Source organism: Salvelinus namaycush, chromosome 12 (genome assembly GCF_016432855.1).
Source record: "Salvelinus namaycush isolate Seneca chromosome 12, SaNama_1.0, whole genome shotgun sequence".
Classification (NCBI taxonomy): Eukaryota; Metazoa; Chordata; class Actinopteri; order Salmoniformes; family Salmonidae; genus Salvelinus; species Salvelinus namaycush.
Window position 1 is genome coordinate 53,500,930 of NC_052318.1, and position 70,675 is coordinate 53,571,604.

Genomic DNA, 70,675 nt, shown 5'->3' on the forward strand with positions numbered 1-70,675 from the left:
TATGTTTAAGTAAATAAAACACTAAACAATACCAATACAGTAACTATTGGTCACTCTTATGTACAGTTGAAGTCGGAAATTTACATACACTTAGGTTGGAGTCAAACTATAGTTTTGGCAAGTCGGTTAGGACATTACTTTGTGACACAAGTCACAATCCAGAAAATTATGGCATGGCTTTAGAAGCTTCTGATAGGCTAATTGACATAATTTGAGTCAGTGTACCTGTGGATGTATGTCAAGACCTACCTTCAAACTCAGTACCTCTTTGCTTGACATTAGAAATTCAAACAAGACCTCAGAAAAAAATGTAGACCTCCACAAGCCTGGTTCAACCTTGGGAGCAATTTCCAAACGACAGAAAGTACCACGTTCATCTGTACAAACAATAGTCTGAGAGTATAAACACCATGGGACCACGCAGCCGTCATACTGCTCAGGAGATGAATGTACTTTGGTGCGAAAAGTGAAAATCAATCCCAGAACAACAGCAAAGGACCGTGTGGAGATGCTGGAGGAAACGGGTACAAAAGTATCTATATCCACAGTAAAACGAGTCCTATATCGACATAACCTTAAAGGCCGCTCAGCAAGGAAGAAACCACTGCTCCAAAACCGCCACAAAAAAAAGACAGACTACGGTTTGCAACTGCACATGGGGACAGAGATCGTACTTTTTGGTGAAATGTCCTCTGGTCTGATGAAACAAAAATAGAACTGTTTGGCCATAATGACCATCAATATGTTTGGAGGAAAAAGGGGGAAGCTTGCAAGCCGAAGAACACCATCCCATCCGTGAAGCACGGGGGTGGCAGCATCATGTTGTGGGGGTGCTTTGCTGCAGGAGGGACTGGTGCACTTCATGCATCATGAGGTAGCAAAATGATGTGGATAAATTTAAGCAACATCTCAAGACATCAGTCAGGAAGTTAAAGCTTGGTCGGAATTGGGTCTTCCAAAGACAATGACCCCAAGCATTCTTCCAAAGTTGGCTTAATGGCTTAAGGACAACAATGTCAAGGTATTGGAGTGGCCATCATGAATCCCTGACCTCAATCCTATAGAAAATGTGTGGGCAGAACTGAAAAAGCGTGTGTGAGCAAGGAGGCCTACAAAACTGACTGTTACTCCAGCTCTGTCAGGAGGAATGGGCCAAAATTCACCCAACTTATTGTGGGAAGCTTGTGGAAGGCTACCTGAAATGTTTGACCCAAGTTAAATAATTTAAAGGCAATGCTACCAAATTCTACTTGAGTGTCTGTAAACTTCTGACCCACTGGGATTGTGATGAAATAAATAAAAGCTGAAATAAATAATTCTCTACTATTATTCTGACGTTTCACATTCTTAAAATAAAGTGGTTATCCCTTGTGACCTAAGACAGGGAATTTGAACTGAGTTTAAATGTATTTGGCTAAGGTAAACTTCCGACTTCAACTGTAATTTAAAAAAATATGTATTCATTAAAGAATTGTCATTTATAAATGATAAACCTTTAAACTGCACTCTTCCACCCCTCCCTCCCTATCTCTCCCCATCTTTCTATTTTTCAGCTCCATATCACAAAACCTACACACAGTCCAAGGGTTGCAGTTCTGCCAACTTCCTTCTGGTCACAAATTGTATTCAGAGAAATATCCAATAAACCAAAGACTGCTTTAACTGTGAATATACTTTATTGTATATATTTACCTCAAATAAAATGGAGCATACATAAAATAAACAAGTTATTACAATTTATTTACATTGGGTCTAATGTGTGTGTGAGGGAGACATGTTTTTTCAACTCAGAATAAAGCACACAGAATTTCCTCAAACTGTACACAATAAGCCATAGTCTTTTAAAATATTATCAATCACGCTTTGATTTCATAGATATTTAGAATAATTATGTAGATATTGAGAATGGATATGAAGGAGTAGATATCTCCAATCCTAAAATAAAATGGTGCAATCATTAAACAAACAAGTCTTTACAACTTATTTACATTGTGGATGTGTGTGAGTGCATGTTTAATTTTTCCTTGTCAGCCACCCATCTCTGCTTTGTCAGTCTTGATAGGCCCAGTGTCTTCTGGTTAAGGCTGGAATGATTGGCAGATCTGAAAGATAGATGCACTAAGTAACAGTAAGTATACAGCTCAACATGTCTGTGTGTGCATCTTTTGGTGTGGTGAGCATATGCAATATAATTCTGAATTACCTGTATCCATCTGGGTATCCTCAAAAGTTTCTCCCTTCACGGCAAGTGTAGTAAGAACTGGTGCAGCCGGTAAATTAAATACCACAGCAGATGACTGCTGTGACTGCAGCTGAACTGCTGGGGGTGGCAGATCTAAGAGAGAGAGAGGCACAATTTTCTTAACTGACAATAATCATACAACTAAATAGACTGAATGAGTGTAATGCCTAATTTTAATCAGATCAAGCGTTAACCGGCGATAGCTGACACCCGCATAGCTGATGGTGTCAGGTGTAACATTGATCATTGTAACATTGATCATTGTCACAAGACTACACCCGTCCTACTCTCACTACAAGTTCAGAACAAGAAAGTGTAGGTTATATAGAAATACAGTTCCACCTAAGACACCTCCAAAACAACCGCTATGTGGATGTCGGCTAAAGCGGACGTGATTGAATAGAGCCCCAAGTGAGGGAGGGTGTGCATGTGTGTGTACATGCATGTGATAATTACATGTTGTGGCCGGTGTAGCAGATGCAGGGGCAGACGACTGCAGCTGTGAAGACTATGGTTGAGCTAATAGGGGTGTAAGATCTAAAAGACAAAGGAACAATTTTCTTAAGTTAAAATAATTATATAACAAAACAAAGTGAGTGATTGAGTGAGTGTGCATACGTGTGTTTGATAATTACCTGGACCACATCACACTGCTTCAGGTCTACAAGCCTCTGGAAGTTCCAACGTGCCACTCCAGGCCTAGAACAGCTTGGTGGAAAGACGGTTACCTGTCAACCATCAAGCAGGTTGACAGATCTGAAAAATGGGCACAATATAATTTAAATGACAAAGCCTTGACTACACACTACCTAAACAGAACAGACTATTGGAGGTGCACAGTAGTACATAGATCCATGACTATAAGGAACTCTATTCCACATCAAGTTACTCATGCAAGCAGTAAAATTAGATGTAAAAAAAAAACAGATAAAAATACACCTTATGGAACATAAGAGACACATGCATACAAATGATAACATGTGCACTGTACACATGGCTACACAAGGATTTTGTGTTGTAGATATGTGGTAGTAGAGAAGTGGCCTGAGGGCACACACTTAATGTGTTGTGATGTTTTAAAGTTGTATAACTGCCTTAATTTTGCTGGACCCGAAGAAGAGTAACTGCTGTCTTGGCAGCAGCTAATGGGGATCCATAATAAATACAATACAACAAATGAATTAAGTTTGTATCTGGCAACCCACGCAGCAGACTTCATTTTCTCAACTGCTCATTTTACTTGCCCTTGCAATCTGATGTGTGTGTGTTGTGTTATTATTACTTAGAAGTGTCAACCTGACCACATCCTTGTAGTAGACCATTCAGTGATTAGCTTGAGAAAAATTACTATCATTGTACAGTCAAAAAGGATATAAAATATTCAGATCTGAATTGACAAAATTAGACTAAATCGTCTAAATCATAATTTTCCTACCCACTGTCCTTCTACGTCTACAACCTCTTTGGGGTGTTAGGCTGGGTATCTGTATAAGCACTTTGTGACAACTGCTGATGAATAAGGGGCTTTATAAAATACATTTGCTTGTATATGCTTCTATTCATGTCAGTAACTCTAAATCTAAATATGACAGTGAGTTGTCTTACATTTCCTCAATAGGAAGTTGTACCTTAAGCAAACACCTTTTCCTGGTCTTTCCTGCTGGGGACAGGGGGCTTCAGGTTTGGGATTGGACGGCCTAGAGAATTGGAATATTACAATAATTAGTGTCCACATTTATGAATGAATGAAATTCAATATGGGTTAGCTGTGTATCTCATCTGATTGAGAATTGCTGATATGCCTGATATGCCTATTTGCTTTCGTCGTAAAGCCTTTTTGAAATCGGACACTGTGGCTGGATTTACAACAAGTGTATCTTTAAAATGGTGTGAAATACATGTATGTTTGAGGAATTTTAATTATGGGATTTCTGTTGTTTTGAATTTGGCGCCCTGCAGTTTCACTGGCTGTTGACGAGGTGGGATGCTACTGTCCCACGTACCCTAGAGAGGTCAATCCCACCACAGTGTCCGATTTCAAAAAAGCTTTACGACGAAAGCATACCATGCGATTATGTTAGGTCAGCACCTAGTCACAGAAAAACACAGCCATTTTTCCATCCAAGGAGAGGAGTCACGAAAAGCAGAAATAGAGATAAAATGAATCGCTAACCTTTGATGATCTTCATCAGATGACACTCATAGGACTTCATGTTACACAATACATGTATGTTTTGTTCGATAAAGTTCATATTTATATCCAAAAATCTCAGTTTACATTGGCGCGTTATGTACAGTAATGTTTTGCTTCCAAAACATCTGGTGATTTTGCAGAGGCACATCAATTTACAGAAATACTCATAATAAACATTGATAAAAGATACAAGTGTTATGCATGGATTTATAGATAAACTTCTCCTTAATGCAACCGCTGTGTCAGATTTCAAAAAAGCTTTACGGAAAAAGCACACCATGCAATAATCTGAGTACAGCACTCAGAGACCAAAACAAGCCATACAGATACCCACCATGTTGTGGAGTCAACAGAAGTCAGAAATAGCATTATAAATATTCACTTACCTTTGATGATCTTCATCAGAATGCACTCCCAGGAATCCCAGTTCCACAATAAATGTTTGTTTTGTTCGCTAAAGTCCATCATTTATGTCCAAATACCTACTTTTTGTTCACGCGTTTAGTTCACAAATCCAAATTCATGAGGTGCGATCACTAGGTGCAGACAAAAAGTCTAAAATGAACTGGGATCACGAGGAATTGGTATAGGGCTTACCAACCTAAAATGAACTTTACATTTTTTTATGTGGTGTGGTGGTTATGGAGAATCATGGGGAAAAGGAGACTCATTAGAATCATTAGACTTGGTGGAGAGACACTGTCGCCGTGTTGTGGGATGTATTGGATGGGGTCTTTTCAATTCAGTTAAATTGGATATGCAGGAGGATGGAAATGTTTTGAAGAGATATTTAAATGGTTTCTGAAGGACAGGGACAGAAAGGGAGAGGAAACATTTTAATGGCCCGGAAAGCCCTGTATACAAAAAATTCCTAATGAGAAATGATCATCCTCGTTAGAAATTGACGTAACGGGGGGATTTCATTATAAAATTAATGAGAAACACTATTCTCTATCCAAATTGTACCATTACTTTAGGAGATTATTATTATTTCCGTAGGGAGTTAAAAAAGAGTTGTAATTCTAAATTGATTAGTTTTTAGAATTTGTTTATTTTTGATTTAACATGTTTTTGTTTAATCACGTGTGTAAAAGGGGAAAATGACTGGTTCCCTGAAGTCATGGTTTTTTGGGTACTTATACAGTAGTACTGTGTTCAGGCTGCATATAGAACGGAAAATATATGTTATTAAGGGATGACTGTTACTTCAAATGGATTGTGATATATGTATTGCTGATTTCATGTTGTGTTTTTGTTTTGATAAAAATTTCACCTACATAATTGTCTGACGTTTCAATTTTGTTTGGAGTCCGTAACTTATCTCTACCACCTTTCTCTGGTGCCTTTCGGTTAGCGCATTAGGACTGTCAGCCAAAAGTTGGTGGTATGAGCACACCCAAGTCCAACCTTCTTTTTGTTCAGCTTTTCCCTCACCTGTCTGAACCGGGGGCCAAGTTTCTGAACTTGTCTTTGCATGTTGCCTGGCACCATGTCTTAGTTGGTTGAAGTACCTCTCTAGTAAAGTGGAGTTCCTGGTTTTGTATCCCACAGTGGTTATAAAATGGCAGCTTTGGTGTTTTCACTGATTTCCAGCCCGCCATCTAACTTTAGAAAGTTACTTTGACAGAGCCGGGCTATGTCCCGCACACGAAAAATGGTCAATTTGGTTTGATTGCAATATGTCTCTGTGGCGCAATGGATAGCACATTGGACTTCTAGGAGAGATTGTTGAAAAGATTCATAGGTTGTGGGTTCGAGTCCCACTAAAGTCAAACATAATTTTTTTGTCTCCTCCTTCCCTGAACAATGGAATGGAAAGAGTGATTTGATACAAAATAGCAAATGGTATAATCCTTGAGTTCCCAACCCTATTCACAAAGGGACCTATTTTCCACACCTACATAATTGTCTGACGTGTAAATTTTGTTTGGAGTCCGTAACTTATCTCTACCACCTTTCTCTGGTGCCTTTCGGTTAGCCCATTAGGCCAGTCAACCAAAAGTTGGTGATATGAGCACACCCAAGTCCAACCTTCTTTTTGTTCAGCTTTTCCCTCAGCTGTCTGAACCGGGGGCCAAGTTTCTGAACTTGTCTTTGCATGTTGCCTGGCACCATGTCTTAGTTGGTTGAAGTACCTCTCTAGTAAAGTGGAGTTCCTGGTTTTGTAACCCACAGTGGTTTTAAAATGGCAGCTTTGGTGTTTTCACTGATTTCCAGCCCGCCATCTAACTTTTGAAAGTTACTTTGACAGAGCCGGGCTATGTCCCGCAAACGAACATTTTTCAATTTGGTTTGTTTGCAAAATGGCTCTGTGGCGCAATGGATATTGGACAATTGGACTTCTAGGAGAGATTGTTGAAGAGATTCAAAGATTGAGGTTTTGAGTCCAACTAGGGTCAAACATAATTTCTTTGTCTCCTCCTTCCCTGAACAATGGAATGGAAAGAGTGATCTGATACAAAATAGCAAATGGTGTAATCCTTGAGTTCCCAACCCTATTCACCAAGGGACCTATTTTTCACACCTACATAATTGTCTGACGTGTAAATTTTGTTTGGAGTCCGTAACTTATCTCTACCACCTTTCTCTGGTGCCTTTCGGTTAGCCCATTAGGCCAGTCAACCAAAAGTTGGTGGTATGAGCACACCCAAGTCCAACCTTCTTTTTGTTCAGCTTTTCCCTCAGCTGTCTGAACCGGGGGCCAAGTTTCTGAACTTGTCTTTGCATGTTGCCTGGCACCATGTCTTAGTTGGTTGAAGTACCTCTCTAGTAAAATGGAGTTCCTGGTTTTGTAACCCACAGTGGTTTTAAAATGGCAGCTTTGGTGTTTTCACTGATTTCCAGCCCGCCATCTAACTTTAGAAAGTTACTTTGACAGAGCCGGGCTATGTCCCGCACACGAACATTTTTCAATTTGGTTTGTTTGCAAAATGGTTCTGTGGCGCAATGGATAGCGCATTAGACTTTTAGGAGAGATTGTTGAAGAGATTCAAAGGTTGTGGTTTCGAGTCCCACTAGATTCAAACATAATTTTTTTGTCTCCTCCTTCCCTGAACAATGGAATGGAAAGAGTGATCTGATACAAAATAGCAAATGGTGTAATCCTTGAGTTCCCAACCCTATTCACCAAGGGACCTATTTTTCACACCTACATAATTGTCTGACGTGTAAATTTTGTTTGGAGTCCGTAACTTATCTCTACCACCTTTCTCTGGTGCCTTTCGGTTAGCCCATTAGGCCAGTCAACCAAAAGTTGGTGGTATGAGCACACCCAAGTCCAACCTTCTTTTTGTTCAGCTTTTCCCTCAGCTGTCTGAACCGGGGGCCAAGTTTCTGAACTTGTCTTTGCATGTTGCCTGGCACCATGTCTTAGTTGGTTGAAGTACCTCTCTAGTAAAGTGGAGTTCCTGGTTTTCTAACCCACAGTGGTTTTAAAATGGCAGCTTTGGTGTTTTCACTGATTTCCAGCCCGCCATCTAACTTTTGAAAGTTACTTTGACAGAGCCGGGCTATGTCCCGCACACGAACATTTTTCAATTTGGTTTGTTTGCAAAATGGTTCTGTGGCGCAATGGATAGCGCATTAGACTTTTAGGAGAGATTGTTGAAGAGATTCAAAGGTTGTGGTTTCGAGTCCCACTAGATTCAAACATAATTTTTTTGTCTCCTCCTTCCCTGAACAATGGAATGGAAAGAGTGATCTGATACAAAATAGCAAATGGTGTAATCCTTGAGTTCCCAACCCTATTCACCAAGGGACCTATTTTTCACACCTACATAATTGTCTGACGTGTAAATTTTGTTTGGAGTCCGTAACTTATCTCTACCACCTTTCTCTGGTGCCTTTCGGTTAGCCCATTAGGCCAGTCAACCAAAAGTTGGTGGTATGAGCACACCCAAGTCCAACCTTCTTTTTGTTCAGCTTTTCCCTCACCTGTCTGAACCGGGGGCCAAGTTTCTGAACTTGTCTTTGCATGTTGCCTGGCACCATGTCTTAGTTGGTTGAAGTACCTCTCTAGTAAAGTGGAGTTCCTGGTTTTCTAACCCACAGTGGTTTTAAAGTGGCAGCTTTGGTGTTTTCACTGATTTCCAGCCCGCCATCTAACTTTTGAAAGTTACTTTGACAGAGCCGGGCTATGTCCCGCACACGAACATTTTTCAATTTGGTTTGTTTGCAAAATGGTTCTGTGGCGCAATGGATAGCGCATTAGACTTTTAGGAGAGATTGTTGAAGAGATTCAAAGGTTGTGGTTTCGAGTCCCACTAGATTCAAACATAATTTTTTTGTCTCCTCCTTCCCTGAACAATGGAATGGAAAGAGTGATCTGATACAAAATAGCAAATGGTGTAATCCTTGAGTTCCCAACCCTATTCACCAAGGGACCTATTTTTCACACCTACATAATTGTCTGACGTGTAAATTTTGTTTGGAGTCCGTAACTTATCTCTACCACCTTTCTCTGGTGCCTTTCGGTTAGCCCATTAGGCCAGTCAACCAAAAGTTGGTGGTATGAGCACACCCAAGTCCAACATTCTTTTTGTTCAGCTTTTCCCTCACCTGTCTGAACCGGGGGCCAAGTTTCTGAACTTGTCTTTGCATGTTGCCTGGCACCATGTCTTAGTTGGTTGAAGTACCTCTCTAGTAAAGTGGAGTTCCTGGTTTTGTAACCCACAGTGGTTTTAAAATGGCAGCTTTGGTGTTTTCACTGATTTCCAGCCCGCCATCTAACTTTAGAAAGTAACTTTGACAGAGCCGGGATATGTCCCGCACACGAAAAATGGTCAATTTGGTTCGTTTTCAAAATGGCTCTGTGGTGCAATGGATAGCGCATTGGACTTCTAGGAGAGATTGTTGAAGAGATTCAAAGGTTGTGGTTTCGAGTCCCTCTAGAGTCAAACATCATTTTTTTGTCTCCTCCTTCCCTGAACAATGGAATGGAAAGAGTGATCTGATACAAAATAGCAAATGGTGTAATCCTTGAGTTCTCAACCCTATTCACCAAGGGACCTATTTTTCACACCTACAAAATTGTCTGACGTGTAAATTTTGTTTGGAGTCCGTAACTTATCTCTACCACCTTTCTCTGGTGCCTTTCGGTTAGCCCATTAGGCCAGTCAACCAAAAGTTGGTGGTATGAGCACACCCAAGTCCAACCTTCTTTTTGTTCAGCTTTTCCCTCAGCTGTCTGAACCGGGGGCCAAGTTTCTGAACTTGTCTTTGCATGTTGCCTGGCACCATGTCTTAGTTGGTTGAAGTACCTCTCTAGTAAAGTGGAGTTCCTGGTTTTGTAACCCACAGTGGTTTTAAAATGGCAGCTTTGGTGTTTTCACTGATTTCCAGCCAGCCATCTAACTTTAGAAAGTAACTTTGACAGAGCCGGGCTATGTCCCGCACACGAAAATTTTTCAATTTGGTTTGTTTGCAAAATGGCTCTGTGGCGCAATGGATATTGGACAATTGGACTTCTAGGAGAGATTGTTGAAGAGATTCAAAGGTTGAGGTTTTGAGTCCAACTAGGGTCAAACATAATTTCTTTGTCTCCTCCTTCCCTGAACAATGGAATGGAAAGAGTGATCTGATACAAAATAGCAAATGGTGTAATCCTTGAGTTCCCAACCCTATTCACCAAGGGACCTATTTTTCACACCTACATAATTGTCTGACGTGTAAATTTTGCTTGGAGTCCGTAACTTATCTCTACCACCTTTCTCTGGTGCCTTTCGGATAGCGCATTAGGCCAGTCAACCAAAAGTTGGTGGTATGAGCACACCCAAGTCCAACATTCTTTTTGTTCACTTTTTCCCTCAGCTGTCTGAACCGGGGGCCAAGTTTCTGAACTTGTCTTTGCATGTTGCCTGGCACCATGTCTTAGTTGGTTGAAGTACCTCTCTAGTAAAGTGGAGTTCCTGGTTTTGTAACCCACAGTGGTTTTAAAATGGCAGCTTTGGTGTTTTCACTGATTTCCAGCCCGCCATCTAACTTTTGAAAGTTACTTTGACAGAGCCGGGATATGTCCCGCACACGAAAAATTTTCAATTTGGTTTGTTTGCAAAATGGCTCTGTGGCGCAATGGATATTGGACAATTGGACTTCTAGGAGAGATTGTTGAAGAGATTCAAAGGTTGAGGTTTTGAGTCCAACTAGGGTCAAACATAATTTCTTTGTCTCCTCCTTCCCTGAACAATGGAATGGAAAGAGTGATCTGATACAAAATAGCAAATGGTGTAATCCTTGAGTTCCCAACCCTATTCACCAAGGGACCTATTTTTCACACCTACATAATTGTCTGACGTGTAAATTTTGCTTGGAGTCCGTAACTTATCTCTACCACCTTTCTCTGGTGCCTTTCGGATAGCGCATTAGGCCAGTCAACCAAAAGTTGGTGGTATGAGCACACCCAAGTCCAACATTCTTTTTGTTCACTTTTTCCCTCAGCTGTCTGAACCGGGGGCCAAGTTTCTGAACTTGTCTTTGCATGTTGCCTGGCACCATGTCTTAGTTGGTTGAAGTACCTCTCTAGTAAAGTGGAGTTCCTGGTTTTGTAACCCACAGTGGTTTTAAAATGGCAGCTTTGGTGTTTTCACTGATTTCCAGCCCGCCATCTAACTTTTGAAAGTGACTTTGACAGAGCCGGGATATGTCCCGCACACGAAAAATGGTCAATTTGGTTCGTTTGCAAAATGGCTCTGTGGTGCAATGGATAGCGCATTGGACTTCTAGGAGAGATTGTTGAAGAGATTCAAAGGTTGTGGTTTCGAGTCCCACTAGAGTCAAACATAATTTTTTTGTCTCCTCCTTCCCTGAACAATGGAATGGAAAGAGTGATCTGATACAAAATAGCAAATGGTGTAATCCTTGAGTTCCCAACCCTATTCACCAAGGGACCTATTTTTCACACCTACATAATTGTCTGACGTGTAAATTTTGTTTGGAGTCCGTAACTTATCTCTACCACCTTTCTCTGGTGCCTTTCGGTTAGCCCATTAGGCCAGTCAACCAAAAGTTGGTGGTATGAGCACACCCAAGTCCAACCTTCTTTTTGTTCAGCTTTTCCCTCAGCTGTCTGAACCGGGGGCCAAGTTTCTGAACTTGTCTTTGCATGTTGCATGGCACCATGTCTTAGTTGGTTGAAGTACCTCTCTAGTAAAGTGGAGTTCCTGGTTTCGTAACCCACAGTGGTTTTAAAATGGCAGCTTTGGTGTTTTCACTGATTTCCAGCCCGCCATCTAACTTTTGAAAGTTACTTTGACAGAGCCGGGCTATGTCCCGCAAACGAAAATTTTTCAATTTGGTTTGTTTGCAAAATGGCTCTGTGGCGCAATGGATATTGGACAATTGGACTTCTAGGAGAGATTGTTGAAGAGATTCAAAGGTTGAGGTTTTGAGTCCAACTAGGGTCAAACATAATTTCTTTGTCTCCTCCTTCCCTGAACAATGGAATGGAAAGAGTGATCTGATACAAAATAGCAAATGGTGTAATCCTTGAGTTCCCAACCCTATTCACCAAGGGACCTATTTTTCACACCTACATAATTGTCTGACGTGTAAATTTTGTTTGGAGTCCGTAACTTATCTCTACCACCTTTCTCTGGTGCCTTTCGGTTAGCCCATTAGGCCAGTCAACCAAAAGTTGGTGGTATGAGCACACCCAAGTTCAACCTTCTTTTTGTTCAGCTTTTCCCTCACCTGTCTGAACCGGGGGCCAAGTTTCTGAACTTGTCTTTGCATGTTGCCTGGCACCATGTCTTAGTTGGTTGAAGTACCTCTCTAGTAAAGTGGAGTTCCTGGTTTTGTAACCCACAGTGGTTTTTAAATGGCAGCTTTGGTGTTTTCACTGATTTCCACCCCGCCATCTAACTTTAGAAAGTTACTTTGACAGAGCCGGGCTATGTCCCGCACACGAAAAATGGTCAATTTGGTTTGTTTGCAATATGTCTCTGTGGCGCAATGGATAGCACATTGGACTTCTAGGAGAGATTGTTGAAGAGATTCAAAGGTTGTGCGTTTGAGTCCCACTAGAGTCAAACATAATTTTTTTGTCTCCTCCTTCCCTGAACAATGGAATGGAAAGAGTGATTTGATACAAAATAGCAAATGGTGTAATCCTTGAGTTCCCAACCCTATTCACCAAGGGACCTATTTTTTACACCTACATAATTGTCTGACGTGTAAATTTTGTTTGGAGTCCGTAACTTATCTCTACCACCTTTCTCTGGTGCCTTTCGGTTAGCGCATTAGGCCAGTCAACCAAAAGTTGGTGGTATGAGCACACCCAAGTCCAACCTTCTTTTTGTTCAGCTTTTCCCTCAGCTGTCTGAACCGGGGGCCAAGTTTCTGAACTTGTCTTTGCATGTTGCCTGGCACCATGTCTTAGTTGGTTGAAGTACCTCTCTAGTAAAGTGGAGTTCCTGGTTTTGTAACCCACAGTGGTTTTAAAATGGCAGCTTTGGTGTTTTCACTGATTTCCAGCCAGCCATCTAACTTTAGAAAGTAACTTTGACAGAGCCGGGCTATGTCCCGCACACGAAAATTTTTCAATTTGGTTTGTTTGCAAAATGGCTCTGTGGCGCAATGGATATTGGACAATTGGACTTCTAGGAGAGATTGTTGAAGAGATTCAAAGGTTGAGGTTTTGAGTCCAACTAGGGTCAAACATAATTTCTTTGTCTCCTCCTTCCCTGAACAATGGAATGGAAAGAGTGATCTGATACAAAATAGCAAATGGTGTAATCCTTGAGTTCCCAACCCTATTCACCAAGGGACCTATTTTTCACACCTACATAATTGTCTGACGTGTAAATTTTGCTTGGAGTCCGTAACTTATCTCTACCACCTTTCTCTGGTGCCTTTCGGATAGCGCATTAGGCCAGTCAACCAAAAGTTGGTGGTATGAGCACACCCAAGTCCAACATTCTTTTTGTTCACTTTTTCCCTCAGCTGTCTGAACCGGGGGCCAAGTTTCTGAACTTGTCTTTGCATGTTGCCTGGCACCATGTCTTAGTTGGTTGAAGTACCTCTCTAGTAAAGTGGAGTTCCTGGTTTTGTAACCCACAGTGGTTTTAAAATGGCAGCTTTGGTGTTTTCACTGATTTCCAGCCCGCCATCTAACTTTTGAAAGTTACTTTGACAGAGCCGGGATATGTCCCGCACACGAAAAATTTCAATTTGGTTTGTTTGCAAAATGGCTCTGTGGCGCAATGGATATTGGACAATTGGACTTCTAGGAGAGATTGTTGAAGAGATTCAAAGGTTGAGGTTTTGAGTCCAACTAGGGTCAAACATAATTTCTTTGTCTCCTCCTTCCCTGAACAATGGAATGGAAAGAGTGATCTGATACAAAATAGCAAATGGTGTAATCCTTGAGTTCCCAACCCTATTCACCAAGGGACCTATTTTTCACACCTACATAATTGTCTGACGTGTAAATTTTGCTTGGAGTCCGTAACTTATCTCTACCACCTTTCTCTGGTGCCTTTCGGATAGCGCATTAGGCCAGTCAACCAAAAGTTGGTGGTATGAGCACACCCAAGTCCAACATTCTTTTTGTTCACTTTTTCCCTCAGCTGTCTGAACCGGGGGCCAAGTTTCTGAACTTGTCTTTGCATGTTGCCTGGCACCATGTCTTAGTTGGTTGAAGTACCTCTCTAGTAAAGTGGAGTTCCTGGTTTTGTAACCCACAGTGGTTTTAAAATGGCAGCTTTGGTGTTTTCACTGATTTCCAGCCCGCCATCTAACTTTTGAAAGTGACTTTGACAGAGCCGGGATATGTCCCGCACACGAAAAATGGTCAATTTGGTTCGTTTGCAAAATGGCTCTGTGGTGCAATGGATAGCGCATTGGACTTCTAGGAGAGATTGTTGAAGAGATTCAAAGGTTGTGGTTTCGAGTCCCACTAGAGTCAAACATAATTTTTTTGTCTCCTCCTTCCCTGAACAATGGAATGGAAAGAGTGATCTGATACAAAATAGCAAATGGTGTAATCCTTGAGTTCCCAACCCTATTCACCAAGGGACCTATTTTTCACACCTACATAATTGTCTGACGTGTAAATTTTGTTTGGAGTCCGTAACTTATCTCTACCACCTTTCTCTGGTGCCTTTCGGTTAGCCCATTAGGCCAGTCAACCAAAAGTTGGTGGTATGAGCACACCCAAGTCCAACCTTCTTTTTGTTCAGCTTTTCCCTCAGCTGTCTGAACCGGGGGCCAAGTTTCTGAACTTGTCTTTGCATGTTGCATGGCACCATGTCTTAGTTGGTTGAAGTACCTCTCTAGTAAAGTGGAGTTCCTGGTTTCGTAACCCACAGTGGTTTTAAAATGGCAGCTTTGGTGTTTTAACTGATTTCCAGCCCGCCATCTAACTTTATAAAGTTACTTTGACAGAGCCGGGCTATGTCCCGCACATGAAAAATTGTCAATTTGGCTAGTTAGAAAAATGGCGCTGTTGCGCAATGGATAGCGCATTGGACTTCTAGGAGAGATTGTTGAAGAGATTCAAAGGTTGTGGGTTCAAGTCTCACTCGAGTCAAACAATATTTTTTTGTCTCCTCCTTCCCTGAACAATGGAATGGAAAGAGTGATCTGATACAAAATAGCAAATGTTCTAATCCTTGAGTTCCCAACCCTTTTCACCAAGGGACCTATTTTTCACACCTACATAATTGTGTGACGTGTCAATTTTGTTGGAGTCCGTAACTTATCTCTACCACCTTTCTCTGGTGCCTTTCGGTTAGCCCATTAGGCCAGTCAACCAAAAGTTGGTGGTATGAGCACACCCAAGTCCAACCTTCTTTTTGTTCAGCTTTTCCCTCAGCTGTCTGAACCGGGGGCCAAGTTTCTGAACTTGTCTTTGCATGTTGCCTGGCACCATGTCTTAGTTGGTTGAAGTACCTCTCTAGTAAAGTGGAGTTCCTGGTTTTGTAACCCACAGTGGTTTTAAAATGGCAGCTTTGGTGTTTTCACTGATTTCCAGCCCGCCATCTAACTTTTAAAAGTTACTTTGACAGAGCCGGGCTATGTCCCGCACACGAAAAATGGTCAATTTGGTTTGTTTGCAAAATGGCTCTGTGGCGCAATGGATAGCGCATTGGACTTCTAGGAGAGATTGTTGAAGAGATTCAAAGGTTGTGGGTTCGAGTCCCACTAGAGTCAAACATAATTTTTTTGTCTCCTCCTTCCCTGAACAATGGAATGGAAAGAGTGATTTGATACAAAATAGCAAATGGTGTAATCCTTGAGTTCCCAACCCTATTCACCAAGGGACCTATATTTCACACCTACATAATTGTCTGACGTGTAAATTTTGTTGGAGTCCGTAACTTATCTCTACCACCATTCTCTGGTGCTTTTCGGTTAGCGCATTAGGCCAGTCAACCAAAGGTTGGTGGTATGAGCACACCCAAGTCCAACCTTCTTTTTGTTCAGCTTTTCCCTCAGCTGTCTGAACCGGGGGCCAAGTTTCTGAACTTGTCTTTGCATGTTGCCTGGCACCATGTCTTAGTTGGTTGAAGTACCTCTCTAGTAAAGTGGAGTTCCTGGTTTTGTAACCCACAGTGGTTTTAAAATGGCAGCTTTGGTGTTTTCACTGATTTCCAGCCCGCCATCTAACTTTATAAAGTTACTTTGACAGAGCCGGGCTATGTCCCGCACACGAAAAATTGTCAATTTGGCTTGTTTGCAAAATGGCTCTGTGGCGCAATGGAAAGCGCATTGGACTTCTAGGAGAGATTGTTGAAGAGATTCAAAGGTTGTGGGTTCGAGTCCCACTAGAGTCAAACATAATTTTTTTGTCTCCTCCTTCCCTGAACAATGGAATGGAAAGAGTGATCTGATACAAAATAGCAAATGGTGTAATCCTTGAGTTCCCAACCCTATTCACCAAGGGACCTATTTTTCACACCTAAATAATTGTCTGACGTGTAAATTTTGTTTGGAGTCCGTAACTTATCTCTACCACCTTTCTCTGGTGCCTTTCGGTTAGCGCATTAGGCCAGTCAACCAAAAGTTGGTGGTATGAGCACACCCAAGTCCAACCTTCTTTTTGTTCAGCTTTTCCCTCAGCTGTCTGAACCGGGGGCCAAGTTTCTGAACTTGTCTTTGCATGTTGCCTGGCACCATGTCTTAGTTGGTTGAAGTACCTCTCTAGTAAAGTGGAGTTCCTGGTTTTGTAACCCACAGTGGTTTTAAAATGGCAGCTTTGGTGTTTTCACTGATTTCCAGCCCGCCATCTAACTTTAGAAAGTTACTTTGACAGAGCCGGGCTATGTCCCGCACACGAAAAATGGTCAATTTGGCTTGTTAGCAAAATGGCTCTGTGGCGCAATGGATAGCGCATTGGACTTCTAGGAGAGGTTGTTGAAGAGATTCAAAGGTTGTGGGTTCGAGTCCCACTAGAGTCAAACATTATTTTTTTGTCTCCTCCTTCCCTGAACAATGGAATGGAAAGAGTGATCTGATACAAAATAGCAAATGGTGTAATCCTTGAGTTCCCAACCCTATTCACCAAGGGACCTATTTTTCACACCTAAATAATTGTCTGACGTGTAAATTTTGTTTGGAGTCCGTAACTTATCTCTACCACCTTTCTCTGGTGCCTTTCGGTTAGCGCATTAGGCCAGTCAACCAAAAGTTGGTGGTATGAGCACACCCAAGTCCAACCTTCTTTTTGTTCAGCTTTTCCCTCAGCTGTCTGAACCGGGGGCCAAGTTTCTGAACTTGTCTTTGCATGTTGCCTGGCACCATGTCTTAGTTGGTTGAAGTACCTCTCTAGTAAAGTGGAGTTCCTGGTTTTGTAACCCACAGTGGTTTTAAAATGGCAGCTTTGGTGTTTTCACTGATTTCCAGCCCGCCATCTAACTTTAGAAAGTTACTTTGACAGAGCCGGGCTATGTCCCGCACACGAAAAATTGTCAATTTGGCGTGTTAGCAAAATGGCTCTGTTGCGCAATGGATAGTGCATTGGACTTCTAGGAGAGATTGTTGAAGAGATTCAAAGGTTGTGGGTTTGAGTCCCACTAGAGTCAAACATTATTTTTTTGTCTCCTCCTTCCCTGAACAATGGAATGGAAAGAGTGATCTGATACAAAATAGCAAATGGTCTAATCCTTGAGTTCCCAACCCTTTTCACCAAGGGACTTATTTTTCACACCTACATAATTGTGTGACGTGTCAATTTTGTTGGAGTCCGTAACTTATCTCTACCACCTTTCTCTGGTGCCTTTCGGTTAGCCCATTAGGCCAGTCAACCAAAAGTTGGTGGTATGAGCACACCCAAGTCCAACCTTCTTTTTGTTCAGATTTTCCCTCACCTGTCTGAACCGGGGGCCAAGTTTCTGAACTTGTCTTTGCATGTTGCCTGGCACCATGTCTTAGTTGGTTGAAGTACCTCTCTAGTAAAGTGGAGTTCCTGGTTTTGTAACCCACAGTGGTTTTAAAATGGCAGCTTCGGTGTTTTCACTGATTTCCAGCCCGCCATCTAACTTTTAAAAGTTACTTTGACAGAGCCGGGCTATGTCCCGCACACGAAAAATGGTCAATTTGGTTTGTTTGCAAAATGGCTCTGTGGCGCAATGGATAGCGCATTGGACTTCTAGGAGAGATTGTTGAACAGATTCAAAGGTTGTGGGTTCGAGTCCCACTAGAGTCAAGCATAATTTTTTTGTCTCCTCCTTCCCTGAACAATGGAATGGAAAGAGTGATCTGATACAAAATAGCAAATTGTGTAATCCTTGTGTTCCCAACCCTATTCACCAAGGGACCAATTTTTCACACCTACATAATTGTCTGACGTGTAAATTTAGTTTGGAGTCCGTAACCTATCTCTACCACCTTTCTCTGGTGCCTTTCGGTTAGCCCATTAGGCCAGTCAACCAAAAGTTGGTGGTATGAGCACACCCAAGTCCAACCTTCTTTTTGTTCAGCTTTTCCCTCAGCTGTCTGAACCGGGGGCCAAGTTTCTGAACTTGTCTTTGCATGTTGCCTGGCACCATGTCTTAGTTGGTTGAAGTACCTCTCTAGTAAAGTGGAGTTCCTGGTTTTGTAACCCACAGTGGTTTTAAAATGGCAGCTTTGGTGTTTTCACTGATTTCCAGCCCGCCATCTAACTTTTAAAAGTTACTTTGACAGAGCCGGGCTATGTCCCGCACACGAAAAATTGTCAATTTGGTTTGTTTGCAAAATGGCTCTGTGGCGCAATGGATAGCGCATTGGACTTCTAGGAGAGATTGTTGAAGAGATTCAAAGGTTGTGGGTTCGAGTCCCACTAGAGTCAACCATAATTTTTTTGTCTCCTCCTTCCCTGAACAAAGGAATGGAAAGAGTGATCTGATACAAAATAGCAAATTGTGTAATCCTTGTGTTCCCAACCCTATTCACCAAGGGACCAATTTTTCACACCTACATAATTGTCTGACGTGTAAATTTTGTTTGGAGTCCGTAACCTATCTCTACCACCTTTCTCTGGTGCCTTTCGGTTAGCCCATTAGGCCAGTCAACCAAAAGTTGGTGGTATGAGCACACCCAAGTCCAACCTTCTTTTTGTTCAGATTTTCCCTCAGCTGTCTGAACCGGGGGCCAAGTTTCTGAACTTGTCTTTGCATGTTGCCTGGCACCATGTCTTAGTTGGTTGAAGTACCTCTCTAGTAAAGTGGAGTTCCTGGTTTTGTAACCCACAGTGGTTTTAAAATGGCAGCTTTGGTGTTTTAACTTCTTGCCACTATAGGGGGTGCTGTTTCACATTAGCATAATTTCCTCTACAGATTAAACGGCTTCCTACTCAATTCTTGCTCGTACAATATGCATATTATTATTATTATTGGATAGAAAACACTCTCTAGTTTCTATAGCCGTTGGAATTTTGTCTCTGAGTGAAACAGAACTCAATCTACAGCACTTTTCATTATAGGGAGTCAGATTTCAAACATCTTGGCCACTGATCTGGAGTCAGTTTAAAGGTCCGTGTAAATGCTATGGAGAAACAGACACGTCTTACGTCTTCCCCTGGATGTCAGTGCGTGATCACGCTTTGAATGGAGTCGATTGCGCAATCAGGGGCTGTATAAAACAGAAAATACCAGAAGTAGCTTCCCTTTGCTGCCTGCGCCTTGCGCGCGAAGGACATCGGGCTCGCCTCCTTCCAAGCGTTAGTTTAGCCAGTAATATTTCTCCGGTCATGTTTTTACCCGTTATAGGTGTTAACTGATTTCCAGCCCGCCATCTAACTTTAGAAAGTTACTTTGACAGAGCCGGGCTATGTCCCGCACACGAAAAATTGTCAATTTGGCTTCTTAGCAAAATGGCTCTGTTGCGCAATGGATAGCGCATTGGACTTCTAGGAGAGATTGTTGAAGAGATTCAAAGGTTGTGGGTTCGAGTCTCACTAGAGTCAAACATTATTTTTTTGTCTCCTCCTTCCCTGAACAATGGAATGGAAAGAGTGATCTGATACAAAATAGCAAATGGTCTAATCCTTGAGTTCCCAACCCTTTTCACCAAGGGACCTATTTTTCACACCTACATAATTGTGTGACGTGTCAATTTTGTTGGAGTCCGTAACTTATCTCTACCACCTTTCTCTGGTGCCTGTCGGTTAGCCCATTAGGCCAGTCAACCAAAAGTTGGTGGTATGAGCACACCCAAGTCCAACCTTCTTTTTGTTCAGCTTTTCCCTCACCTGTCTGAACCGGGGGCCAAGTTTCTGAACTTGTCTTTGCATGTTGCCTGGCACCATGTCTTAGATGGTTGAAGTACCTCTCTAGTAAAGTGGAGTTCCTGGTTTTGTAACCCACAGTGGTTTTAAAATGGCAGCTTTGGTGTTTTCACTGATTTCCAGCCCGCCATCTAACTTTAGAAAGTTACTTTGACAGAGCGGGGCTATGTCCCGCACACGATAAATGGTCAATTTGGTTTGTTTGTAAAATGGCTCTGTGGCGCAATATATAGCGCATTGGACTTCTAGGAGAGATTGTTGAAGAGATTCAAAGGTTGTGGGTTCGAGTCCCACTAGAGTCAAGCATAATTTTTTTGTCTCCTCCTTCCCTGAACAATGGAATGGAAAGAGTGATCTGATACAAAATAGCAAATGGTCTAATCCTTGAGTTCCCAACCCTTTTCACCAAGGGACCTATTTTTCACACCTACATAATTGTCTGACGTGTAAATTTTGTTTGGAGTCCGTAACTTATCTCTACCACCTTTCTCTGGTGCCTTTCGGTTAGCCCATTAGGCCAGTCAACCAAAAGTTGGTGGTATGAGCACACCCAAGTCCAACCTTCTTTTTGTTCAGCTTTTCCCTCAGCTGTCTGAACCGGGGGCCAAGTTTCTGAACTTGTCTTTGCATGTTGCCTGGCACCATGTCTTAGTTGGTTGAAGTACCTCTCTAGTAAAGTGGAGTTCCTGGTTTTGTAACCCACAGTGGTTTTAAAATGGCAGCTTTGGTGTTTTCACTGATTTCCAGCCCGCCATCTAACTTTTGAAAGTTACTTTGACAGAGCAGGGCTATGTCCCGCACACGAAAAATTGTCAATTTGGTTTGTTAGCTAAATGGCTCTGTGTGGCAATGGATAGGGCATTGGACTTCTGGGAGAGATTGTTGAAGAGATTCTAAAGGTTGTGGGTTCGAGTCCCACTAGAGTCAAACATAATTTTTTTGTCTCCTCCTTCCCTGAACAATGGAATGGAAAGAGTGATCTGATACAAAATAGCAAATTGTTTTAATCCTTGAGTTCGCAACCCTATTCACCAAGGGACCAATTTTTCACACCTACATAATTGTCTGACGTGTCAATTTTGTTTGGAGTCCGTAACTTATCTCTACCACCTTTCTCTGGTGCCTTTCGGTTAGCCCATTAGGCCAGTCAACCAAAAGTTGGTGGTATGAGCACACCCAAGTCCAACCTTCTTTTTGTTCAGCTTTTCCCTCAGCTGTCTGAACCGGGGGCCAAGTTTCTGAACTTGTCTTTGCATGTTGCCTGGCACCATGTCTTAGTTGGTTGAAGTACCTCTCTAGTAAAGTGGAGTTCCTGGTTTTGTAACCCACAGTGGTTTTAAAATGGCAGCTTTGGTGTTTTCACTGATTTCCAGCCCGCCATGTAACTTTTAAAAGTTACTTTGACAGAGCCGGGCTATGTCCCGCACACGAAAAATGGTCAATTTGGTTTGTTATCAAAATGGCTCTGTTGCGCAATGGATAGCGCATTGGACTTCTAGGAGAGATTGTTGAAGAGATTCAAAGGTTGTGGGTTCGAGTCCCACTAGAGTCAAACATAATTTTTTTGTCTCCTCCTTCCCTGAACAATGGAATGGAAAGAGTGATCTGATACAAAATAGCAAATGGTGTAATCCTTGAGTTCCCAACCCAATTCACCAAGGGACCTATATTTCACACCTACATAATTGTCTGACGTGTAAATTTTGTTTGGAGTCCGTAACTTATCTCTACCACCATTCTCTGGTGCCTTTCGGTTAGCCAATTAGGCCAGTCAACCAAAAGTTGGTGGTATGAGCACACCCAAGTCCAACCTTCTTTTTGTTCAGCTTTTCCCTCAGCTGTCTGAACCGGGGGCCAAGTTTCTGAACTTGTCTTTGCATGTTGCCTGGCACCATGTCTTAGTTGGTTGAAGTACCTCTCTAGTAAAGTGGAGTTCCTGGTTTTGTAACCCACAGTGGTTTTAAAATGGCAGCTTTGGTGTTTTCACTGATTTCCAGCCCGCCATCTAACTTTAGAATGTTACTTTGACAGAGCCGGGCTATGTCCCGCACACGAAAAATGGTCAATTTGGTTTGTTTTCAAAATGGCTCTGTGGTGCAATGGATTGCACGTTGGACTTCTAGGAGAGATTGTTGAAGAGATGCAAAGGTTGTGGGTTCAAGTCCCACTAGAGTCAAACATCATTTTTTTGTCTCCTGCTTCCCTGAACAATGGAATGGAAAGAGTGATCTGATACAAAATAACAAATGGTGTAATCCTTGAGTTCCCAACCCTATTCACCAAGGGACCTATATTTCACACCTACATAATTGTCTGACGTGTAAATTTTGTTTGGAGTCCTTAACTTATCTCTACCACCATTCTCTGGTGCCTTTCGGTTAGCCCATTAGGCCAGTCAACCAAAAGTTGGTGGTATGAGCACACCCAAGTCCAACCTTCTTTTTGTTCAGATTTTCCCTCAGCTGTCTGAACCGGGGGCCAAGTTTCTGAACTTGTCTTTGCATGTTGCCTGGCACCATGTCTTAGTTGGTTGAAGTACCTCTCTAGTAAAGTGGAGTTCCTGGTTTTGTAACCCACAGTGTCTTTCAAATGGCAGCTTTGGTGTTTTCACTGATTTCCAGCCCGCCATCTAACTTTTGAAAGTTACTTTGACAGAGCCGGGCTATGTCCCGCACACGAAAAATGGTCAATTTGGTTTGTTTGCAATATGGCTCTGTGGCGCAATGGATAGCGCATTGGACTTCTAGGAGAGATTGTTGAAGAGATTCAAAGGTTGTGGGTTCGAGTCCCACTAGAGTCAAATATAATTTTTTTGTCTCCTCCTTCCCTGAACATTGGAATGGAAAGAGTGATCTGATACAAAATAACAAATGGTCTAATCCTTGAGTTCCCAACCCTTTTCACCAAGGGACCTATATTTCACACCTACATAATTGTCTGACGTGTCAATTTTGTTGGAGTCCGTAACTTATCTCTACCACCTTTCTCTGGTGCCTTTCGGTTAGCCCATTAGGCCAGTCAACCAAAAGTTGGTGGTATGAGCACACCCAAGTCCAATCTTCTTTTTGTTCAGATTTTCCCTCAGCTGTCTGAACCGGGGGCCAAGTTTCTGAACTTGTCTTTGCATGTTGCCTGGCACCATGTCTTAGTTGGTTGAAGTACCTCTCTAGTAAAGTGGAGTTCCTGGTTTTGTAACCCACAGTGGTTTTAAAATGGCAGCTTTGGTGTTTTCACTGATTTCCAGGACCGCCATCTAACTTTTAAAAGTTACTTTGACAGAGCCGGGCTATGTCCCGCACACGAAAAATGGTCAATTTGGTTTGTTAGCAAAATGGCTCTGTTGCGCAATGGATAGCGCATTGGACTTCTAGGAGAGATTGTTGAAGAGATTCAAAGGTTGTGGGTTCGAGTCCCACTAGAGTCAAACATAATTTTTTTGTCTCCTCCTTCCCTGAACAATGGAATGGAAAGAGTGATCTGATACAAAATAGCAAATGGTGTAATCCTTGAGTTCCCAACCCAATTCACCAAGGGACCTATATTTCACACCTACATAATTGTCTGACGTGTAAATTTTGTTTGGAGTCCGTAACTTATCTCTACCACCATTCTCTGGTGCCTTTCGGTTAGCCAATTAGGCCAGTCAACCAAAAGTTGGTGGTATGAGCACACCCAAGTCCAACCTTCTTTTTGTTCAGCTTTTCCCTCAGCTGTCTGAACCGGGGGCCAAGTTTCTGAACTTGTCTTTGCATGTTGCCTGGCACCATGTCTTAGTTGGTTGAAGTACCTCTCTAGTAAAGTGGAGTTCCTGGTTTTGTAACCCACAGTGGTTTTAAAATGGTAGCTTTGGTGTTTTCACTGATTTCCAGCCCGCCATCTAACTTTAGAAAGTTACTTTGACAGAGCCGGGCTATGTCCCGCACACGAAAAATGGTCAATTTGGTTTGTTTTCAAAATGGCTCTGTGGTGGAATGGATTGCACGTTGGACTTCTAGGAGAGATTGTTGAAGAGATGCAAAGGTTGTGGGTTCAAGTCCCACTAGAGTCAAACATCATTTTTTTGTCTCCTGCTTCCCTGAACAATGGAATGGAAAGAGTGATCTGATACAAAATAGCAAATGGTGTAATCCTTGAGTTCCCAACCCTATTCACCAAGGGACCTATGTTTCACACCTACATAATTGTCTGACGTGTAAATTTTGTTTGGAGTCCTTAACTTATCTCTACCACCATTCTCTGGTGCCTTTCGGTTAGCCCATTAGGCCAGTCAACCAAAAGTTGGTGGTATGAGCACACCCAAGTCCAACCTTCTTTTTGTTCAGATTTTCCCTCAGCTGTCTGAACCGGGGGCCAAGTTTCTGAACTTGTCTTTGCATGTTGCCTGGCACCATGTCTTAGTTGGTTGAAGTACCTCTCTAGTAAAGTGGAGTTCCTGGTTTTGTAACCCACATTGGTTTTAAAATGGCAGCTTTGGTGTTTTCACTGATTTCCAGCCCGCCATCTAACTTTAGAAAGTTACTTTGACAGAGCCGGGCTATGTCCCGCACACGAAAAATGGTCAATTTGATTTCTTTGCAAAATGTCTCTGTGGCGCAATGGATTGCCCATTGGACTTATCGGAGAGATTGTTGAAGAGATTCAAAGGTTGTGGGTTTGAGTCCCACTAGAGTCAAACATAATTGTTTTGTCTCCTCCTTCCCTGAACAATGGAATGGAAAGAGTGATCTGATACAAAATAGCAAATGGTGTAATCCTTGAGTTCCCAACCCTATTCACCAAGGGACCTATATTTCACACCTACATAATTGTCTGACGTGTAAATTTTGTTTGGAGTCCGTAAACTTATCTCTACCACCTTTCTCTGGTGCCTTTCGGTTAGCCCATTAGGCCAGTCAACCAAAAGTTGGTGGTATGAGCACACCCAAGTCCAACCTTCTTTTTGTTCAGCTTTTCCCTCAGCTGTCTGAACCAGGGGCCAAGTTTCTGAACTTGTCTTTGCATGTTGCCTGGCACCATGTCTTAGTTGTTTGAAGTATCTCTCTAGTAAAGTGGAGTTCCTGGTTTTGTAGCCCACAGTGGTTTTAAAATGGCAGCATTGGTGTTTTCACTGATTTCCAGCCCGCCATCTAACTTTTGAAAGTTACTTTGACAGAGCCGGGCTATGTCCCGCACACGAAAAATGGTCAATTCCGTTTGTTTGCAAAATGGCTCTGTGGCGCAATGGATAGCGAATTGGACTTCTAGGAGAGATTGTTGAAGAGATGCAAAGGTTGTGGGTTCGAGTCCCTCTAAAGTCAAACATCATTTTTTTGTCTCCTCCTTCCCTGAACAATGGAATGGAAAGAGTGATCTGATACAAAATAGCAAATGGTGTAATCCTTGAGTTCCCAACCCTATTCACCAAGGGACCTATATTTCACACCTACATAATTGTCTGACGTGTAAATTTTGTTTGGAGTCCGTAACTTATCTCTACCACCATTCTCTGGTGCCTTTCGGTTAGCTCATTAGGCCAGTCAACCAAAAGTTGGTGGTATGAGCACACCCAAGTCCAACCTTCTTTTTGTTCAGATTTTCCCTCAGCTGTCTGAACCGGGGGCCAAGTTTCTGAACTTGTCTTTGCATGTTGCCTGGCACCATGTCTTAGTTGGTTGAAGTACCTCTCTAGTAAAGTGGAGTTCCTGGTTTTGTAACCCACAGTGTCTTTCAAATGGCAGCTTTGGTGTTTTCACTGATTTCCAGCCCGCCATCTAACTTTTGAAAGTTACTTTGACAGAGCCGGGCTATGTCCCGCACACGAAAAATGGTCAATTTGGTTTGTTTGCAAAATGGCTCTGTGGCAGAATGGATAGCGCATTGGACTTCTAGGAGAGATTTTTGAAGAGATTCGAAGGTTGTGGGTTTGAGTCCCACTAGAGTCAAACAGAATTTTTTTGTCTCCTACTTCCCTGAACAATGGAATGGAAAGAGTGATCTGATACAAAATAGCAAATGGTGTAATCCTTGAGTTCCCAACCCTATTCACCAAGGGACCTATATTTCACACCTACATAATTGTCTGACGTGTAAATTTTGTTTGGAGTCCGTAACTTATCTCTACCACATTTCTCTGGTGCCTTTCGGTAAGCCCATTAGGCCAGTCAACCAAAAGTTGGTGGTATGAGCACACCCAAGTCCAACCTTCTTTTTGTTCAGATTTTTCCTCAGCTGTCTGAACCGGGGGCCAAGTTTCTGAACTTGTCTTTGCATGTTGCCTGGCACCATGTCTTAGTTGTTTGAAGTACCTTTCTAGTAAAGTGGAGTTCCTGGTTTTGTAACCCACAGTGGTTTTAAAATGGCAGCTTTGGTGTTTTCACTGATTTCCAGCCCGCCATCTAACTTTAGAAAGTTACTTTGACAGAGCCGGGCTATGTCCCGCACACGAAAAATGGTCAATTTGGTGTGTTTGCAAAATGGCTCTGTGGCGCAATGGATAGCGCATTGGACTTCTAGGAGAGATTGTTGAAGAGATGCAAAGCTTGTGGGTTCGAGTCCCACTAGAGTCAAACATCATTTTTTGTCTCCTCCTTCCCTGAACAATGGAATGGAAAGAGTGATCTGATACAAAATAGCAAATGGTGTAATCCTTGAGTTCCCAACCCTATTCACCAAGGGACCTATATTTCACACCTACATAATTGTCTGACGTGTAAATTTTGTTTGGAGTCCGTAACTTATCTCTACCACCATTCTCTGGTGCCTTTCGGTTAGCTCATTAGGCCAGTCAACCAAAAGTTGGTGGTATGAGCACACCCAAGTCCAACCTTCTTTTTGTTCAGATTTTCCCTCAGCTGTCTGAACCGGGGGCCAAGTTTCTGAACTTGTCTTTGCATGTTGCCTGGCACCATGTCTTAGTTGGTTGAAGTACCTCTCTAGTAAAGTGGAGTTCCTGGTTTTGTAACCCACAGTGTCTTTCAAATGGCAGCTTTGGTGTTTTCACTGATTTCCAGCCCGCCATCTAACTTTTGAAAGTTACTTTGACAGAGCCGGGCTATGTCCCGCACACGAAAAATGGTCAATTTGGTTTGTTTGCAAAATGGCTTTGTGGCGCAATGGATTGCCCATTGGACTTCTAGGAGAGATTGTTGAAGAGATTCAAAGGTTGTGGTTTGAGTCCCACTAGAGTCTAACATAATTTTTTTGTCTCCTCCTTCCCTGAACAATGGAATGGAAAGAGTGATCTGATACAAAATAGCAAATGGTGTAATCCTTGAGTTCCCAACCCTATTCACCAAGGGACCTATATTTCACACCTACATAATTGTCTGACGTGTAAATTTTGTTTGGAGTCCGTAACTTATCTCTACCACATTTCTCTGGTGCCTTTCGGTAAGTCCATTAGGCCAGTCAACCAAAAGTTGGTGGTATGAGCACACCCAAGTCCAACCTTCTTTTTGTTCAGATTTTTCCTCAGCTGTCTGAACCGGGGGCCAAGTTTCTGAACTTGTCTTTGCATGTTGCCTGGCACCATGTCTTAGTTGTTTGAAGTACCTTTCTAGTAAAGTGGAGTTCCTGGTTTTGTAACCCACAGTGGTTTTAAAATGGCAGCTTTGGTGTTTTCACTGATTTCCAGCCCGCCATCTAACTTTAGAAAGTTACTTTGACAGAGCCGGGCTATGTCCCGCACACGAAAAATGGTCAATTTGGTGTGTTTGCAAAATGGCTCTGTGGCGCAATGGATAGCGCATTGGACTTCTAGGAGAGATTGTTGAAGAGATGCAAAGCTTGTGGGTTCGAGTCCCACTAGAGTCAAACATCATTTTTTGTCTCCTCCTTCCCTGAACAATGGAATGGAAAGAGTGATCTGATACAAAATAGCAAATGGTGTAATCCTTGAGTTCCCAACCCTATTCACCAAGGGACCTATATTTCACACCTACATAATTGTCTGACGTGTAAATTTTGTTTGGAGTCCGTAACTTATCTCTACCACCATTCTCTGGTGCCTTTCGGTTAGCTCATTAGGCCAGTCAACCAAAAGTTGGTGGTATGAGCACACCCAAGTCCAACCTTCTTTTTGTTCAGATTTTCCCTCAGCTGTCTGAACCGGGGGCCAAGTTTCTGAACTTGTCTTTGCATGTTGCCTGGCACCATGTCTTAGTTGGTTGAAGTACCTCTCTAGTAAAGTGGAGTTCCTGGTTTTGTAACCCACAGTGTCTTTCAAATGGCAGCTTTGGTGTTTTCACTGATTTCCAGCCCGCCATCTAACTTTTGAAAGTTACTTTGACAGAGCCGGGCTATGTCCCGCACACGAAAAATGGTCAATTTGGTTTGTTTGCAAAATGGCTCTGTGGCAGAATGGATAGCGCATTGGACTTCTAGGAGAGATTTTTGAAGAGATTCGAAGGTTGTGGGTTTGAGTCCCACTAGAGTCAAACAGAATTTTTTTGTCTCCTACTTCCCTGAACAATGGAATGGAAAGAGTGATCTGATACAAAATAGCAAATGGTGTAATCCTTGAGTTCCCAACCCTATTCACCAAGGGACCTATATTTCACACCTACATAATTGTCTGACGTGTAAATTTTGTTTGGAGTCCGTAACTTATCTCTACCACATTTCTCTGGTGCCTTTCGGTAAGCCCATTAGGCCAGTCAACCAAAAGTTGGTGGTATGAGCACACCCAAGTCCAACCTTCTTTTTGTTCAGATTTTTCCTCAGCTGTCTGAACCGGGGGCCAAGTTTCTGAACTTGTCTTTGCATGTTGCCTGGCACCATGTCTTAGTTGTTTGAAGTACCTTTCTAGTAAAGTGGAGTTCCTGGTTTTGTAACCCACAGTGGTTTTAAAATGGCAGCTTTGGTGTTTTCACTGATTTCCAGCCCGCCATCTAACTTTAGAAAGTTACTTTGACAGAGCCGGGCTATGTCCCGCACACGAAAAATGGTCAATTTGGTGTGTTTGCAAAATGGCTCTGTGGCGCAATGGATAGCGCATTGGACTTCTAGGAGAGATTGTTGAAGAGATGCAAAGCTTGTGGGTTCGAGTCCCACTAGAGTCAAACATCATTTTTTGTCTCCTCCTTCCCTGAACAATGGAATGGAAAGAGTGATCTGATACAAAATAGCAAATGGTGTAATCCTTGAGTTCCCAACCCTATTCACCAAGGGACCTATATTTCACACCTACATAATTGTCTGACGTGTAAATTTTGTTTGGAGTCCGTAACTTATCTCTACCACCATTCTCTGGTGCCTTTCGGTTAGCTCATTAGGCCAGTCAACCAAAAGTTGGTGGTATGAGCACACCCAAGTCCAACCTTCTTTTTGTTCAGATTTTCCCTCAGCTGTCTGAACCGGGGGCCAAGTTTCTGAACTTGTCTTTGCATGTTGCCTGGCACCATGTCTTAGTTGGTTGAAGTACCTCTCTAGTAAAGTGGAGTTCCTGGTTTTGTAACCCACAGTGTCTTTCAAATGGCAGCTTTGGTGTTTTCACTGATTTCCAGCCCGCCATCTAACTTTTGAAAGTTACTTTGACAGAGCCGGGCTATGTCCCGCACACGAAAAATGGTCAATTTGGTTTGTTTGCAAAATGGCTTTGTGGCGCAATGGATTGCCCATTGGACTTCTAGGAGAGATTGTTGAAGAGATTCAAAGGTTGTGGGTTTGAGTCCCACTAGAGTCTAACATAATTTTTTTGTCTCCTCCTTCCCTGAACAATGGAATGGAAAGAGTGATCTGATACAAAATAGCAAATGGTGTAATCCTTGAGTTCCCAACCCTATTCACCAAGGGACCTATATTTCACACCTACATAATTGTTGGACGTGTAAATTTTGTTTGGAGTCCGTAACTTATCTCTAGCACATTTCTCTGGTGCCTTTCGGTTAGCCCATTAGGCCAGTCAACCAAAAGTTGGTGGTATGAGCACACCCAAGTCCAACCTTCTTTTTGTTCAGATTTTCCCTCAGCTGTCTGAACCAGGGGCCAAGTTTCTGAACTTGTCTTTGCATGTTGCCTGGCACCATGTCTTAGTTGTTTGAAGTACCTCTCTAGTAAAGTGGAGTTCCTGGTTTTGTAACCCACAGTGGTTTTAAAATGGCAGCTTTGGTGTTTTCACTGATTTCCAGCCCGCCATCTAACTTTTGAAAGTTACTTTGACAGAGCCGGGCTATGTCCCGCACACGAAAAATGGTCAATTTGGTTTGTTTGCAAAATGGCTTTGTGGCGCAATGGATAGCGCAGTGGACTTCTAGGAGAGATTGTTGAAGAGATGCAAAGGTTATGGATTCGAGTCCCACTAGAGTCAAACATAATTTTTTTGTCTCCTCCTTCCCTGAACAATGGAATGGAAAGAGTGATCTGATACAAAATAGCAAATGGTGTAATCCTTGAGTTCCCAACCCTATTCACCAAGGGACCTATTTTTCACACCTACATAATTGTCTGACGTGTAAATTTTGTTTGGAGTCCGTAACTTATCTCTACCACCTTTCTCTGGTGCCTTTCGGTTAGCCCATTAGGCCAGTCAACCAAAAGTTGGTGGTATGAGCACACCCAAGTCCAACCTTCTTTTTGTTCAGCTTTTCCCTCAACTGTCTGAACCGGGGGCCAAGTTTCTGAACTTGTCTTTGCATGTTGCCTGGCACCATGTCTTAGTTGGTTGAAGTACCTCTCTAGTAAAGTGGAGTTCCTGGTTTAGTAACCCACAGTGTCTTTAAAATGGCAGCTTTGGTGTTTTCACTGATTTCCAGCCCGCCATCTAACTTTAGAAAGTTACTTTGACAGAGCCGGGCTATGTCCCGCACACGAAAAATGGTCAATTTGGTTTTTTTGCAAAATGGCTCTGTGGCGCAATGGATAGCGCATTGGTCTTCTGAGAGAGATTGTTGAAGAGATTCAAAGGTTGTGGGTTCGAGTCCCACTAGAGTCAAACATAATTTTTTTGTCTCCTCCTTCCCTGAACAATGGAATGGAAAGAGTGATCTGATACAAAATAGCAAATGGTGTAATCCTTGAGTTCCCAACCCTATTCACCAAGGGACCTATATTTCACACCTACATAATTGTCTGACGTGTAAATTTTGTTTGGAGTCCGTAACTTATCTCTACCACCTTTCTCTGGTGCCTTTCGGTTAGCCCATTAGGCCAGTCAACCAAAAGTTGGTGGTATGAGCACACCCAAGTCCAACCTTCTTTTTGTTCAGCTTTTCCCTCAGCTGTCTGAACCGGGGGCCAAGTTTCTGAACTTGTCTTTGCATGTTGCCTGGCACCATGTCTTAGTTGGTTGAAGTATCTCTCTAGTAAAGTGGAGTTCCTGGTTTTGTAAACCACAGTGTCTTTAAAATGGCAGCTTTGGTGTTTTCACTGATTTCCAGCCCGGCATCTAACTTTTGAAAGTTACTTTGACAGAGCCGGGCTATGTCCCGCACACGAAAAATGGTCAATTTGGTTAGTTGGCAAAATGGCTCTGTGGCGCAATGGATAGCGCATTGGACTTCTAGGAGAGATTGATGAAGAGATTCAAAGGTTGTGGGTTTTAGTCCAACTAGAGTCAAGCATAATTTTTTTGTCTCCTCCTTCCCTGAACAATGGAATGGAAAGCGTGATCTGATACAAAATAGCAAATTGTGTAATCCTTGAGTTCCCAACCCTATTCACCAAGGGACCAATTTTTCACACCTACATAATTGTCTGACATGTAAATTTTGTTTGGAGTCCGTAACTTATCTCTACCACGTTTCTCTGGTGCCTTTCGGTTAGCCCATTAGGCCAGTCAACCAAAAGTTGGTGGTATGAGCACACCCAAGTCCAACCTTCTTTTTGTTCAGCTTTTCCCTCAGCTGTCTGAACCGGGGGCCAAGTTTCTGAACTTGTCTTTGCATGTTGCCTGGCACCATGTTTTAGTTGGTTGAAGTACCTCTCTAGTAAAGTGGAGTTCCTGGTTTTGTATCCCACAGTGGTTTTAAAATGGCAGCTTTGGTGTTTTCACTGATTTCCAGCCCGCCATCTAACTTTAGAAAGTTACTTTGACAGAGCCGGGCTATGTCCCGCACACGAAAAATGGTCAATTTGGTTTGTTTGCAAAATGGCTTTGTGGCGCAATGGATTGCCCATTGGACTTCTAGGAGAGATTGTTGAAGAGATTCAAAGGTTGTGGGTTCGAATCCCACTAGAGTCAATTATAATTTTTTTGTCTCCTCCTTCCCTGAACAATGGAATGGAAAGAGTGATCTGATACAAAATAACAAATGGTGTAATCCTTGAGTTCCCAACCCTATTCACCAAGGGACCTATATTTCACACCTACATAATTGTTGGACGTGTAAATTTTGTTTGGAGTCCGTAACTTATCTCTAGCACATTTCTCTGGTGCCTTTCGGTTAGCCCATTAGGCCAGTCAACCAAAAGTTGGTGGTATGAGCACACCCAAGTCCAACCTTCTTTTTGTTCAGCTTTTCCCTCAGCTGTCTGAACCGGGGGCCAAGTTTCTGAACTTGTCTTTGCATGTTGCCTGGCACCATGTTTTAGTTGGTTGAAGTACCTCTCTAGTAAAGTGGAGTTCCTGGTTTTGTATCCCACAGTGGTTTTAAAATGGCAGCTTTGGTGTTTTCACTGATTTCCAGCCCGCCATCTAACTTTAGAAAGTTACTTTGACAGAGCCGGGCTATGTCCCGCACACGAAAAATTGTCAATTTGGTTTGTTTGCAAAATGGCTTTGTGGCGCAATGGATTGCCCATTGGACTTCTAGGAGAGATTGTTGAAGAGATTCAAAGGTTGTGGGTTCGAATCCCTCTAGAGTCAATTATAATTTTTTTGTCTCCTCCTTCCCTGAACAATGGAATGGAAAGAGTGATCTGATACAAAATAGCAAATGGTGTAATCCTTGAGTTCCCAACCCTATTCACCAAGGGACCTATATTTCACACCTACATAATTGTCTGACGTGTAAATTTTGTTTGGAGTCCGTAACTTATCTCTACCACGTTTCTCTGGTGCCTTTCGGTTAGCCCATTAGGCCAGTCAACCAAAAGTTGGTGGTATGAGCACACCCAAGTCCAACCTTCTTTTTGTTCAGCTTTTCCCTCAGCTGTCTGAACCGGGGGCCAAGTTTCTGAACTTGTCTTTGCATGTTGCCTGGCACCATGTCTTAGTTGGTTGAAGTACCTCTCTAGTAAAGTGGAGTTCCTGGTTTTGTAACCCACAGTGTCTTTAAAATGGCAGCTTTGGTGTTTTCACTGATTTCCAGCCCGGCATCTAACTTTTGAAAGTTACTTTGACAGAGCCGGGCTATGTCGCGCACATGAAAAATGGTCAATTTGGTTTGTTGGCAAAATGGCTCTGTGGCGCAATGGATAGCGCATTGGACTTCTAGGAGAGATTGTTGAAGAGATTCAAAGGTTGTGGGTTTTAGTCCCACTAGAGTCAAGCATAATTTTTTTGTCTCCTCCTTCCCTGAACAATGTAAGGGAAGTCCCCCCCCCAATTGTACAAAATAACATGGCAAGTTATTGGCACCGAGCGCAGCATATACACGATGGACAAGTACACTACTTCTGGCGGTGTTTCATCCAAAGTTGATGGCAAATGCCATGCTGCAAATGAGCTGTGTAACACTCCAAAATTCCTATAGTGGGCGAGTGTGTTCTATCTAAGTTTTTCATAGGCTTTATGTAACGCAAGTCAAGACCCAAGAGTAAAATTTTGAGATTTTGAAAGTTTTGGCAAAAACTTATCACCCCCTTAAAAAAGTGCTTTCTGGACCGTTTTTCGAAATTCTTTCGAGTTTTATGTCAATTACACATGTGTAAGAACTATATGAAAATACTTTTTTCAAATTTTATTAACATAATTTTTTTCGATTTTTTTTTGTTGAACTTAAGGTATATGTTTTGTGCATTTGGAATGTGATTTCATAGGAAGTCAAAAGTCAAAAATGTCAAAAATTTGGAAAAAAAACCCTTTAAAAAAGTGCTTTCTGGACCGTTTTTCGAAATTCTTTCGATTTTTAGGTCAATTACACATGTATAAGAACTGTATGAAAATACATTAGTCACATTTTATTATCATAATTTTTTGTAAATGTTTATTTGAACTTAAGGAATATGTTTTGTGCATTTGGAATGTGATTTCATAGGAAGTCAAAAGTCAAAAATGTCAAAAATTTGGAAAAAACGTATAACCTCCTTTAAAAAAGTGCTTTCTGTGCCGTTTTTTGAAATTCTTTCGATTTTAAGGTCAATTACACATGTTTAACTTCTTGCGACTACAGGGGGTGCTGTTCCGAATTAGCATTTTGTCGTCTCCAAATTAAACTGCCTAGTACTCAATTCTTGCTCGTACAATATGCATATTATTAATTCTATTGGATAGAAAACACTTTCTAGTTTCATACAAAGTTGGAATGATGTCTGTGGGTGACCCAGAACTCTTTCTACAGCGAAATCCATGACAGACAGTGAAAGGTCTGAGAGCGAAGCTCTGGTTTCAGATCAGTTTTTAAGGTCTCTGTCTATCCTATGGAACGACACGAACTGCACCCGCCTTCCCCTGGATGTCAGTAACCAATGAGAAGTGGAATGGGCCTTCTCCGTAGCTCTCAGAGGTTATAAAAGACCAAGGAGTGAGAGTAGCCCCCCTTTCGACGCTCGCCCTTACGCAGGAAGGGACCTCCGGATGCCATTTTCACAGGCTCGGTTATCAACTTGAAATGTATCCGTCTGTAATTTAATTCGATATAGGACTTAGAAACATCATAAGGTAGTTAATTTAAACCGTTTTATAGCAATTTATATCCGTTTAGTGCGATTTTGATGCATTTCTATGTGAAGCACCGGGCACATTTCGGGGTCCCGGTCGAACGTTAGCGGGCATTTAGACGGACAAAGGACATCTTTCGACCAAAAGAAGATTAAACCCAAGAAAGAATACATTGCCCAAGAATCTGATGGAAGAACAGCTCAAAGTAAGCAATATTTAATATGATAAATCGTTGTTCTGTCGAAATATTTTAAACGCATATTTCGCCATTTTGTTTGGTATAGCTTCACTTGGCGAACCCTGTATTGAAAAGTAAGGATAATTTTAAAAATGTAAGTCAGCGGTTGCATTAAGAACTAATTTGTCTTTCGATTCCTGTCAACTCTGTATTTTTTAGTCAAGTATATGATTAGCTTTGGATTAAACTAGATCACTCTGAAAGCTGACGTCCCTCATTTTGATGCTTGAGTTGTGACTATTTCCATTGTATAACCACGGTTTTGTATGGCTAAATATGCACCTTTTCGAACAAACTGTATATGTATGTTGTAAAATGATGTTACAGGAGTGTCATCGGAAGAATTCTGAGAAGGTTAGTGAAAAAATTAATATATTTTGGCGATGATAACGTTATAGCTCCCTTTGCCTTGAATTCATGCTCTACTAACGTTTGTACATGTGGTATGCTAACTTATCGATTTATTGTGTTTTCGCTGAAAAACGCTTAGAAAATCTGAAATATGGTCTGAAATCACAAGAACTGTGTCTTTCCATTGCTATGCTTTGTCTATTTTTATGAAATGTTTTATGATGAGTAAATTGGTCATACACGTTGCTCTATCTAGTAATTCTAGTCGATTTGTGATGGTCGGTGCAATTGTAAACTGTGATTTCTACCTGAAATATGCACTTTTTTCTAACAACACCTATCCTATACCATAAATATGTTATCAGACTGTCATCTGATGAGTTTTTTTCTTGGTTTGTTGCTATCAATATCTTAGTTTAGCCGAATTGGTGATAGCTAGTGGTGGAGAGAGAAAATGGTGGACAAAGAAAGATGGTGTATTTTGCTAACGTGGTTAGCTAATAGATTTACATATTGTGTCTTCCCTGTAAAACATTTTAAAAAACAGAAATGATGGGTTTATTCACAAGATCTGTATCTTTCATCTGGTGTCTTGGACTTGTGATTTAATGATATTTAGATGCTACTATTTACTTGTGAAGCTATGCTAGCGATGCTAATCAGTGTGGGGGGGGTGGGGGGTGATCCCGGATACGGGGTTGATACTCGTGAAAGGATAAGAACTGTATGAAGATACTTTAGTCACATTTTATTATCATAATTTTTTTTGAAATGTTTACTTGTACTTAAGGAATATGTTTTGTGCATTTGCAATCTGATTTAATATGAAGTCAAAAATGTGAATAAATTAGAAAAAACTTATCAACCCCTTTAAAAAAGTGCTTTTTGGATTTCATAGTCGAAAATAACATTTTGTTTTTAAAAGGCCAAAATGAAGCATTTAAAACCGTTTTGAAAAATGACGCCTGGTAACCCAAAACATGAAACATAGAATATTTTTTGACTTTTTTTGGAAACCTCCTTAAATCACTCAGGCCGGACCCCCATTGACACGAGAAGAAAAAACAAAACAAAAATTCCAGAAGAAAAAACAGAATATTTTCAGACTTTTTTTGAAAACCTCCATAAATCACTCAGGCCAGCACACATTGATTTTTGGCCGTAGAATAGTGCTCCCAGAGCGGGTATGGAATTCTGGATGCCCCCTAAAAGCAATTTCAACCATGGCACCTGGTAACCCAAAAAAAATATCAGGTGCACGAAAAGTTTGGACTTTGAATATTTTTTGAGTTTTTTGGAAAAACTCCATAAATCACTCAGGCCATTGACTCGAGATGAAAAAACATAAAATATTTTCAAGAAAAAAAAACAGAATATTTTTTGACATTTTTTGGAAACCTCCATAAATCACTCAGGCCAGCACCCATTGATTTTTGCCCGCAGTATAGTGCTCCCAGAGCGGGTATGGAAGTCTGGATCCCCCCTAAAAGCATTTAAGGCTCTGTGTGTCTTTAAGCACCATACTTTTTCATTCCATCCTTGCTGTGTGTGTCTGTGTGTGTGTGTGAGCTTTTCTTTGACATCTGTTTAGAGAAATGACTGATTTACACTTCATGAGGGTTGCCTAATCACACACTTAAAGTTTTGGAAAGATCTGACTTTTTTAACCCTTTGAGACAGCACCTATGACCCCATTTTAAGGCACTTCCGGTTGGCACAGGAAGCTATAAGTAAACACCTATCCTGATCGGGGTATGCTTTTACAGAATCCTGAGTTTTAAGTCTATACGTTAAGAACTGACTGATTTACATAGGGTTGAATGCACTATATATCACAAACTGCTGGTTGGCTATGGCAAAACACTTTTAGGGTGATTTTATCACTTCCGGTTGCTCCAGGAAGCTTAGAATCAACACAGGTAGACCTCATAGTGGCATGATGGACTGACATCAAAGACAGGTTCATAAGACATTCATAACCCACATAGGCTTCAGGTTGAATTTAGAGGTGCAGTCAATGTATTCCAATGGGGAGACATGTCATTGTAAACTGTTTGATGTAAACACCTTCTTTTAACTGTCAAGGGTTAATGCCACAAGGTCAAGGTTAGGCTTGCACAGATCGGGAGGACCTTAAGAACATTCCTGAGGTCAAATTGTGTTTCTAACCTTAACGGTTCTCTCTCTGTCTCCCAAAAGCAAATAAAATTGACATTGAGGTCAAAAGGTCATTTGTGTCCGTTCTCTTGTAACGGTCGCTGCGCTCAGACCGAGCGAGCTACGGTCAAGCGGGGCGTCTCGTTGAACTCGGCACGGCCTGGAGATAATAGTAATGCCATTGCAGGCTTTGTGTGTCTTTAAGCACCGTACTTTTTCACTCCATCCTTCCTTTTTGTGTGTGTGTGTTTGTGTGAGAGAGCCTTTCTTTGACATCTGTTGGGAAAAATGACTGATTACAGTTCATGAGGGTTGTCTAATCACACAAGTGAAGTTTTGAAAAGATCTGACCTTATTACCCTTCAAACCTGACCCTGTGGCACCATTTTAAGGTACTTGAAATTGAACACATACCCTCCTTGGCGTAGGCTCTTATATAATATTGAGTTTTAAGTCTTTATGTTAAGAACTGACTTATTTAAAGAGGGTTAAATGAGTGTGTGTTATTTCATAAAATCATATAAAATCACAGGATTCTCGCAGAGCTTCGAGACCCACTTTAAAAATGTACGTCTGAACACACTGCAACTGGATCTGTGAATTTTTTGAAAAATAAATTCCTCTTTGTGAACATCACCAAACGGTCAATGTACGATTTCTCTTAAATTATGATAGACAAATGGCTGGTTCTTTTTTTCCTGACACCGTATGCTTATGTACTTTGACATGAAGCGGTCAAATTAGCACCCTACTTGCGTTTTAACCCTTTAATCCCAGAAAAATGGCCATAACTCAAAAAGCGCCGAGGTCTCGACGCCATCTTGTTCGGGGCCAACTGCCCATTACTCCAAACCTACGCTCGCCGAGTTTCGTCTTCGAAATATTTTCAGTTTAGGAGAAAAGGCCGCGCTCGTTTGCCACGTGCTCGTGCGCTTGCAATATGATTTATTTTCCCTCTTGTGGGAATTTTCGAGAATGCAGAAAAAAGTCAAAAATTTGTCATTTTTATAAAACGGAAACCGAAAGTCCGAGACGTTTTTTTGAGTGACTTCCTGAAAGAGCTCTCCGCCGCCCACGGCCCGACGCCGTCCGCGATTTTCTGCGACGTCGCAAGACGTCAGGTAAGGGACCGTACATTTGCAATGGGACTTTCTTCACTAACCATACGGCTCCCGTCTCAGAGTTCCCTTAAGGTATGGAATGGAAAGAGTGATCTGATACAAAATAGCAAATTGTGTAATCCTTGTGTTCCCAACCCTATTCACCAAGGGACCAATTTTTCACACCTACATAATTGTCTGACGTGTAAATTTAGTTTGGAGTCCGTAACCTATCTCTACCACCTTTCTCTGGTGCCTTTCGGTTAGCCCATTAGGCCAGTCAACCAAAAGTTGGTGGTATGAGCACACCCAAGTCCAAACTTCTTTTTGTTCAGATTTTCCCTCAGCTGTCTGAACCGGGGGCCAAGTTTCTGAACTTGTCTTTGCATGTTGCCTGGCACCATGTCTTAGTTGGTTGAAGTACCTCTCTAGTAAAGTGGAGTTCCTGGTTTTGTAAGCCACAGTGGTTTTAAAATGGCAGCTTTGGTGTTTTCACTGATTTCCAGCCCGCCATCTAACTTTAGAAAGTTACTTTGACAGAGCCGGGCTATGTCCCGCACACGAAAAATTGTCAATTTGGTTTGTTTGCAAAATGGCTCTGTGGGGCAATGGATAGCGCATTGGACGTCTAGGGGAGATTGTTGAAGAGATTCAAAGGTTGTGGGTTTGAGTCCCACTAGAGTCAAACAAAAAATTTTTGTCTCCTCCTTCCCTGAACAATGGAATGGAAAGAGTGATCTGATACAAAATAGCAAATGGTCTAGTCCTTGAGTTCCCAACCCTTTTCACCAAGGGACCTATATTTCACACCTACATAATTGTCTGACGTGTAAATTTTGTTGGAGTCCGTAACTTATCTCTACCACCATTCTCTGGTGCTTTTCGGTTAGCGCATTAGGCCAGTCAACCAAAGGTTGGTGGTATGAGCACACCCAAGTCCAACCTTCTTTTTGTTCAGCTTTTCCCTCAGCTGTCTGAACCGGGGGCCAAGTTTCTGAACTTGTCTTTGCATGTTGCCTGGCACCATGTCTTAGTTGGTTGAAGTACCTCTCTAGTAAAGTGGAGTTCCTGGTTTTGTATCCCACAGTGTCTTTCAAATGGCAGCTTTGGTGTTTTCACTGATTTCCAGCCCGCCATCTAACTTTAGAAAGTTACTTTGACAGAGCCGGGCTATGTCCCGCACACGAAAAATGGTCAATTTGTTTTGTTAGCAAAATGGCTCTGTGGGGCAATGGATAGCGCATTGGACGTCTAGGGGAGATTGTTGAAGAGATTCAAAGGTTGTGGGTTTGAGTCCCACTAGAGTCAAACATAATTTTTTTGTCTCCTCCTTCCCTGAACAATGGAATGGAAAGAGTGATCTGATACAAAATAACAAATGGTGTAATCCTTGAGTTCCCAACCCTATTCACCAAGGGACATATTTTTCACACCTACATAATTGTCTGACGTGTAAATTTTGTTTGGAGTCCGTAACTTATCTCTACCACCTTTCTCTGGTGCCTTTCGGTTAGCGCATTAGGCCAGTCAACCAAAAGTTGGTGGTATGAGCACACCCAAGTCCAACCTTCTTTTTGTTCAGCTTTTCCCTCAGCTGTCTGAACCGGGGGCCAAGTTTCTGAACTTGTCTTTGCATGTTGCCTGGCACCATGTCTTAGTTGGTTGAAGTACCTCTCTAGTAAAGTGGAGTTCCTGGTTTTGTATCCCACAGTGTCTTTCAAATGGCAGCTTTGGTGTTTTCACTGATTTCCAGCCCGCCATCTAACTTTAGAAAGTTACTTTGACAGAGCCGGGCTATGTCCCGCACACGAAAAATGGTCAATTTGGTCTATTTGTAAAATGGCTCTGTGGCGCAATGGATAGCGCATTGGATTTCTAGGAGAGATTGTTGAAGAGATTCAAAGGTTGTGGTTTCGAGTCCCACTAGTGTCAAACATAATTTTTTTGTCTCCTCCTTCCCTGAACAATGGAATGGAAAGAGTGATCTGATACAAAATAGCAAATGGTGTAATCCTTGAGTTCCCAACCCTATTCACCAAGGGACCTATTTTTCACACCTACATAATTGTCTGACGTGTAAATTTTGTTTGGAGTCCGTAACTTATCTCTACCACCTTTCTCTGGTGCCTTTCGGTTAGCCCATTAGGCCAGTCAACCAAAAGTTGGTGGTATGAGCACACCCAAGTCCAACCTTCTTTTTGTTCAGCTTTTCCCTCAGCTGTCTGAAACGGGGGCCAAGTTTCTGAACTTGTCTTTGCATGTTGCCTGGCACCATGTCTTAGTTGGTTGAAGTACCTCTCTAGTAAAGTGGAGTTCCTGGTTTTGTATCCCACAGTGTCTTTCAAATGGCAGCTTTGGTGTTTTCACTGATTTCCAGCCCGCCATCTAACTTTAGAAAGTTACTTTGACAGAGCCGGGCTATGTCCCGCACACGAAAAATGGTCAATTTGGTTTGTTAGCAAAATGGCTCTGTGGCGCAATGGATAGCGCATTGGACTTCTAGGAGAGATTGTTGAAGAGATTCAAAGGTTGTGGGTTCGAGTCCCACTAGAGTCAAACATAATTTTTTTGTCTCCTCCTTCCCTGAACAATGGAATGGAAAGAGTGATCTGATACAAAATAACAAATGGTGTAATCCTTGAGTTCCCAACCCTATTCACCAAAGGGACCTATTTTTCACACCTACATAATTGTGTGACGTGTAAATTTTGTTTGGAGTCCGTAACTTATCTCTACCACCTTTCTCTGGTGCCTTTCGGTTAGCGCATTAGGCCAGTCAACAAAAGTTGGTGGTATGAGCACACCCAAGTCCAACCTTCTTTTTGTTCAGCTTTTCCCTCAGCTGTCTGAACCGGGGGCCAAGTTTCTGAACTTGTCTTTGCATGTTGCCTGGCACCATGTCTTAGTTGGTTGAAGTACCTCTCTAGTAAAGTGGAGTTCCTGGTTTTGTATCCCACAGTGTCTTTCAAATGGCAGCTTTGGTGTTTTCACTGATTTCCAGCCCGCCATCTAACTTTAGAAAGTTACTTTGACAGAGCCGGGCTATGTCCCGCACACGAAAAATGGTCAATTTGGTTTGTTTGTAAAATGGCTCTGTGGCGCAATGGATAGCGCATTGGACTTCTAGGAGAGATTGTTGAAAAGATTCAAAGGTTGTGGGTTCGAGTCCCACTAGAGTCAAGCATAATTTTTTTGTCTCCTCCTTCCCTGAACAATGGAATGGAAAGAGTGATCTGATACAAAATAGCAAATTGTGTAATCCTTGTGTTCCCAACCCTATTCACCAAGGGACCAATTTTTCACACCTACATAATTGTCTGACGTGTAAATTTTGTTTGGAGTCCGTAACCTATCTCTACCACCTTTCTCTGGTGCCTTTCGGTTAGCCCATTAGGCCAGTCAACCAAAAGTTGGTGGTATGAGCACACCCAAGTCCAACCTTCTTTTTGTTCAGATTTTCCCTCAGCTGTCTGAACCGGGGGCCAAGTTTCTGAACTTGTCTTTGCATGTTGCCTGGCACCATGTCTTAGTTGGTTGAAGTGCCTCTCTAGTAAAGTGGAGTTCCTGGTTTTGTAACCCACAGTGGTTTTAAAATGGCAGCTTTGGTGTTTTCACTGATTTCCAGCCCGCCATCTAACTTTTAAAAGTTACTTTGACAGAGCCGGGCTATGTCCCGCACACAAAAAATGGTCAATTTGTTTTTTTTGAAAAATGGCTCTGTGGCGCAATGGATAGCGCATTGGACTTCTAGGAGAGATTGTTGAAGAGATTCAAAGGTTGTGGGTTCGAGTCCCACTAGAGTCAAATATAATTTTTTTGTCTCCTCCTTCCCTGAACATTGGAATGGAAAGAGTGATCTGATACAAAATAGCAAATGGTCTAATCCTTGAGTTCCCAACCCTTTTCACCAAGGGACCTATATTTCACACCTACATAATTGTCTGACGTGTCAATTTTGTTGGAGTCCGTAACTTATCTCTACCACCTTTCTCTGGTGCCTTTCGGTTAGCCCATTAGGCCAGTCAACCAAAAGTTGGTGGTATGAGCACACCCAAGTCCAACCTTCTTTTTGTTCAGCTTTTCCCTCAGCTGTCTGAACCGGGGGCCAAGTTTCTGAACTTGTCTTTGCATGTTGCCTGGCACCATGTCTCAGTTGGTTGAAGTACCTCTCTAGTAAAGTGGAGTTCCTGGTTTTGTAACCCACAGTGGTTTTAAATGGCAGCTTTGGTGTTTTCACTGATTTCCAGCCCGCCATCTAACTTTAGAAAGTTACTTTGACAGAGCCGGGCTATGTCCCGCACACGAAAAATGGTCAATTTGGTTTGTTTGCAAAATGGCTCTGTGGCGCAATGGATAGCGCATTGGACTTCTAGGAGAGATTGTTGAAGAGATTCAAAGGTTGTGGGTTCGAGTCCCACTAGAGTCAAACATTATTTTTTTGTCTCCTCCTTCCCTGAACAATGGAATGGAAAGAGTGATCTGATACAAAATAACAAATGGTGTAATCCTTGAGTTCCCAACCCTATTCACCAAGGGACCAATTTTTCACACCTACATAATTGTCTGACGTGTAAATTTTGTTTGGAGTCCGTAACTTATCTCTACCACCTTTCTCTGGTGCCTTTCGGTTAGCGCATTAGGCCAGTCAACCAAAAGTTGGTGGTATGAGCACACCCAAGTCCAACCTTCTTTTTGTTCAGCTTTTCCCTCAGCTGTCTGAACCGGGGGCCAAGTTTCTGAACTTGTCTTTGCATGTTGCCTGGCACCATGTCTTAGTTGGTTGAAGTACCTCTCTAGTAAAGTGGAGTTCCTGGTTTTGTATCCCACAGTGTCTTTCAAATGGCAGCTTTGGTGTTTTCACTGATTTCCAGCCCGCCATCTAACTTTAGAAAGTTACTTTGACAGAGCCGGGCTATGTCCCGCACACGAAAAATGGTCAATTTGGTTTGTTTGCAAAATTACTCTGTGGCGCAATGGATAGCGCATTGGACTTCTAGGAGAGATTGTTGAAGAGATTCAAAGGTTGTGGGTTCGAGTCCCACTAGAGTCAAACATTATTTTTTTGTCTCCTCCTTCCCTGAACAATGGAATGGAAAGAGTGATCTGATACAAAATAACAAATGGTGTAATCCTTGAGTTCCCAACCCTATTCACCAAGGGACCAATTTTTCACACCTACATAATTGTCTGACGTGTAAATTTTGTTTGGAGTCCGTAACTTATCTCTACCACCTTTCTCTGGTGCCTTTTGGTTAGCGCATTAGGCCAGTCAACCAAAAGTTGGTGGTATGAGCACACCCAAGTCCAACCTTCTTTTTGTTCAGCTTTTCCCTCAGCTGTCTGAACCGGGGGCCAAGTTTCTGAACTTGTCTTTGCATGTTGCCTGGCACCATGTCTTAGTTGGTTGAAGTACCTCTCTAGTAAAGTGGAGTTCCTGGTTTTGTATCCCACAGTGTCTTTCAAATGGCAGCTTTGGTGTTTTCACTGATTTCCAGCCCGCCATCTAACTTTAGAAAGTTACTTTGACAGAGCCGGGCTATGTCCCGCACACGAAAAATGGTCAATTTGGTTTGTTTGCAAAATGGCTCTGTGGTGCAATGGATAGCGCATTGGAGTTCTAGGAGAGATTGTTGAAGAGATTCAAAGGTTGTGGGTTCGAGTCCCTCTACAGTCAAACATAATTTTTTTGTCTCCTCCTTCCCTGAACAATGGAATGGAAAGAGTGATCTGATACAAAATAACAAATGGTGTAATCCTTGAGTTCGCAACCCTATTCACCAAGGGACCAATTTTTCACACCTACATAATTGTCTGACGTGTAAATTTTGTTTGGAGTCCGTAACTTATCTCTACCACCTTTCTCTGGTGCCTTTCGGTTAGCGCATTAGGCCAGTCAACCAAAAGTTGGTGGTATGAGCACACCCAAGTCCAACCTTCTTTTTGTTCAGCTTTTCCCTCAGCTGTCTGAACCGGGGGCCAAGTTTCTGAACTTGTCTTTGCATGTTGCCTGGCACCATGTCTTAGTTGGTTGAAGTACCTCTCTAGTAAAGTGGAGTTCCTGGTTTTGTATCCCACAGTGTCTTTCAAATGGCAGCTTTGGTGTTTTCACTGATTTCCAGCCCGCCATCTAACTTTAGAAAGTTACTTTGACAGAGCCGGGCTATGTCCCGCACACGAAAAATGGTCAATTTGGTTTGTTTGCAAAATGGCTCTGTGGCGCAATGGATAGCGCATTGGACTTCTAGGAGAGATTGTTGAAGAGATTCAAAGGTTGTGGGTTCGAGTCCCACTAGAGTCAAACATTATTTTTTTGTCTCCTCCTTCCCTGAACAATGGAATGGAAAGAGTGATCTGATACAAAATAACAAATGGTGTAATCCTTGAGTTCCCAACCCTATTCACCAAGGGACCAATTTTTCACACCTACATAATTGTCTGACGTGTAAATTTTGTTTGGAGTCCGTAACTTATCTCTACCACCTTTCTCTGGTGCCTTTCGGTTAGCGCATTAGGCCAGTCAACCAAAAGTTGGTGGTATGAGCACACCCAAGTCCAACCTTCTTTTTGTTCAGCTTTTCCCTCAGCTGTCTGAACCGGGGGCCAAGTTTCTGAACTTGTCTTTGCATGTTGCCTGGCACCATGTCTTAGTTGGTTGAAGTACCTCTCTAGTAAAGTGGAGTTCCTGGTTTTGTATCCCACAGTGTCTTTCAAATGGCAGCTTTGGTGTTTTCACTGATTTCCAGCCCGCCATCTAACTTTAGAAAGTTACTTTGACAGAGCCGGGCTATGTCCCGCACACGAAAAATGGTCAATTTGGTTTGTTTGCAAAATGGCTCTGTGGCGCAATGGATAGCGCATTGGACTTCTAGGAGAGATTGTTGAAGAGATTCAAAGGTTGTGGGTTCGAGTCCCACTAGAGTCAAACATAATTTTTTTGTCTCCTCCTTCCCTGAACAATGGAATGGAAAGAGTGATCTGATACAAAATAACAAATGGTGTAATCCTTGAGTTCCCAACCCTATTCACCAAGGGACCAATTTTTCACACCTACATAATTGTCTGACGTGTAAATTTTGTTTGGAGTCCGTAACTTATCTCTACCACCTTTCTCTGGTGCCTTTCGGTTAGCGCATTAGGCCAGTCAACCAAAAGTTGGTGGTATGAGCACACCCAAGTCCAACCTTCTTTTTGTTCAGCTTTTCCCTCAGCTGTCTGAACCGGGGGCCAAGTTTCTGAACTTGTCTTTGCATGTTGCCTGGCACCATGTCTTAGTTGGTTGAAGTACCTCTCTAGTAAAGTGGAGTTCCTGGTTTTGTATCCCACAGTGTCTTTCAAATGGCAGCTTTGGTGTTTTCACTGATTTCCAGCCCGCCATCTAACTTTAGAAAGTTACTTTGACAGAGCCGGGCTATGTCCCGCACACGAAAAATGGTCAATTTGGTTTGTTTGCAAAATGGCTCTGTGGCGCAATGGATAGCGCATTGGACTTCTAGGAGAGATTGTTGAAGAGATTCAAAGGTTGTGGGTTCGAGTCCCACTATAGTCAAACATAATTTTTTTGTCTCCTCCTTCCCTGAACAATGGAATGGAAAGAGGGATCTGATACAAAATAACAAATGGTGTAATCCTTGAGTTCCCAACCCTATTCACCAAGGGACCTATTTTTCACACCTACATAATTGTGTGACGTGTAAATTTTGTTTGGAGTCCGTAACTTATCTCTACCACCTTTCTCTGGTGCCTTTCGGTTAGCGCATTAGGCCAGTCAACCAAAAGTTGGTGGTATGAGCACACCCAAGTCCAACCTTCTTTTTGTTCAGCTTTTCCCTCAGCTGTCTGAACCGGGGGCCAAGTTTCTGAACTTGTCTTTGCATGTTGCCTGGCACCATGTCTTAGTTGGTTGAAGTACCTCTCTAGTAAAGTGGAGTTCCTGGTTTTGTAACCCACAGTGGTTTTAAAATGGCAGCTTTGGTGTTTTCACTGATTTCCAGCCCGCCATCTAACTTTAGAAAGTTACTTTGACAGAGCCGGGCTATGTCCCGCACACGAAAAATGGTCAATTTGGTTTGTTAGCAAAATGGCTCTGTGGCGCAATGGATAGCGCATTGGACTTCTAGGAGAGATTGTTGAAGAGATTCAAAGGTTGTGGGTTCGAGTCCCACTAGAGTCAAACATAATTTTTTTGTCTCCTCCTTCCCTGAACAATGGAATGGAAAGAGTGATCTGATACAAAATAAGCAAATGGTGTAATCCTTGAGTTCCCAACCCTATTCACCAAAGGGACCTATTTTTCACACCTACATAATTGTGTGACGTGTAAATTTTGTTTGGAGTCCGTAACTTATCTCTACCACCTTTCTCTGGTGCCTTTCGGTTAGCCCATTAGGCCAGTCAACCAAAAGTTGGTGGTATGAGCACACCCAAGTCCAACCTTCTTTTTGTTCAGATTTTCCCTCAGCTGTCTGAACCGGGGGCCAAGTTTCTGAACTTGTCTTTGCATGTTGCCTGGCACCATGTCTTAGTTGGTTGAAGTACCTCTCTAGTAAAGTGGAGTTCCTGGTTTTGTAACCCACAGTGGTTTTAAAATGGCAGCTTTGGTGTTTTCACTGATTTCCAGCCCGCCATCTAACTTTTAAAAGTTACTTTGACAGAGCCGGGCTATGTCCCGCACACGAAAAATGGTCAATTTGGTTTGTTTGCAAAATGGCTCTGTGGCGCAATGGATAGCGCATTGGACTTCTAGGAGAGATTGTTGAAGAGATTCAAAGGTTGTGGGTTCGAGTCCCACTAGAGTCAAATATAATTTTTTTGTCTCCTCCTTCCCTGAACAATGGAATGGAAAGAGTGATCTGATACAAAATAGCAAATGGTCTAATCCTTGAGTTCCCAACCCTTTTCACCAAGGGACCTATATTTCACACCTACATAATTGTCTGACGTGTCAATTTTGTTGGAGTCCGTAACTTATCTCTACCACCTTTCTCTGGTGCCTTTCGGTTAGCCCATTAGGCCAGTCAACCAAAAGTTGGTGGTATGAGCACACCCAAGTCCAACCTTCTTTTTGTTCAGCTTTTCCCTCAGCTGTCTGAACCGGGGGCCAAGTTTCTGAACTTGTCTTTGCATGTTGCCTGGCACCATGTCTTAGTTGGTTGAAGTACCTCTCTAGTAAAGTGGAGTTCCTGGTTTTGTAACCCACAGTGGTTTTAAATGGCAGCTTTGGTGTTTTCACTGATTTCCAGCCCGCCATCTAACTTTTGAAAGTTACTTTGACAGAGCCGGGCTATGTCCCGCACACGAAAAATGGTCAATTTGGTTTGTTTGGCAAAATGGCTCTGTGGCGCAATGGATAGCGCATTGGACTTCTAGGAGAGATTGTTGAAGAGATTCAAAGGTTGTGGGTTCGAGTCCCACTAGAGTCAAACATTAATTTTTTTGTCTCCTCCTTCCCTGAACAATGGAATGGAAAGAGTGATCTGATACAAAATAGCAAATTGTGTAATCCTTGAGTTCCCAACCCTATTCACCAAGGGACCAATTTTTCACACCTACATAATTGTCTGACGTGTAAATTTTGTTTGGAGTCCGTAACTTATCTCTACCACCTTTCTCTGGTGCCTTTCGGTTAGCGCATTAGGCCAGTCAACCAAAAGTTGGTGGTATGAGCACACCCAAGTCCAACCTTCTTTTTGTTCAGCTTTTCCCTCAGCTGTCTGAACCGGGGGCCAAGTTTCTGAACTTGTCTTTGCATGTTGCCTGGCACCATGTCTTAGTTGGTTGAAGTACCTCTCTAGTAAAGTGGAGTTCCTGGTTTTGTAATCCCACAGTGTCTTTCAAATGGCAGCTTTGGTGTTTTCACTGATTTCCAGCCCGCCATCTAACTTTAGAAAGTTACTTTGACAGAGCCGGGCTATGTCCCGCACACGAAAAATGGTCAATTTGGTTTGTTTGCAAAATGGCTCTGTGGCGCAATGGATAGCGCATTGGACTTTTAGGAGAGATTGTTGAAGAGATTCAAAGCTTGTGGGTTCGAGTCCCACTAGAGTCAAACATTATTTTTTTTGTCTCCTCCTTCCCTGAACAATGGAATGGAAAGAGTGATCTGATACAAAATAGCAAATTGTGTAATCCTTGAGTTCCCAACCCTATTCACCAAGGGACCAATTTTTCACACCTACATAATTGTCTGACGTGTAAATTTTGTTTGGAGTCCGTAACTTATCTCTACCACCTTTCTCTGGTGCCTTTCGGTTAGCGCATTAGGCCAGTCAACCAAAAGTTGGTGGTATGAGCACACCCAAGTCCAACCTTCTTTTTGTTCAGCTTTTCCCTCAGCTGTCTGAACCGGGGGCCAAGTTTCTGAACTTGTCTTTGCATGTTGCCTGGCACCATGTCTTAGTTGGTTGAAGTACCTCTCTAGTAAAGTGGAGTTCCTGGTTTTGTATCCCACAGTGTCTTTCAAATGGCAGCTTTGGTGTTTTCACTGATTTCCAGCCCGCCATCTAACTTTAGAAAGTTACTTTGACAGAGCCGGGCTATGTCCCGCACACGAAAAATGGTCAATTTGGTTTGTTTGCAAAATGGCTCTGTGGCGCAATGGATAGCGCATTGGACTTCTAGGAGAGATTGTTGAAGAGATTCAAAGGTTGTGGGTTCGAGTCCCACTAGAGTCAAACATTATTTTTTTGTCTCCTCCTCCCCTGAACAATGGAATGGAAAGCGTGATCTGATACAAAATAGCAAATTGTGTAATCCTTGAGTTCCCAACCCTATTCACCAAGGGACCTATATTTCACACCTACATAATTGTCTGACGTGTAAATTTTGTTTGGAGTCCGTAACTTATCTCTACCACCTTTCTCTGGTGCCTTTCGGTTAGCCCATTAGGCCAGTCAACCAAAAGTTGGTGGTATGAGCACACCCAAGTCCAACCTTCTTTTTGTTCAGCTTTTCCCTCAGCTGTCTGAACCGGGGGCCAAGTTTCTGAACTTGTCTTTGCATGTTGCCTGGCACCATGTCTTAGTTGGTTGAAGTACCTCTCTAGTAAAGTGGAGTTCCTGGTTTTGTAACCCACAGTGTCTTTAAAATGGCAGCTTTGGTGTTTTCACTGATTTCCAGCCCGGCATCTAACTTTTGAAAGTTACTTTGACAGAGCCGGGCTATGTCCCGCACACGAAAAATGGTCAATTTGGTTTGTTGGCAAAATGGCTCTGTGGCGCAATGGATAGCGCATTGGACTTCTAGGAGAGATTGATGAAGAGATTCAAAGGTTGTGGGTTTTAGTCCCACTAGAGTCAAGCATAATTTTTTTGTCTCCTCCTCCCCTGAACAATGGAATGGAAAGCGTGATCTGATACAAAATAGCAAATTGTGTAATCCTTGAGTTCCCAACCCTATTCACCAAGGGACCTATATTTCACACCTACATAATTGTCTGACGTGTAAATTTTGTTTGGAGTCCGTAACTTATCTCTACCACCTTTCTCTGGTGCCTTTCGGTTAGCCCATTAGGCCAGTCAACCAAAAGTTGGTGGTATGAGCACACCCAAGTCCAACCTTCTTTTTGTTCAGCTTTTCCCTCAGCTGTCTGAACCGGGGGCCAAGTTTCTGAACTTGTCTTTGCATGTTGCCTGGCACCATGTCTTAGTTGGTTGAAGTACCTCTCTAGTAAAGTGGAGTTCCTGGTTTTGTAACCCACAGTGTCTTTAAAATGGCAGTTTTGGTGTTTTCACTGATTTCCAGCCCGGCATCTAACTTTTGAAAGTTACTTTGACAGAGCCGGGCTATGTCCCGCACACGAAAAATGGTCAATTTGGTTTGTTGTCAAAATGGCTCTGTGGCGCAATGGATAGCGCATTGGACTTCTAGGAGAGATTGATGAAGAGATTCAAAGGTTGTGGGTTTTAGTCCCACTAGAGTCAAGCATAATTTTTTTGTCTCCTCCTCCCCTGAACAATGGAATGGAAAGCGTGATCTGATACAAAATAGCAAATTGTGTAATCCTTGAGTTCCCAACCCTATTCACCAAGGGACCTATATTTCACACCTACATAATTGTCTGACGTGTAAATTTTGTTTGGAGTCCGTAACTTATCTCTACCACCTTTCTCTGGTGCCTTTCGGTTAGCCCATTAGGCCAGTCAACCAAAAGTTGGTGGTATGAGCACACCCAAGTCCAACCTTCTTTTTGTTCAGCTTTTCCCTCAGCTGTCTGAACCGGGGGCCAAGTTTCTGAACTTGTCTTTGCATGTTGCCTGGCACCATGTCTTTTTTTTTTTTTTTTTTTTTTTTAGGGGTGGATCAGCTTAATATTGCGGAAAGAATGTTGCTTCCAATGTAATTGTCTGCATCATTTCCAATCCCCCATATTTTTTTGGGTAAATATATATATCCATACACGCATGCATACATATATACATATATACATACACATACCTATATAGACATACATACTTTTTTAAAGAATATACCTTTATTATTATTCCCCGCAACCCTACCACCGCTCCCCCAATTGGAGTAAACTAATAAACACTTCTGCTTTTACCTTCAATTTATACATCTTATACCTATTTTACAGACACAGACTACTTTATAATAGTTCTCTCTTGTTTGTTCTTAGTCCTTCCTCTATTTCTGTTGTCCATCCAATTTTATTTCCACTTGTAACTGTGCTATTTCACAAAAGCTCCGCACCTATACACATTTCACAGATCCCGTATGCCCTACATTGTTTATCTTGTTATTAGTCCCACCCTTCAGTTCAACTCAACCCTTCCCATCTATCTTCCAACATCATCCATTTCGGATTTTTATTTGCCATATATTTTTCAACTGTGCTGTGATGCTTCACAAAAGATTTGAACCTTCCTATTCTCATAGCTTCTACAGATTGTAAATTAAAAATAAACATTTTTGCTAAAATAATTATTATATTATTGATTGATTGACTATGGCTTTTCAAATCCCCCAGTATTGCTATCTGTAGCGTTAGTTCTAGGCAAATGTTGCAATTCTTCAGCCATTCCTGGACCTGTGACCAAAAACGAGCTACATATGGACAATACCAAAATAAATGATCTAATGACTCTGCCTCCTCACAACAGAATCTGCAGAGCTGGGAAGATTGTATATCCCATATATATAACATTCTATTAGTTGCAAGAATTTTGTACAGTAATTTAAATTGAAAAATTCGAAGTTTTGAATCCGGCGTTGTTTTGCGTATCAATTCATAAACCATGTGCCATGGAATGGGTACATCGAAAATCTCTTCCCAACTATTTTGCAATTTATATGGCACAGCTGTCAGTTTTTTGGTCCTTAAATGAAATTGGTATATGTTTTTATTTATCACACTTTTCTTTAACCATTTATGTTCTTTAATACAGGGCCGACATACAAGTTCCTTACTTTTTTCCCCTTCTACTTGCCTCTTCCATTTTTGTGGTAATGCTGCAATTAATTGGTTGTAATTTTGGGTAGAGCAGACATTTCCATATGTCTGTGTTAGCTGCATGTGTGACATAACTCCACCAGTCCTATTTATGATATCATTCACAAAAATTATACCTTTTTTAAACATTTCTTCGATAAATACAGTTTTTTTATCAATTACTATATTTGAATTTAACCACAATATTTGTTGTACTATTTGTTCCGTCCTTTCAGGTGGATTAAACTGAAATTGCAACCAACTTTCTAAGGCTTGTTTAAAAAATAAGGATATTTTGGAGATTATTTCCTTTTCAAACAACCGAAAGTGAGCAGGTGTAATCTGAATAAAGGGAAAAAGGCCCTTCTTGAACATAGGATGAGACATTCGTACCAATTTACTAGAGAACCAGTTTGGATTTAAGTATAACTTTTGTATGACTGATGCCTTTAGTGAGAGGTCTAATGCTTTAATATTTAATAATTTCTGCCCTCCGAATTCATATTCGTTATATAAATAGGCCCTTTTAATTTTATCTGGCTTGCCGTTCCAAATAAAATGGAATATTTTTTGTTCATATAATTTAAAAAGCAGGTCACTAGGTGTAGGCAAAACCATAAGCAAATAGGTAAACTGTGATATGACTAAAGAGTTAATCAGGGTGATTTTTCCACAAATAGACAAGTATTTTCCTTTCCATGGTAGCAAGATCTTATCTATTTTTGCTAACTTTCTATAAAAATTTATTGGAGTGAGATCATTTCTTTCTTTTGGGATTTTTATACCGAGTATGTCCACATCTCCGTCAGACCATTTAATTGGTAAACTACATGGCAATATAAAATGTGTATTTTTTAGTGATCCAATACGTAATATGGTACATTTATCATAATTTGGTTTTAATCCAGAGAGGATAGCAAAGGTATCTAGATCCTCTATGAGGCCGTGGAGAGACTCTAGTTGTGGTTTTAAAAGAAAACATGAATCATCAGCGTACAATGACACCTTAGTTTTTAAGCCACGGATTTCTAATCCATTAATATTAATGTTTGATCTAATTTTAACAGCTAACATTTCGATGGCAATAATAAATAGATATGCCGATAGTGGACAACCTTGTTTTACTCCTCTAGATAGTTTAAAACTTTCTGAGATGTAGCCATTATTTACTATTTTACACCTAGGGTTACTATACATAATTTTAACCCATTTTATAAGAGATTCCCCAAAATTGAAATATTCTAGGCATTTATATATAAACTCCAGTCGTACTTTATCAAAAGCCTTTTCAAAATCAGCTATGAAAACCAGACCTGGTGTCCCCGATATTTCATAGTGTTCTATTGTTTCTAGTACTTGCCTTATATTATCTCCAATGTATCGTCCATGTAAAAAACCTGTCTGATTAGGATGAATAATATCTGACAAAACTTTTTTTATTCTATGCGCCAAGCATTTTGCTAGGATTTTTGCATCACAACACTGAAGTGTAAGAGGTCTCCAATTTTTTAATTGGACTGGATCTTTATATATACCACTTGGGTCCTGTTTCAGTAATAACGATATCAGACCTTCTTGTTGCGTGTCTGATAATCTACCATTTATATAGGAGTGGTTAAAACAAGCTAATAATGGTCCTTTGAGTATATCAAAAAAAGTTTTGTATACTTCCACTGGTATGCCATCCAGCCCTGGAGTTTTCCCATCCTTAAAGGCCCCAATTGCATCAAGCAGTTCCTCCTCTGTAATTTGGCCTTCACATGAGTCTTTCTGTACAGATGTTAATTTTACATTATTAATAGGAAAAAAATCCATACAATTAGTTTCAGTTAGTGGAGATGGAGGAGCCTGAAACGAAAACATATTCTTAAAGTACTTTACTTCCTCTTTCAAAATATCATTTGGTGAATCATGCGTGACTCCATCATTTGTAACAAGTTTTAATACATTTTTTTTGGTAGCATTTCTATATTGAAGATTGAAAAAGAATTTGGTGCATTTTTCCCCATATTCCATCCAGTTCGCTTTATTTTTATAATATATTACACTGGATCTTTCTTGAATAAGTTCCTCCATTTCTTTTTGTTTTTCCTCTAACTTATTCTGTGCCTCTATGGTACCGTTTTTATTGCTATCTAACTGTACTGTTAGTCCTTCAATTTCCTTTGTTAATATGGACTCTTTTGATCTAAATTCCCTTTGTTTTATAGATGAGTACTGAATTGCATGGCCTCTAAAGGCACACTTAAAAGTGTCCCATACAATAAGGGGATCTGCTGTACCTATGTTATGTCTGAAAAAGTCAGTTATAAAATCTTCTGTCCTAGTTCTAAACAATTTATCATCTAGTAGACTTTGATTAAATTTCCAATATCCTCGCCCACGTGGAAATTCTGTAAGAGAAATATATATGCCAATTATGTGATGATCCGACCGCATTCTGTCCCCTATCAACACTTTTTTAACTTTTGGTGCCAGAGAGAATGGTATAAGAAAGTAGTCAAGACGACTAGCTTGATTCAGCCTCCGCCATGTATATCTCACTAAATCAGGGTATTTAAGTCTCCATATATCCACTAATTCCAATATATCCATGACATTCATGATTTCCTTAAGTGCCTGAGGGTGATAGTTTGTAGTGTGATTTCCTTTCCGGTCTATAGAGGTATTTAAGACCGTATTAAAATCTCCCACTATAATAATAGAGTCTAGTGTTGCTTGTAGAGTTGATAAATTCTTATATATATTTTCAAAGAAGCTTGGATCATCATTATTCGGACCGTATAGGTTAACAAGCCATATTTGTTTATTGTCCAATAACATATTTAAAATAATCCATCTACCTTGAGGATCTGTTTGGACAATTTGCACATTTGGATCAAAATTATTGTTAATTAAAACCATCACCCCTTTTGAATTTCTTTGCCCATGGGAGAAATATATTTTGCCCCCCCAGTTCTTTTTCCACAAAACTTCATCTAAAACTGTTGAATGGGTTTCCTGTAAACAATAGATATTATAATCCTTCTCTTTTAGCCAGGTAAATACTGATCGTCTTTTCTTATTATCTGCTAAGCCATTACAATTGTAACTGGCTATACTTATTTCACCACTTACCATAATGAGACACACCTTTCATTCTTTTAATCAGAATATATTTTTGTAAACGTACTATTAAAAAGTAACATAATGATTGAGTGTCTATATACTTGTACCATGATATTTGCATTTCTACTAAGTAAACCTCCAATTGGTCCCTACTATTCCACCCGCTAAAAGGCCTCATCTCGAGATGGCTTGTCATCCCAATGCCCGGCAGACCACCCTCGACCCCCTGTATCCCATAGCCCTGAACCGACTGGGATCCATTCTTTGAAAAGAGCATACAGTGCCATTTACCGAATTGAAGAAGATCAATTGCCATATGCATTTCCATTGCCCTCACCTCGATTTGTATTATATATATCTGTGGATCATCCTCTATTGTCCCTAACATCTTTTACTTCTTCCTTCGCAACAGTTGTGGGATACACACATACACCCACACACACTCAGCCCTTACCCCCACACAACCATAAGCTCACTTTCTCAACAATTGCACCATCCCAGAGCCCAACTCAAGATGGGTCATGATTTACAAATGCACTTGCAGTTGCAGCTGCATGAGAAGGCCTGCAAGACCGCACAAAAAATTAGCAAAAATTGAGAGATTTATTTACCATTGTCATATCCTAGATAATGGAGGTCAAATGTACACCTTATTCCTGAAACACCCACAATACGGCCACCCGTCATGACCATGTCCCCACGCATCTCCATGCAGTCCGACTTTGATTTTGTGCCGCCAGGGCCACAATAATATACCCCCTCTCTGAATGTCCGAGTGTGACCCCCTCCCCATGGGTTACCCCCTCCCCATTCCTCTACTGTTTGTAACTACCCTGGTAGGTTGATTGATAACCTGAACAAGGTTGACGGCACTGGTTACAGTTTGAAGCTTTCTCTTGAGTGGGCAGCCTGATCACAGCTTTCCTCCAGTATTAGTTAATTAATTAACAGTGTCTTGAGTTTAGTTTGCCTGTTCAACAGTCTTGTAAAGATAGGGGGGTTGACTGGGACAGGCAATGTAACATCCATGTTTTAAGGAAAAGTTTTTGTAAAACAAGCATCTTACATTGGATCATCTTTTAACTTTCTCTCTAAAGCTAACTTTCATCAAGGTTTAATATGGTCTATTGGTTTCTCTCTTTTCATTGGCAGAATCCTTTTTCAGTGTTATGATATTCATAACATCCATATCTACCAGTCTATCTTCCTGTCAACTAACAGAACTCTGCTGGTTGTCCTGGTAACAGATACCAGTGGGCAGATCTATTGTATTTGTTCAAACTAAACTACAGCACTTACTTTGATGTGTCAAATCTGATCCTTTCTTCTCTTCTCCTCCTCTCACAGTTCCACTCAGCCCCGTTGTTTTCCTGCAGTCCACCAGCTGCACAGACAACCTCTTCATACCCAGCAGTACGGTGCTACCGGGAGAGGCATGACACGGGGACTCCGGGAGGGAGGAAGGGCTAGCGTTGTCCTGGTAACCATAAAGAGGGGACACAGACACATATCATTATGGATGCTGATGTCATTGTTGTCATGAAGTGCTTTACAGAAACCCAGCCCAGACCCCGATAGAGCAAGCTGTATGCTAGACCAAACCCAGCTGTACCATCTGGTGTTCTGATCTGGAGAGATTCTTCCCTGACTCGTCAGCATCAGGATGTTGATGAGGCTCCCCAAAGGATCCACGATAGTCACGTCTCTCTCCTGTGTGAACGAGAACAGCAAACAGACGTAAACTTATGACCATCTATTACAATCAAGAGGCATGAATATGTCTAAAATTGCCTTTTTCATCATGATTTTGTCAAATATTGTTTGTGTTGCAAATGTATAGGGTCAATTCCAATTCTCTCCACTGGGATTCTCTGCCTCTAAGCCTAATACAGGGGCTAAGTCACTGGCTTACTGGTGCTCTTTCATGCCGTCCCTAGGAGGGGTGCGTCACTTGAGTGGGTTGAGTCACTGACGTGATCTTCCTGTCTGGGTTGGCGCCCCCCCTTGGGTTGTGCCGTGGCGTAGATCTTTGTGGGCTATAATCGGCCTTGTCGCAGGATGGTAAGTTGGTGGTTGAAGATATCCCTCTAGTGGTGTGGGGGCTGTGCCTTGGCAAAGTGGGTGGGGTTATATCCTTCCTGTTTGGCCCTGTCCGGGGGTATCATCGGATGGGGCCACAGTGTCTCCTAACCCCTCCATTCTAAGCCTCCAGTATTTATGCTGCTGTCTAATTATCTCTTTCTTTCTCTCTCTCGGAGGACCTGAGCCCTAGGACCATGCCTCAGGACGACCTGACATGATGACTCCTTGCTGTCCCCAGTCCACCTGGCCGTGCTGCTGCTCCAGTTTCAACTGTTCTGCCTGCGGCTATGGAACCCTGACCTGTTCACCGGACGTGCTACCTGTCCCAGACCTGCTGTTTTCAACTCTCTAGAGACAGCAGGAGCGGTAGAGATACTCTTAATGATCGACTATGAAAAGCCAACTGACATTTACTCCTGAGGTGCTGCACCCTCGACAACTACTGTGATTATTATTTGACCATGCTGGTCATTTATGAACATTTGAACATCTTGGCCATGTTCTGCTATAATCTCCAACCGGCACAGCCAGAAGAGGACTGGCCCCCCCTCATAGCCTGGTTCCTCTCTAGGTTTCTTCCTAGGTTTTGGCCTTTCTAGGGAGTTTTTCCTAGCCACCGTGCTTCTACACCTGCATTGCTTGCTGTTTGGGGTTATAGGCTGGGTTTCTGTACAGCACTTTGAGATATCAGCTGATGTACGAAGGGCTATTTAAATACATTTGATTTGAATGCCCCGTTAAAACAATACATTAAATCAAGAACTTCATAGTGCCCCTGTTTTTAAGACAGTACTCACTGTTTGTAATCCGATCTTCAGCCTCCTCCTTTTTCACTCACAAAACGTCTTCCTCTTCTTTCACTACATTCTCTTCTTTCAATGTTATGGCATCTTCCTCCTTTTTGATTCTGAAAGCTTCTACCTCCTCCTCTTCCACTCTGACAACCTCTTTCCCATATTCCTCTTTCACTGTAATATCATACACTTCTTCTTTCAATGTGATTGCCTCCTCTTCCTCCCTTTTCATCCTGAAAGCTTCTTCCTCTCCTTTCATCAGAGCTTCTTTCTCCGTCGAGATTAGTGAGCTCATGTTCCGGTCGATTAGCCTAGTGCATTATCAGTTTACCACATTTGCAAATTTAAGAAGCAAATTACGTTTAAATGACCTAGTAGACAAGTAAACAGAATTATATTCAAAACACTAAGAGTAAAATACACAAGATTGGTCTAAAGCGCTTCAATGTTTCGGTTTTAGGTTCGCTAGCAAATCACCACGTTGGTTGAATCAGAAGCCTTTTGTCGCTGTTGAAGAAGCCTCCAGTTCCGTCCACTAGATTATACGTCACGCAAGCAGCATCACCTGAAAGACTCAAATCGCCATCTGCTGACTGGACTGGGTAACGCAGATTGGAAAAATATTAATTACAATGTTTATTCTTGCAAGCAATGTCATGAGAGGTAATAAAAAATAAAAATAAACAGATGTTATGTTTTCTCTTACTTCTTACAACCAATACTTTACTCCAGGGCTGACCTGCCCATTAGGTAGGATTAGGTGACAGATTAAAGAGTTTTAATTTTTATGTCATAGTTATTCTGAACCCACTGCCTGCAAGTCGTCTAAATTATTCTCAGTGATTTGTATTTTCCTTCAACTTTCTGAAGAGGAAACAGCCCTGAAATGCCCCTGTCTGAGTGCATTTGTCTACCATTATGTTTAGCTGTTGGGCGATTATGCTAATGACAACCATCTTCTGGTTGATAGAAAAGCTTTCCCCAAAAACCTTGTCAATTAAATGTTCACTACAAAGTAGTCTATGCCTACCTGGCAGAATGATATCATGATTATTTGCATCAATCCAGTTGTGATTTGTTCAGCAGACTCTGCAATCACATGTGTGCTACAGAGACACCACTAACCAAGCAAGGCTCTTGCTGGTGCCACTTGAATTAAAGAAAAATGAACATTTCTTAGATTTTTCTCAGACTTCAAAAGTGGTCTCCTGATGTGGTTTAAGTATTGTTGTGGACTTGGAACATCCAATGTTGTTGTTTTTCTATTAACAGTGTGATTTAGAGAGAAAAACAGAAAAACAGGGACAAATCAGAAACCTGGAAACACTAAACGGAGAAAATGGAATTAGGTTAAAAAAAGAAAAGACAACGGATTTGATAGGGCCCTAAATATTCTAGACATTTTCTCTCATTACTGGATTATCTAGGGAAAGTGTAGAGTAACAGCTGTATCCTGACGTGACCTTTAACCTCCCTGCTCCTCAATACTTCTTCCACTGGATCACAGCTTCAGCCAAATAGGATACATGATAGTGGCAACACATGGAGCTGGGTTGGATATTGTCATGGTAGGATATATGATAGTGGCAACACATGGAGTAGGGTTGGATATAGTCATGGTAGGATACATGATAGTGGAAATACATGGAGTAGGGTTGGATATAGTAATGGTAGGATACATGATAGTGGCAACACATGGAGTAGGGTTGGATATAGTCATGGTAGGATACATGATAGTGGCAACACATGGAGCTGGGTTGGATATAGTCATGGTAGGATACATGATAGTGGCAACACATGGAGCTGGGTTGGATATAGTCATGGTAGGATACATGATAGTGGCAACACATGGAGCTGGGTTGAATATAGTCATGGTAGGATACATTGAGCGGCAAGATGTTCTTTACCATTCGGCCATCAGATTTGCCACCAATGCTCCTTATAGGACACCTCACTGCACTCTATACTCCTCTGTAAACTGGTTATCTCTGTATACCAGTCGCAAGACCCACTGGTTTAATGCTTATTTATAAAACCCTCTTAGGCCTCACTCACCCCTATCTAAGATATCTACTGCAGCCCTCATCCTCCACATACAACACTCGTTCTGCCAGTCACATTCTGTTAAAGGTCCCCAAAGCACACACATCCCTGGGTCGCTCCTCTTTTCAGTTCGCTGCAGCTAGCGACGGGAACAAGTTGCAAAAAAACACTCAAACTGGACAGTTTTATCTCCATCTCTTCATTCAAAGACTCAATCATGGACACTTTTACTGACAGTTGTGGCTGCTCCGCGTGATGCATTGTTTTCTCTACCTTCTTGCCTTTGTGCTCTTGTCTGTGCCCAATAATGTTTGTACCATGTTGTGTTGCTACCATGTTGTTGTTATGTGGTGTTGCAACCATGTTGTGTTGCTGCCATGTTGTGTTGCTACCATGTTGGTGTCATGTGGTGTTGCAACCATGTTGTGTTGCTGCCATGTTGTGTTGCTACCATGTTGTTGTTATGTTGTGTTGCTACCATGTTGTTGTCATGTGGTGTTGCTACCATGTTGTGCTGCTGCCATGTTGTGTTGCTACCATGTTGTTGTTATGTGGGGTTTCTACCATGTTGTTGTCACGTGGTGTTTCTACATGTAATAATAACAACATGTGTGATTTATATAAAGTTCTTTAGTAATAAAACATTAGTGACATAATTTAGTATTTAATATGACATAGTAAACTTTAATAATTGTAATATGTATGTTTAAATGACTGTACTAAAGTTTTTGAATAAAATAAAAGGTTTGAAATAAAATGTAATTTACCTTCAAAGAATTTAAATCTCTCTCTCTTTCTCTCCCTCTGTCTCTCCTTGGCTGGGAATGTTAAGGGTCAAGAAGTTGTGAATCTAGGGGGGCTCTTACACACAGGGGAACTAAATGTACACAAAATAACTAACAACCTGGACCCCCAGGTGTCTTTAAAACATATGTTTTACTAACGACCTAAACAGATCACTTTTACCCTTTCAAAAATAGTTATAGGGGAGATGTCCAGGGGATGTCTCTGTCTTTGAAAGGGTCATTGTAATATTAAGATGTCCCCTTTACTGATGACCGAAACAGATACATCTTACCTCCCATAAAAGAGTGTCCGAGGGATGTCTCAGTCAACCCCACCAAAAATGCCCCAGAGGCCTCACACCATCCTCTTCGAAAGGTTCATTGTACTCTTTAACTATGCTTCCTTTACTGACGACCTAAACAGATCACTTTTACCCTTTAAAAAATAGTTGTCAGCTGTCCAGATTTAATGGTCAAGAGGTTGTGAACCTAGAGGGGCCCTTGAACACATGTTGTGTTGAGGTACACATATGTTTTCTGTTTATGAAGGAATAAATGACTGAGAGGATATAGACCACAAAAAAATAAAAGATAACTGTATTCTTAACGATGTGCCCTTTACTAATGACTTAAACAGATCATTTTACTCCATGAATAACCTTTTACTGCAGGGGGCTAAATCAGGGGCCTTCAATGCTGCAGAAATGTTTTGGTACCCTTCCCCAGATCTGTGCCTCAACACAATCCTGTCTCGGAGCTCTACGGACAGTTCCTTCAACCTCATGGCTAGGTTTTTGCTTTGATCTGCACTGTCAACTGTGGGACCTTATATAGACAGGTGTGTGCCTTTCCAAATCATGTCCAATCAATTGAATTTACCACAGGTGGACTCCATTCTAGTTGTAGAAACATCTCAAGGATGATCAATGGAAACAGGATGCACCTGAGCTCAATTATGAGTCTCATATAGCAAAGGGTCTGAATACTTATGTAAATCATTTTTTTGTGTTTAAAACATTTGCAAAAATGTATAAAAACCTTGTTTTCGCTTTGTCATTATGGGGTATTGTGTGCAGATTGCTGAGGAAATTGTTTAATTTAATACATTTTTTAATAAGGCTGTAACATAACAAAATGGGAAAAAGTCAAGGGGTCTGAATACTTTCCAAAGAAACTGTAAGTGATTGAGGAGAAAGCATAATTGCTATATTCTAATTAAAATCATTGACCCATAAGGGAACATATGACCAAAGCAATGCGTGACCCATACAGAATTTAAAAAATATTAATCTCAATGAGAAATATAATTAAATAAACAAACGTTTGCATAACCAAAGACATGAAAACTGGCGCTAACATTGTATTTAGCTAGTATTTCATATGGCCAGGAAGGTTACTGAGAATAACAATAGACAATAGTTAATGTTACTAGTTTAGGGATGAAGATAGTGAAGGTTCATCAATGTAAAGATGTTTTTAATTTGACGTGGAAACAACGTTTATTCAACCAGTGGGAGGCTTGTAAATGACCCCAGGAAAGTGGAATGAGGAAGTCTTCATTGAGACAATGATAAACAGCAATCCGTGGGAGAGTTGTGGTGGATATTATAAAATAAGGATCTGCTGGAGTCCAAGTCAAACCAAGATTCTTTATTTCTGAGCTCAGAGAGAACAACAGAGTTTGGTATTTTATTAGGATCCCCATTAGCTGTTGCAAAAGCAGCAGCTACTCTTCCTGGGGTCCACACAAAACATGACACATAATACAGCACATCAATAGACAAGAACAGCTCAAGGACAGAACTACATACATTTTGTAAAAGGCACACGTAGCCTACATATCAATGTATACACACAAACTATCTAGGTCAAATAGGGGAGAGTGGTTGTACTGTGAGGTGTTGCTTTATCTGTTTTTTGAAACCAGGTTTGCTGTTTATTTGAGCAATATGAGATGGAAGGAAGTTCCATGCAATAAGGGCCCTATATAATACTGTACGCTTTCTTGAATTTGTTCTGGAAACTTGGGGACTGTGAAAAGACCCCCGGTGGCATGTCTGGTGGGATAAGTGTGTGTGTCAGAGCTGTGTGTAAGTTGACTTGTAAGAACTTTGATGATATCTGTACATTATAGGAACACCTGTGATGACAAAAGTACAATGATACATGTGTTGCTTTTGCTTGAGATTAAGAATCAGTGGTTGACACCTTGCAAGTGCATGAAAAGGTCAACTGTACAAAGTCAGATGTCTGTGTGTTGAAACTATATTTTAGTAACAGATGGATAAAGGGAACTAAGAGTTCCTGTTGATACTATGTTCCAGTCTTACTTCCAGTCTGACATGATAGCAATAAGGGGAAGAGTGATTGGGAAACTAACTGCCAATAACGCAATAAGCTGAACCCGCCTGGCAGAGACATCTTTGTATTAGCAACTATTAATTATGAGGTTATATGGTGTTAAAGTTAAGGGACATCACCCTGGGCGGGGTGATCTCAGTAGGGGATAAAAAGGGAAAACACCATATTTTGAACTGAGTGTCTTGCTTGCAAATTGCTGTAAGTGTAAACTCCGGGTTGCAATCCTTATTAAACAAACTAAGCTCTGATCAAATACGGATTTCCTGTGGTCTCTTCTGTGCACATAGGGCAGAATTCCCTTACAGACTATGCAAACAATTTGGGATTTTCAACATATTCATGTTTCTTATAAAAAGAAGAAGTGATGCAGTCAGTCTCTCCTCAACTCTTAGCCAAGAGAGACTGGCATGCATAGTATTAATATCAGCCCTCTGATTACAATTAAGAGCAAAACGTGCCGCTCTGTTCTAGGCCAGCTGCAGCTTTACTAGGTCTTTCCTTGCAGCACTGGACCACACGACTGGACAATAATCAAGATTAGACAAAACTAGAGCCTGCAGAACTTGCTTTTTGGAGTGTGGTGTCAAAAAAGTAGACATCTCTTTGAGGCTAGACCTCTCCCCATCTTTACAACCACTGAATCTATTGTTTTGACCATGACAGTTTACAATCTAAGGTAATGCCAAGTAATTTAGTCTCCTCAACTTGTTCAACAGCAACACAATTCATTACCAGATTCAGCTGAGGTCTAGAACTTAAGGAATGATTTGTACCAAATACAATGCTCTTAGTTTTAGAGATGTTAAGGACCAGTTTATTATGGCCACCCATTCCAAAACAGACTGCAACTCTTTGTTAAGTGTTTCAGTGACATCATTAGCTGTGGTTGCTGATGCGTATATGGTTGAATAATCAGCATACATGGACACACATGCTTTGTTTAATGCCAGTGGCAGGTCATTGGTAAGAATAGAAAAGAGTAGAGGGCCTAGAGAGCTGCCCTGAGGTACATTACACTTTATATGTTTGACATTAGAGAAGCTTCCATTAAAAACCCTCTGAGTTCTAGTAGATAGATAGCTCTGAATCCACATTATGGCAGAGGTTGAAAAGCCATAGCACATACGTTTTTTCAACAACAGGTTATGGTCAATAATATCAAAGGCTGCATTGAAATCTAACAATAGAGCTCCCACAATCTTCTTGTTATCAATTTCTCTCACCAATCATCAGTCATTTGTGTCAGTGCAGCACATGCTGAGTGCCCTTCTCTATAAGCATGCTGAAAGTCTGTTGTTCATTTGTTTACAGAGAAATATCATTGTATTTGGTCAAACACAATTTTTCACTAAAGTTTGCTAAGAGCTGGCAGCAAGCTTATAGGTCTGCTGTTAGAACCAGTAAAGGCCGCTTTACCACTCTTGGGTAGTGGAACTACTTTGGCTTCCCTCCAGGCCTGAGGACAAAGACTTTCCTCTAGGCTCAGATTAAAAATATGACAGATAGGAGTGGCTATAGAGTCAGCTACTGTCCTCAGTAGCTTCCCATCTAAGTTGTCAATGTCATTATTGATCGATAACAATTTTTCCACCTCTCTCACACTAACTTTACAACATTCAATACTTGCACTGCTTTTCTTTCATTATGTTTTTTTACAAGTTTGTTTCCATCATTCTTTATATCATTGATCTTGGCTTCCTAATAAAGTGTATTGTTGTTGAGTTTGGTCACATAATTTCTCAATTTGCAGTACGTAAGCCAGCCAGATGTGCAGCCAGACTTATTAGCCACTCCTTTTGCCTCATCTCTTTCAAACATACAGTTTTTCAATTCCTTATCAATCCACGGAGCCTTAACAGTTCTAACAGTCAGTTTCTTAACAGGTACATGTTTATCAATAATTGGAAGAAGCAATTTCATAAATTCATCAAGTGCAGTGTCTGGATGCTCCTCATTAATCAAATCAGACCAACAAATATTTATAACATCTTCCACATCAGAGACACAGCAGAATCTTTGTTTAACCTCTTATACAATAGTTACACAGCGAAGTGGAGACGGTTTGAATTCCGGAGCATTGGGAGACGAGCACATATCTTTATAGTTTCCTGTTCCTGGGAGGGACTTTATTCATACAAGGACGCAGGTGCAGCTGGTTTGCAACACATAATGATACTCCCAGGAACAGGAGATTATAATAGGACAGTTTCACAAGGTTAGTCACATACTCAGTAATGTGGACACATACAATGAACATTTTCCATTACAGTCTGAATATTTTCATGTCATTAAATCATCAGTGGGCCAAAAATGCAAACGTCAACAATGGAGCAAATGCATCACATCCAAATATAAATTGATTATCTGTAGTGCTGGAGGAATGACACACCCAGATAAACACACACAAAGAGTTTAAAAAGGACCATTTAAACACATGGAATCTGATCTACTTTATATTCAATTAATGTTTTCTAATAAAAACATAGAAATATATGTTTGAGTATAGTTGGTACAATTCAATTCCATATGGTATAAACAAGTAAACACATTATCAGTCAACAATATAAGACAATGGGAGCACTGTGTATGTTCTCTGATGAATTTTAAGTCAATGTGATGTGAAATATCAATTTACACAGTAGGAGAAGTAATTATTCTCTCTTCTGTGTGGATTCTCTCATGACGTTTAAGTGACTGTGATGAGTAATATGTTTTCCCACAGTCTGAGCTTTTGTAAGCCTGGGCAAACTCTTTGCACACTGGGAGCATGTAAGGCTTCTCCCCTGTGTTGTTTCAGGTCCCCAACAGGTTAAAACCCTTTCCACATTGGGAGCAGTGGTGAGGCTTCACCCCTTGTGTATTTGTTCATGAGTTTTCAGGTGACATAAGTGAGAAAAACTCTTTCCACACAGGTAACAGAGATACAGCTTCTCTCCTGTGTGTATTCTCTCATGTATTTTCAGAGTCCCAAACATTGCAAATCGCTTTCCACACTGGAAGCAGTGGTAAGGCTTCTCCCCTGTGTGTATTTTCTCGTGTTGGTTCAGGTGTCCTTTCTGGTTAAAACTCTTGCCGCACTGGAACAGTGGTAAGGCTTCTCCCCTGTGTGTATTCTCTCGTGTTGTTTCAGCTCCCATAAGAGGTTAAAACTCTTGCCACAATGGGAGCAATGGTAAGGCTTCTCCCATGTGTGTATTCTCTCGTGTTGTTTCAGCTCCCATAAGAGGTTAATACCCTTTCCACAATGGGAACAGTGTAAGGCTTCTCCCCTGTGTGTAATCTCTCATGTCGTTCAGGTACCCTAACAGGTTAAAATTCTTTCCACACTGGGAGCAGTGGTAAGACTTCTCCCCTGTGTGTATTCCTCTCATGTTGGTTCAGGTATCCTTTCTGGCTAAAACTCCTTCCACACTGGGAGCAGTGGTAAGGCTTCTCCCCTGTGTGTATTCTCTCATGTCGTTTTAGGTAGGCTTTTCTGGATAAAACTCTTTCCACATTGGAGCAGTGGTAATGCTTCTCCCCTGTGTGTATTCTCTCGTGTTGGTTCAGGTATCCTTTCTGGCTAAAACCTCCTTCCACACTGGGAGCAGTGGTAAGGCTTCTCCCCTGTGTGTATTCTCTCATGTTGCTTCAGCTCCCATAAGTGGTTACAACCCTTTCCACAGTGGGAGCACTGGTGTCTTCTTGCTGGTTTGGACGTCCCTGGCTCTGGTTCCTCTGAGTCTGGTCTTTCTCCTGCCAAAGACAAGTGTGTTTTTTTAAAAAAGAGACCCAAATGAAACTGCCTTGCTACGAGGGTAAATCCTAATCAGATCCCTCAATAACCTGATGCCAGTTTTAACAACCTTGGCGTGATTTTAAAACAAATTGTTGTAGAGTTTCCTGGCAATTACTGACAATATGTTTACATTACTTATTTATTCATCCTGTTTTACAAGTCAGGACACAAAAAACTAAACAGTTCTAGGACACTGAAGACAGACGTCGCTAGATTCCAATTGAGCAGGTGGTTCTAAATATATAACCTTCATAGCTGTATGATACAGAATGCGACCTACACACTTCCTTAAACTATAAGTAAATAAGTCATTTTAAGTGGAAGTCCAAAACTTGTTTTTACGTCGAAGACACAAAGCACATCAGTAACATCTCCCCGTTGTTGAAAGGGTTCGACACATGCTGTTTAAATGGACCAATTTCTTATTTAGACGTTCACAGATTTTCAACATTTTGACTAGCGCTGATGTCATATTTTGGGTAAAGTAAAAAATAAGGTGAAATATTTTGGGTAGATGTTCCTAAAACTGATAGTAACTACAATAAACAAAAATATAAACGCAACATGTAAAGTGTTGGATGTTTCATGAGCTGAAAAAAAAGATTGCTGAATTTTTAACATCCCTGTTAGTGAACATTTATTCTTTGCCAAGATAATCAATCCACCTGATAGGTGTGGCATATCAAGCTGATTAAACAGCATGATCATTACACAGGTGCACCTTGTGCTGGGGAGAATAAAAGGCCACTATAAAATGTGCAGTTTTGTCACACAACACAATGCCACAGATGTCTTAGAGGGAGCGTGCAACTGGCATGCTGACTGCAGGAAAGTCCACAGGAGTTGTTGCCAGGGAATTTCATGTACAGTACCAGTCAAAAGTTTGGACTCACCTACTTATTCAATGGTTTTTCTTCATTTTTACTATTTTCTACATTGTAGAATATTAGTGAAGACATCAAAACTATTAAAAAAACATATGGAGTCACGTAGTAACCACAAGTGTTAAACAAATAAAAATATATATTTTTATATCTATAATATATATAGATTCTTCAAAGTAGCCACCCTTTGCCTTGATGACAGCTTTGCACACTCTTGGCATTCTCTCAACCAGCTTCACCTGGAATGCTTTTCCAACAGTCTTGTAGGAGTTCCCACATAAGCTGAGAACTTGTTGGCTGTTCTAAAACTTTTGACCAGTAGTGTAGAATAATATATCTGTAGATCAGATGTTAATGAAGCAATACAGACAAATTTGAAGTGTCTTTTTTGTTTTGTTTTCCTGTTCTACAGTCTTGTAAAGATAGGGGGGGTTGACTGGGATAGGCATTGTAACATCCATAATGATTTGATAAAATGTTTTTGTAAAACATGCACCTTACATCAGATCATCTTGAAACTTTCTCTCTAAAGCTAACTTTCATCAAGGTCTTATATGGTCCATTGGTTTCTCTTTTCATTGGCAGAATCCTTTTTCAGTGTTATGATATTCATAACATCCATATCCACCAGTCTATCTTCATGTCAACTAACAGAACTCTGCTGGTTGTCCTGGTAACAGATACCTGTGGGCAGATCTATTGTATTTGTTCAAACTAAACTACAGCACTTACTTTGATGTGTCAAATCTGATCCTTTCTTCTCTTCTCCTACTCTCACAGTTCCACTCAGCCCTGTTGTTTTTCTGCAGTCCACCAGCAGCACAGACAACCTCTTCATACCCAGCAGTAAGGCGCTACCGGGAGAGGCACGACACGGGGACTCCGGGAGGGAGGAAGGGCTAGCGTTGTCCTGGTAACCATAAAGAGGGGACACAGACACATATCATCATGGATACTGATGTCACTGTTGTCATAAAGTGCTTTACAGAAACCCAGCCCAGACCCAGACGGAGCAAGCTGTATGCTAGACCAGACCAAGCTGTACCATCTGGTGTTCTGATCTGGAGAGACTCTTCTCTGACTCATCAGCATCAGGATGTTGTTGAGGCTCCCCAGAGGATCCACAATAGTCGTGTCTCTCTCCTGTGTGAACGACAACATCAAACAGATGGTAAACTTATGACCATTGTCGTGGAAATATTGAATCAAATATTTCTCAGATACCGGAGCATGTGAATTCAAATAGACTTCATTACAAAATTAACAAAGCCAAGCATTTCCATTGAAGAACTGACTCTCCCTTACATAACATCGTCACCCCACTTTTACGTAAATGATTGATACCTTCTAGCCTTGGCCACCCTAGTCTTGCTGCCTTTCTTATTGGCTCAGACATTAGGGCATAGATTCTATTGGTGGCGTGACACACAGACATGAACACTCCTACTGTCTAATGGTTCCTATAACTGATTAGCTAATGTTCCTGTCCAAAGGTCTTCACAAGTTCAGGCTGATGTTGTCTATGTATGATTAACCCATGTCCAGTAGCCTTCACAAGATCAGATATGGCCCAGACCAGTCTTGTGTTGGTCTACCTTGCCTCATCCACACGGATTCTGCTTACGTTCTGTTTTTTACATGTCTAATGGTTAACTCGATGTTGATCCAGCTCCGTACAATCACATGGGCTCAGCCTTCATTCTGCTTACACATGGCTAATATTTAACCTTATATCGATTCTGCTTTCTACCTCAAAGAAAACAGTATGGAGATTTTCAGTACCCAGATGACTGGAAATTCTCTAACACCATCTATTGCAATCACAGAGTCTTACAAGAGGCATGAATATGTCTAAAAAGAGCCTACAATGGCCACTTTCATCATGATTTTGTAAAATGTTGTTTGTGTTGTAAATGTGAAAGGGTCGCTCCACTAAATGGGTGCCTTCTGCATCCAATTGATATTTTAAGTAGAAAATATGTTCCAATATTGAATTTTAAAAGTCTGTTACATCAGATGAGGGGAACTTTAATGTAGACCACATGGAGAATTCAATACATCTGATTGAAAAGTCCCAAAATATATGTACCAATGGCAGATTGCCCCTTCAACAATTCCTACAGTACTGAACAACATATTCAAGTGTAGAACTTCAGTATAATGCCCCTTAAAAACCACATTAGTTCAACAACTGCATAGTTTGTGCCCGTTTTTAAGACAGTACTCACTGGTGATAATCAGATCTTCAGTCTCCTCATTTTTCACTCCCAAAAAGACTTCCTCCTGTTTTACTGAGATAGCCTCCTCTTTCACTCCAAAATGTTCCTCTTTCACTCCAAAAAGCTCCTCTTTCACTCCAAAAGGTTCTTCCTCTTCTTTCAATACATTCTCCTCTTTCAATGTGATAGCCTCCTCTTCCTCCTTTTTCATCCTGAAAGCTTCTTCCTCTCCTTTCATCAGAGCTTCTTTATCTGTCTAGCTTACTGAGCTCATGCTCTGGGCGATTAGCATAGTGCATTATCAATTTAACACATTTGCTAATTAAACAAGCAAATTACATTTAAATGAACTTGTAGATACGTAAACAGAATTATGTTCAAACACAAGATTAATATACACAAGATTGGTCTAAAGAGCTTTAATGTTTTGGTTTTAAAATCGCTAGCAAGCTACCGCGTGGTTAAATCAG

At 41.4% G+C, this 70,675-nt stretch overlaps 17 non-coding genes across 17 annotated transcripts; all 17 read left to right on the forward strand.

The window, feature by feature from the left end:
* The first annotated feature begins 15,493 nt into the window (after positions 1–15,493).
* trnar-ucu lies at positions 15,494–15,584 on the forward strand. Its single transcript is given in 2 exon segments — positions 15,494–15,530; positions 15,549–15,584. It is a non-coding gene; the product is annotated as a tRNA-Arg (tRNA).
* Positions 15,585–16,116: 532 nt separating this feature from the next.
* trnar-ucu lies at positions 16,117–16,207 on the forward strand. Its single transcript is given in 2 exon segments — positions 16,117–16,153; positions 16,172–16,207. It is a non-coding gene; the product is annotated as a tRNA-Arg (tRNA).
* A 533-nt stretch (positions 16,208–16,740) lies between these two features.
* On the forward strand, positions 16,741–16,831 carry trnar-ucu. The gene is given in 2 exon segments: positions 16,741–16,777; positions 16,796–16,831. It is a non-coding gene; the product is annotated as a tRNA-Arg (tRNA).
* Positions 16,832–17,987: 1,156 nt separating this feature from the next.
* Positions 17,988–18,078, forward strand: trnar-ucu. The gene is given in 2 exon segments: positions 17,988–18,024; positions 18,043–18,078. It is a non-coding gene; the product is annotated as a tRNA-Arg (tRNA).
* A 533-nt stretch (positions 18,079–18,611) lies between these two features.
* On the forward strand, positions 18,612–18,702 carry trnar-ucu. Its single transcript is given in 2 exon segments — positions 18,612–18,648; positions 18,667–18,702. It is a non-coding gene; the product is annotated as a tRNA-Arg (tRNA).
* Positions 18,703–22,848: 4,146 nt separating this feature from the next.
* Positions 22,849–22,939, forward strand: trnar-ucu. The gene is given in 2 exon segments: positions 22,849–22,885; positions 22,904–22,939. It is a non-coding gene; the product is annotated as a tRNA-Arg (tRNA).
* An 18,248-nt stretch (positions 22,940–41,187) lies between these two features.
* On the forward strand, positions 41,188–41,278 carry trnar-ucu. The gene is given in 2 exon segments: positions 41,188–41,224; positions 41,243–41,278. It is a non-coding gene; the product is annotated as a tRNA-Arg (tRNA).
* Positions 41,279–41,811: 533 nt separating this feature from the next.
* On the forward strand, positions 41,812–41,902 carry trnar-ucu. The gene is given in 2 exon segments: positions 41,812–41,848; positions 41,867–41,902. It is a non-coding gene; the product is annotated as a tRNA-Arg (tRNA).
* Positions 41,903–42,435: 533 nt separating this feature from the next.
* On the forward strand, positions 42,436–42,526 carry trnar-ucu. The gene is given in 2 exon segments: positions 42,436–42,472; positions 42,491–42,526. It is a non-coding gene; the product is annotated as a tRNA-Arg (tRNA).
* A 531-nt stretch (positions 42,527–43,057) lies between these two features.
* On the forward strand, positions 43,058–43,148 carry trnar-ucu. Its single transcript is given in 2 exon segments — positions 43,058–43,094; positions 43,113–43,148. It is a non-coding gene; the product is annotated as a tRNA-Arg (tRNA).
* A 1,781-nt stretch (positions 43,149–44,929) lies between these two features.
* Positions 44,930–45,020, forward strand: trnar-ucu. Its single transcript is given in 2 exon segments — positions 44,930–44,966; positions 44,985–45,020. It is a non-coding gene; the product is annotated as a tRNA-Arg (tRNA).
* Positions 45,021–45,553: 533 nt separating this feature from the next.
* On the forward strand, positions 45,554–45,644 carry trnar-ucu. The gene is given in 2 exon segments: positions 45,554–45,590; positions 45,609–45,644. It is a non-coding gene; the product is annotated as a tRNA-Arg (tRNA).
* Positions 45,645–46,801: 1,157 nt separating this feature from the next.
* On the forward strand, positions 46,802–46,892 carry trnar-ucu. Its single transcript is given in 2 exon segments — positions 46,802–46,838; positions 46,857–46,892. It is a non-coding gene; the product is annotated as a tRNA-Arg (tRNA).
* A 535-nt stretch (positions 46,893–47,427) lies between these two features.
* On the forward strand, positions 47,428–47,518 carry trnar-ucu. Its single transcript is given in 2 exon segments — positions 47,428–47,464; positions 47,483–47,518. It is a non-coding gene; the product is annotated as a tRNA-Arg (tRNA).
* Positions 47,519–48,050: 532 nt separating this feature from the next.
* Positions 48,051–48,141, forward strand: trnar-ucu. The gene is given in 2 exon segments: positions 48,051–48,087; positions 48,106–48,141. It is a non-coding gene; the product is annotated as a tRNA-Arg (tRNA).
* Positions 48,142–48,676: 535 nt separating this feature from the next.
* Positions 48,677–48,767, forward strand: trnak-uuu. Its single transcript is given in 2 exon segments — positions 48,677–48,713; positions 48,732–48,767. It is a non-coding gene; the product is annotated as a tRNA-Lys (tRNA).
* A 534-nt stretch (positions 48,768–49,301) lies between these two features.
* On the forward strand, positions 49,302–49,392 carry trnar-ucu. The gene is given in 2 exon segments: positions 49,302–49,338; positions 49,357–49,392. It is a non-coding gene; the product is annotated as a tRNA-Arg (tRNA).
* The last annotated feature ends 21,283 nt before the right edge of the window (positions 49,393–70,675 follow it).